This window comes from Coffea arabica, chromosome 6e, assembly GCF_036785885.1.
Source record: "Coffea arabica cultivar ET-39 chromosome 6e, Coffea Arabica ET-39 HiFi, whole genome shotgun sequence".
NCBI classification, from domain to species: domain Eukaryota; kingdom Viridiplantae; phylum Streptophyta; class Magnoliopsida; order Gentianales; family Rubiaceae; genus Coffea; species Coffea arabica.
Genome location: NC_092321.1, coordinates 10,349,702 through 10,419,633, shown reverse-complemented (window position 1 = coordinate 10,419,633; position 69,932 = coordinate 10,349,702). Strand labels below are relative to the sequence as shown.

The 69,932-nt window shown below is 36.4% G+C and overlaps 7 protein-coding genes across 8 annotated transcripts; 6 read left to right on the top strand and 1 right to left on the bottom strand.

The window, feature by feature from the left end:
* Positions 1-4,998: 4,998 nt before the first annotated feature.
* Positions 4,999-7,211, top strand: LOC140009494 (probable pectinesterase/pectinesterase inhibitor 12). Its single transcript, XM_072055194.1, has 2 exons — positions 4,999-6,089; positions 6,333-7,211. Exons 1-2 carry the CDS (start codon positions 5,141-5,143, stop codon positions 7,019-7,021), a joined length of 1,638 nt encoding a protein of 545 aa, XP_071911295.1. The 5' UTR covers positions 4,999-5,140; the 3' UTR covers positions 7,022-7,211.
* Positions 7,212-10,672: 3,461 nt separating this feature from the next.
* LOC113691570 (putative pectinesterase/pectinesterase inhibitor 45) lies at positions 10,673-13,535 on the top strand. Its single transcript, XM_027209773.2, has 3 exons — positions 10,673-11,598; positions 11,755-11,915; positions 12,316-13,535. The coding sequence occupies exons 1-3, from the start codon at positions 10,673-10,675 to the stop codon at positions 13,011-13,013; spliced, it is 1,785 nt and encodes a 594-aa protein (XP_027065574.2). The 3' UTR covers positions 13,014-13,535.
* Positions 13,536-23,379: 9,844 nt separating this feature from the next.
* LOC140010013 (probable pectinesterase/pectinesterase inhibitor 54) lies at positions 23,380-26,365 on the top strand. The gene is made up of 3 exons (XM_072056387.1): positions 23,380-23,751; positions 23,880-24,494; positions 25,400-26,365. The coding sequence occupies exons 1-3, from the start codon at positions 23,436-23,438 to the stop codon at positions 26,098-26,100; spliced, it is 1,632 nt and encodes a 543-aa protein (XP_071912488.1). The 5' UTR covers positions 23,380-23,435; the 3' UTR covers positions 26,101-26,365.
* A 3,158-nt stretch (positions 26,366-29,523) lies between these two features.
* LOC140009492 (pentatricopeptide repeat-containing protein At1g51965, mitochondrial-like) lies at positions 29,524-34,315 on the top strand. The gene is made up of 3 exons (XM_072055192.1): positions 29,524-30,523; positions 31,150-32,498; positions 33,830-34,315. Exons 1-2 carry the CDS (start codon positions 29,723-29,725, stop codon positions 32,353-32,355), a joined length of 2,007 nt encoding a protein of 668 aa, XP_071911293.1. The 5' UTR covers positions 29,524-29,722; the 3' UTR covers positions 32,356-32,498; positions 33,830-34,315.
* A 687-nt stretch (positions 34,316-35,002) lies between these two features.
* Positions 35,003-38,368, top strand: LOC140009493 (DNA repair protein RAD51 homolog). The gene is made up of 9 exons (XM_072055193.1): positions 35,003-35,229; positions 36,129-36,273; positions 36,421-36,531; positions 36,601-36,692; positions 36,916-37,010; positions 37,106-37,219; positions 37,483-37,612; positions 37,743-37,864; positions 37,941-38,368. The coding sequence occupies exons 1-9, from the start codon at positions 35,137-35,139 to the stop codon at positions 38,062-38,064; spliced, it is 1,026 nt and encodes a 341-aa protein (XP_071911294.1). The 5' UTR covers positions 35,003-35,136; the 3' UTR covers positions 38,065-38,368.
* Positions 38,369-39,284: 916 nt separating this feature from the next.
* LOC140009491 (conserved oligomeric Golgi complex subunit 3-like) lies at positions 39,285-53,849 on the top strand. The gene is made up of 25 exons (XM_072055191.1): positions 39,285-39,644; positions 40,792-40,875; positions 40,981-41,088; positions 41,700-41,744; positions 41,825-41,899; positions 42,054-42,149; positions 42,598-42,675; positions 43,722-43,807; positions 44,841-44,907; positions 45,048-45,110; positions 45,200-45,301; positions 45,437-45,541; positions 45,656-45,748; positions 46,318-46,406; positions 47,252-47,471; positions 47,574-47,660; positions 48,750-48,866; positions 48,949-48,981; positions 49,526-49,612; positions 49,691-49,753; positions 50,710-50,826; positions 51,889-51,981; positions 52,562-52,687; positions 53,028-53,128; positions 53,453-53,849. Exons 1-25 carry the CDS (start codon positions 39,537-39,539, stop codon positions 53,583-53,585), a joined length of 2,376 nt encoding a protein of 791 aa, XP_071911292.1. The 5' UTR covers positions 39,285-39,536; the 3' UTR covers positions 53,586-53,849.
* Positions 53,850-55,398: 1,549 nt separating this feature from the next.
* On the bottom strand, positions 55,399-68,736 carry LOC140009490 (1-phosphatidylinositol-3-phosphate 5-kinase FAB1B-like). 2 transcript variants are annotated; one of them, XM_072055190.1, is made up of 13 exons: positions 68,161-68,650; positions 66,899-67,605; positions 65,678-66,427; positions 62,988-63,141; positions 62,519-62,863; positions 60,824-61,666; positions 60,406-60,737; positions 59,568-59,691; positions 59,322-59,480; positions 58,341-58,875; positions 57,334-58,271; positions 56,655-56,921; positions 55,399-56,008 (listed from the first exon to the last, which is right to left on the bottom strand). In XM_072055190.1, exons 2-13 carry the CDS (start codon positions 67,510-67,512, stop codon positions 55,682-55,684), a joined length of 5,388 nt encoding a protein of 1,795 aa, XP_071911291.1. In that variant the 5' UTR covers positions 67,513-67,605; positions 68,161-68,650; the 3' UTR covers positions 55,399-55,681. The 2 variants fall into 2 exon arrangements, with proteins under 2 accessions (XP_071911291.1, XP_071911290.1); XM_072055189.1 differs by having other exon boundaries at positions 57,334-58,875; positions 68,161-68,736.
* Positions 68,737-69,932: the final 1,196 nt, after the last annotated feature.

Sequence of the window (69,932 nt, the reverse complement as noted above, 5' to 3'; positions counted from 1 at the left end):
ATTTTACGTGAATAAATTATTAACATCACTCTTGAAAATGTCAAACGATTTCATTTAAAGTTTAGGCTGGCTTGGCTGAGCCTGTAGCTCACATATGATTTTTAGAATCGCTGATGCTTTCTTCATGGATTTTATTTTCTCGCGTTCTATTTCCCTTGTCACTGTTATGGTTATTGGTCATTGGTCCGAGAAACATAGTATAAACCTTTGGTGTCTGAAGAAACCAACCCCTTCATAAGTACTTCATAAGTAGTATTAAGTATTAAAGAGGAAATAAGAGTCAGTTTAATCGCCTCATTATATTGGTTCTTAACTTCTACATTCGTTCAGAGGGAAGAGATAGTGTGTAAGTGAGAAGTTTTGGATTCGACCCTTTTCACTTACTTTAAAAAAAAAAAAAAAACTTTTGTATCCTTTTATATATAATGTCTGAAGAGGAGGTTTGGTGTGAAAATTCAGTATCATTTTTTAATTTTACCCTCACAAAAGCAAAGATTTACTAAAAATAACAACTTGAATTTGATAATTTCTAATAACTTCCATTGCTACTAACTTCTATTTTTTTTGTTTGTTTCTAAAAATAATCATTTTTTTTTTTGCAAAACAAAAAAAAACTTCTAATAATTTCTATTAAATTTAATAAGACAATTAAAATTTTCTTAATTACCGTAGGGTGTGATCCTCTCACTAGCTTAAATAATTTTAAGTTTCCTCAAACCAAAACTAATTAATCAGAACACTTGACTGAGAGTCAACCGTCTTGTTCATATCCATCCAGAACACTGTGCTAGTCGGCCGGTCAACCACCGCTCATCATCCATGCAAAAAAGGGTTCTAAAGCAAACCTTTTTCCTCATCAAATCGTATCATATTCATGATATCAAATCATTATTGATTCATATCCTCGTATTCTACGAAAGAAGACAGTTTCTGATTAGAATGAATGAGGCTTTTTTCCCTATTATTTTGGAATGTTTCCATTGAATTGAATTTCAAAACTCTACTCTTTCCCAACAGCATAACTTGCGCAGAATGCGTCTACATTACAAGACCCTCAATAACCTACATTGTACAGCAAATTTTATAATTACACCATATCCACAAGTCCCATTATGAAAATACTAAAGAACTTAATTTACATGAATTGTACACTTTATCAAAAAAAAAAAAAAAGAAAAGAAAAAGAATTGTACACCATTACCAGTCCGTTTTCAATCAAACTTCTGTATATATCACATCACTTCAAATCATACTCCATTTTATTCATCATATAACCAATCCCCACCTAACGAAAAATGACAGCGTTGATGAAGTATAAGAATTTTACAATAATATTTACGACGTGATTTCAACTTTCATTTTCTTTTCGTCCAACCACATGCATGCTATAGTTATTGCTTGTGGCTGTAATTCGATGTTTCCGCCCCTCATATTAAATCCTCGTGTCTTGATAAATACAAGAAGAAGAGATGCCAGCCCATGGAAGATTTAGCTGACCGATCGTGGTGGGGCAAGTTCAATAGTCAAGAACCAGGACTAAATTCATTCATTTTGGCATTAATTAACCGTTTCTCTGTTTGACTGAAAATGATCAACAATAAAAGTAATTAATTCTGTAATTCCAAAAATATCTCTCTTATATTGAGATTTAAGACGAATCTTGATTTACTTAGGTTTGTTGTCGGTGAATCAATTGAATGAACATTTCTTTAATTTGATGCGAAAAGTCCTCATGATTAGGACTTTTAAAGATTTTAAAAGCAGGCATCCATTTTACACGCTGATTGGTTCTGTCTATCAGGATTGCGGAATTGACCCATTAACAACTTGATATAAAAAAAAAAAATGTATAAGTCTTGTGAGCATAAAAAGATTCAGAACGAAGAAAAAGCTGTCTCCACCAGAAGCCAAAACATGTCCACTCTTTCGAACAAACTTTACTGGGAAAAATAAAAAAAGAAGAAAACCACGAACTTTTATAGCAGTGGTAATTATGGATTTATAGTATAGAATACTGTCAGAAAATATGGATAAGGACAGGATATAAATGTTGAAAGGAGGTTTTCACCAGCAAGTTGCAGTAATCACACAAGACTTTTATTGCTAGCTTCCAAGGAGCCATCCTTGATTCTGATGCTTCACTTCAAGTTTTAATTTGCACGCGGTTTCCATTCCATATGGATGCTTCATCTTACATATATATATATATTAAAAAAACAGCCCTTCAATAATCAACCATATACTTTTTTTTCTCATTCTCCTCGGGAAAATGACACATGCATCCATATTAGACATTGAAATTTTGTGGAGTTTTTGTAGAAAATGTACTGTAGCGATTTGATATATGCAGGATACAAAAATGATTGAAAAATGTATTCACAAAAAACGTAGAGATTTTTTTGATTGAAAATTCCTTTCCAAACATACGGCTGCATCATGTCATTTTCCCCAGAGGAGAATAAAAAACATGTATATGGTTGATTATTCAAGGGCTGTTTTATATATATGTATATATAAGATGAAGCATCCATATGGAAAACCGCGTGGAAATTAGTTCTCTTTACTTCACCTGCATGGCATCGTGTTACCACTGACACTTCAACCACGTCGAGTCAGTCCAGTAGCGGTGATTGTGTTAGTACGCAATTTGCAAGAGTTTCTTGTAAATGATGTACACAGTCTTGGAGAATCTCTGCTCTACATCGTAGAGTAGAGTGATAAAAGGAATCGAATTTATCCAAATCTTTTCTATTAAAAAAAAAAAAAAAGCCAAGTAGTACCATTTTACGTGTATACGTTAACAATCAAAGTTGGTTGTCCATTAGAGATTGTTGGGGTGCAAATTCTATGCCCCGAAAGTAGTGGAATGTTTTTCGTGTTTACATTTGCCGTGTTAGAGAGGAATTTCATTATTTTTACTTAGTACAATAAAATTTGTTTATTCTTTTCATGATTTTGTCAGCCTTTTGTGTTTCATTATTGTTTCCTATTCATCATTCCAACCTAGATTTTGTAATGCTCTTACAGAATATCACTCATCTCTCTTCCATGGTAAACGAATTAATTAAGCAAAAAATATTATTATTTATCCAAAACTTCAAAAGTACATTTTCAGCAAGTAAATAAAGGGTTCCTTTATTTTTCTTTTTTCGTTGCTGCTTAATGTTTGTTACATAAAGCTTATCGAGGAAATTTTAGTTTAGTCGCTAAAGTTAAAATTTCAATAATTAAATGTTTTTAGTTCAAATCCTTCTTCTTTCTCCCCGTTCTAAACCCCACTTTTCCCATGCTAAAAAAAATGTTACTGCATGTATAAAGGGACAAAACCGCTACTGCATGCGAAATAATGCACCTCTCCTATACCAGTCAATGAGTCCACTTTCGCCATTATCTTCTAATTCTATCCCAGTCAAATTCATATAATTGTAATAAACAGTAGAGCCATGTCGCGGATAAAATTTTGCCCAAAACTGCCAGATTTTAAGTGGTATATATGAATCCTGACCACTGTTTACTTGAGCAGATTTGCCTTTCGGCCCTGGCTCACTGAGGTACCTCCATCGCCCACCATTAGGATATTGACATTCAACTATGCTCTGAAGTCCAGATTGTCCACATCTCAGCTTCTTAATAAAACCCCAAGAAAAGAAGAAGAAAGTAACAGACAAACATGTGAAGAATATCGGAATGCTACCTATATTCAGCTTTAGCATAAGGCCGGTAGGGTGAAGCTGGATTTCCAGCGCTTCCATAGAAAACTGTGCTTAGTAGCAAGTGCCAGGAAATTATATATTAGTCTCTTTAAAAAGAGTCTTGACTTGCATCTTTTTCCCTTCCACTACCTTTTCCAACTTTGATTATGCAATTAGGACCAAGAGAATGAATATACTGAGTTCGTCAAGCATTTTATGTGGTCTGCAATCTGCATACTACTTATTATACACAGGAGAGTTTATTAGGATTGTGAAGTTTTATAACTGTTTCTTGTAATAATCGAATACGTATACAACTATATATATATACGTCATAGTATTATCAATTTGGTGCACAGCGTTTTTCAACTTTTGCACTGAATATCACTACAAACTAGAACTTGACTGGAAGTAGTAGTGTTACGGCGGCATTACTGCTCGTCTGCTTCAGACCACCATTTCACCAAAAACTCTGCCAAGTCGTTTGTTTGATCCATAGATATTCGTCCTTGTAGGCCACATTTAAACAACACAAAATATCTTAAACAGGGTTCCAGCAATCACTTTAGACCGGACATGAATAAGTACCACATGCAAATTCGGAGCCTCACAATCTACTTATGCTATAGGCATTCTTGATAGATTGAAATTCATACTAGCTAGTACTATCTTTTGGGCGAAAGTACGAAGGCATATACTCTGTCTGAAATGGTTGTATTTTTTTTTTTTTTTTTTTTTTCACAGCACAGTGGGTATCTGGGACCGAGGACTGGTTACCGTACGCCCCAACTAATCCCACTGCGTGACCGCGAGAGGCTGCCCAACATCATCGGTCAATGGTAACGACTGGGATTCGATCCTTGGTTGGTGGCTCTCACCCAACTGGGCTACAACCACCGGACCGAACCCTTGTAAGTCTTTTATCTTTTCACCATGTACTGTATCTTACGCTTCTGTATCACTTGGAACGTGAACATCCCGAATCCATTCATGATGCGACACTGGAAAAAACCAAAAGTACAGTAAATAAAAGCTAAGTTACACACTGCGAAAGTTCTATGTTATGGAGAAAGTTTTAAGGAGTATTTTACCCGTTAAAAGTGCAGCCCCCTTTGTAACAGAACTTGTGGTATCAAGTTAGCTAATGAAATATGACTTCCTTTTGACCAAAAAAAAAAAGTGCAGGCCCCCTTCTCTACCATACAAAACATGTCACACGGGAGCAGATGATAGCAAAATGACTCTCTCTCTGGTCTTGTCATTACTGTTATAGGCTAATAGCTCTCTCAGTAAACTATCGTTGCCCATAAGCAAAGGCTGTTTTGTACATCAGTAGTCATAAACCCATGTAGCACCTTCCCAATGCCAAATCTATTCAGTTTTATATACACAAGAACTAGTTTAAATACATAGACAAAGTTTGAGATTTGAAGTTGTCTAGGGCCGAGATGTCCATGGCTTCCCGCAACTTGAAGCCATCCCTGCTTCTATTCTCAATTTTCTTCTCAACATGTTTTGTCATCACCTCTTCATCTTCATCATCTCCTTCGACTTTAGATTCTCATTTGTCTTCCATGAAAGATCTCTGCAAGTCCACACCATACCCAGATGTCTGTTTTGATTCACTGCGGCTCTCTGTCTCCATTAACATCGGTCCGAACATTATAAATTTTCTTCTCCATTCACTTCAAACTGCATTATCAGAAGCTGGAAAGCTCTCAAACATCTTCGCTAGCAGTGGTGGACACTCAAACATTGTCGAAAAACAAAAGGGTACAATCCAAGATTGCAGCGAATTGCAACAAATAACAGTTTCTTCGTTAAAGAAATCTGTTTCGCGAATCAGCTCTTCTAACTCGAGAAGATTAGCTGATGCAAGGGCCTTTCTCAGTGCAGCTTTGACTAACAAAGTTACTTGTTTAGAAGGGCTAGATTCAGCATCTGGCCCTTCTAAACCAGCCCTGGTCAACTCCATCGTTGATGCTTATAAGCATGTAAGCAATGCCTTGTCAATTCTGTCTAAACCAGGAAGATCAAAATCAAACGGCCTAATGCATAGGCGTCTAATGGGATTTCCAAGTTGGATGTCCAGCAAAGATCGACGGATTTTGCAGAGTTCTGCAGATGATGATTATTACGACCCGAGTAACATGATCACAGTGGCGGCCGATGGAACTGGAAATTTCTCCACTCTTACTGATGCAATAAACTTTGCTCCGAATAATAGCGCTGATAGAATATTTATCTTTGTTAGGCAAGGAGTGTATCAAGAGAATGTCGAGATTCCAAGTTGGAAGCCCAACATTGTTCTTCTTGGAGATGGAAGTGATGTTACCATAATTACTGGTAGCAGAAGCGTAGGTGACGGCTGGACCACATTCAGATCCGCCACTGTTGGTAAATATTTTTTTAATCCACTTAAATTATTGAAATGGATTTCAATTTTGAAATGTCTCGTTGCAACCAATCTGATAACTAAGATATTTGTCTAGGCACAATCCATAGGATGCTTATTTTGACCACGGGGCAATATCAAATCAAGCTTAATTAATAACTCAACTGGCTTAATTAGCAGAAACATTCTTTAGTCTGCAGTTAACGACCTTTTTTTTCACATGGATTTCTTGTAATTTATTTCAGCCGTATCCGGGGAGGGATTCTTGGCACGAGACATAACTTTCGAGAATTCAGCAGGACCAGAGAAGCACCAGGCAGTTGCCCTTCGGGTTAATGGTGATTTGGCCGCCGTCTACAGGTGCACCATAAAGGGACACCAGGACACATTATATGTGCACTCATTTCGTCAATTCTACAGAGAATGTGACGTTTATGGGACAATAGACTACATATTTGGCAATGCAGCTGTGGTTTTCCAGGGATGCAACGTCATTTCCAGATTACCAATGCCTGGACAGTTCACCGCGATCACAGCCCAGTCGCGAGACATCGAAGATGAGTCCACCGGAATTTCTCTGCAAAACTGTTCGATTCTGCCCACGAATGACTTGAACTCCAATCTGGCTACCGTCAAGAGTTATCTAGGAAGACCATGGAGAAATTACTCGAGAACAGTCATTATAAAATCATACATCGATGAACACATTGCACCAGAAGGGTGGACTCCATGGCAAGGTGATCAAGGCCTAAGCACTTTATACTACGGAGAGTATGGTAACGATGGCCCCGGTGCAGTGACAGACAATCGAGTTACTTGGCCAGGTTTTCACATTATGAATTATGATGATGCATCTAACTTTGCAGTTTCGGAGTTCATCACCGGAGATGAGTGGCTGGATTCTACTAATTTTCCTTATGATAATGGCATTTGATACTGGGATGGAAATGTAATACAAGGTGGAGTATTTTTCTTTTACTACTAGTTATTACAAGTATACCAGCCATGTACTAATAGTCTAATACTTGATGTTGTTTGGCCGCAAGTTTGCCCAACTCAGGAAAATGTTGTACGTGTTTGCCACAAATGGACAAGAGATTTGATATACTTCTCTTTTTATGGTATATGCCTGGTGCTGTTCTTCACTCCTTCTGGACTTTCCCTATCATCTAATTAAATTCGTGAAAACCATGCTGGATATTTTTTGCTGGATCTGTCGGCAAGTCGGGAGGGTATTGAGTATTGACCACAATTTCGCCTTAGTTAGTACTTTTTTGGTAATTAGTGAAGATCAGTGCAGAGCTAGCCAACATTAAAAGAAGAAACAGTGCAGACCATGAATGATTATTGATATTTGAAAGCTTTCCATTAACTTTGTTCTATTGAATAGGTACCTCAATCAGAGAAAAGAAAAGGTGTAGGGATCTTGATTTAGATCCCAAATGGAAGTCATAAGATAGTTGTCTGGTTCTTTATTCAATCTCTTTGAATTTGTACTCTTCCCTCATATGAGGTTGAGGAAGTCCCACAGGCTGGAATCCGTCCAAACAGCAGCGTGATAATATAATTCACAGAACTCAGAAGGAAGCAGGATTTCATGGGCAGAAGTTATCAGTAGTACCACATCGACCGATCAATAGTGGACCATTGTAGGATTTGTAATCAATGAAGGAAAAAAGACAAGAAAATTTATTCTTGACCTCGTCTATCGTTTCAATTAGACTCAAAGGTTCGTTTTGTCCCAAGAAGAGAAAAGGAAGGAAGGAAGGATCACCCTAGTCTTCTTCAGTTGTATGTTTGTTACGAAGAAAGCCTCTTAATTTTTGCAATCTATATTGTTATACCATTCTAAAATTTCAACAAAGGATGATAGCTCTTCTTTTAAAATCACAAGAACCTCTTAGGCTCTGTTTGATAAAACTGATTCTGAAGTCTGAATATTGAAATAATTAATTTGCTGAATATTAAGCACTGAGAAGAGATATATGAATATCTGAATCTTAATGCTGAACATATTTATACTGTTTGATAAACATTTATAACTTAATACTTAATAAGCTAAATTGTACAATTTTGCCCTTCTATCTTTTAATCCAAAAAGGAAATAGAACCTATGATTTAATTAGCTAAAAATTGTTAGGTATGAAAATGATAATATTTATTTTTAAATCAAAGTAATATAAAAGAAGAAATATATTATGGAAAAGTCCAAATATCGGTGCAAATATATTTTTAAATCAGAGTTTGATAAGAAAAATCCAAATATAAGCAAAAGGAAGCTGCAATAAACACGTTTTAAATTCACATCAAATTATATAGAAATTTAATTACTTCAATGGAAAAATGTTGACGCTACCTTGGAAATAATGAATTTGAGATCGGTGAGTACGGTAGCAATAAAAAAAATTGGGAGGAAAAAAATGACAAAATTATAAAAGAGTAGAAAGATGGAAAAAGATAAGGAGTAGACAGATGTGAGTAGTATGAAGAAATTGTAAAAAAGTCATTAAATAGGGAGAAAATAGAAGTAGAAAGCCATTAGACAAAGAATATTAGGTTGTTTAATTAGATAAGGATTTTGAATGTAATTAACAAACAAGGATAGATTTTGTAGATAAGATAAAGTAGTTGAAGTAAATCTCTTGATTCTTATCAAATTAAGCATTCAGTTACGATTATTGTGCTGAAAAAAATACATACAAATTCAGCACCACTTAATAAGTTCAGCAGAAAAATTTTTATTTATCAAACACCCAAAACATCTGAATGTCTGAATGAATTCAGTTTCAGCACTTTCTTATGTTATCAAACAAACACTTAGGTTCCGTTTGATAAAATTGAATCTGAATTCTGAAATCTGAATTCTGAAATCTGAATACTAAAATAATTAATTTGCTGAATTTTAAGCACTGAAAAAAATATATGAATGTTTGAATTTTAATGCTAAACCTATTTATACTGTTTGATAAATATTTATAACTGAATGTTTAATAAGTTTAATTTGACAATTTTGCCCTTATATCCTTTCATTCAAAAAAGAAATAGAATCTATGATTTAATTAGTTTAAAATTGTTAGGTACAAAAATGACAATATTTTTAAATCAAATTAATATAAAAGATGAAATACATTATATGAGAAGTATGGAGAAAATGTGAAAGTCATTAAAAAGGGAGAAAAGAGAAACTAAAAATCATTAGATAGAGAATATTATGTTGTTTAATTAGATAAGCATTTTGAATATAATTAACAAATAAGGGTAGATTTGGTAGATAAGATAAGGTAGTTAAAGTAATTCTATTGATTCTTATCAGAATTAAGCATTCAGTTAGGATTCTTGTGCTGAAAAAAATACACACAGGTTCAGCACTACTTAACAAGTTCATCAAATAGATTTTCATTTATCAAACACTCAAAACATCTGAATGTCTGAAAAAAATCAGATTCAGCACTTTTTTATGTTATCAAACAGACCCGTAGTGACCAGGAGAAATGGGGTGAGGATAAAGTAACGAAGTATACATACATACATACATACAAACATATATACATATACACATACACATACATACATATATTATAATTTGTAAAGAATAATTTGATAATTTGTGCAGTGAAAGAATGATTTTGTTACGTTAGTTTACTTAAGCATTTTTCTTGCAGCATATGTTATTCACAATAAAGCAACTGCAGTATATTGGTTTTGATTTATCTGTAAAAGATCAAAGTGATTTTACTTTGAATATTTAGCTAAGAATTCAAAAGAATAATTAGTGATTTTGGTATTAGTATTATACATGTTTCAATGATTAGGTAAATCAAGAACAGTATCCTCTCTATCTTTATGTATTAAGGCCTTCATAAAATTAATTAAAACTAAGACAAATAAAATGGAGCTTTACTTACAATTAACCTGCTTAAGTTAATGGAAGGATCCATCCAATTAATCTAAGATGTTTCATCCCCAAAGTGACCTTACATGGTGGCTTAAATAAAAAAAACATTACCCATCACACAATAAATTAGGACTAGCTGACCTTTTTTTTTTATTCCTCAAAGTGAAAAGATAAGATAAAAGCACCCGTAAAATTAAGAAACAAACTGCTTAATTGGTTCACCTCAAAACTAGAAAAAATGGTCCTAAAAAAATGGTGTTTCAGAGAGTTTGAGCCTTTGAGGTGTGTACACGTACTGTAATGTAATTTCACGCCTCCACACAAACAAAGGAGGTGGAAGAGAGAATTCGGGGGAGATGCGGTTTTGGTTCTATCCGAGTGCCTCAACTGAAGAAGGTCTATATCATGAACGGATGCATCAAGTAAAGAAGTCCTAAATTTTCTCTATTCCAGACCTTCTTTGGGAAATCCTAAGACTGAAATTGCACAACCAATTAAAAGGACAAAAGGAAATATATATGGAGAAAAGTGCAAGAATAGATACAGAGAAGATTGCAGAACAGAGAAATTAAATTTCATTAGTATATCATTACATCCTCTGCCTTGGATTAAATTGCCAAGGCAGAGAGATCTCTGCCAAAGCAATCTCTCTCTGCCTAAGCCAAAAAATTTTTTGAAAAAAAAAAGAAGATGGCATTTCAGGATTTTGATCTCATTTCGCAACGTCGAGAAAATGAAAGGAAACGAAAGCTGAAAAGGAGGATCACAATTGCAGTTGTTTCTACGACTGTCCTAGCCCTTGTAGCAGCTGCTGCTGTTTGTGCTGTTGTTTACAAGGATCGTTTGTACCCGAATTCTAGTCAGACTCAGAACCACGGCAATGCTCATCCGGCACATCATCCCCCGACGCAACCAGCTCAATCCCCAGCCCAGAAAGCTGTAAAAACAATATGTGCCTCCACAGATTACAAGCAAACATGCGAGGACAACCTATTCAAGGCAGTCAAGGCCAATGCATCAGCCCTGCAGCCAAAGGATCTTTTAAAGGCTTCGATGACCGCGATTTCTGGTGGGATTGATCTGGCTATGAAGATAGGAAGTTCTGTCCATTTCGACGATCCAAAGGCTAAGATAGCTTTTGATTTTTGTATGACACTACTTGGTGATGCCAAAGACGAATTGAACAGTTCCATTTCCAGCATAGATGACAAGACATCAAATGCTGGCGATCTGAACAATTGGTTGAGTGCTGTTATGTCCTACCAACAATCATGCATTGATGGATTCCCAAATGGAACTATAAAGAGTCAGCTGGAGAGTACCTTGAAAAGCTCCAAGGAACTTACGAGCAATTCCCTTGCCATGGTTTCCCTCTCTCAACTCGCTTCATTTCACGGAACCAGCATCAAACGACGTCTTTTGACAAAAGGATCGGGCATTCCTTCCCTGGACGAGGAGGGGCTTCCAAGGTGGTTGAATGATCAAGAGAGCCGAAGGATTTTGAAGGACAACACAACATTCCAGCATCCAAATGCTACCGTCGCTAAAGATGGAAGCGGAAATTACACCACCATTAATGCAGCTTTAGCAGCAATACCATCAAATTATACAGGAAGGTATGCATATGACAATCGCTTCTCAGTTTTCTCCCATGGATTAAGCTTGTTTGTGGCTGATTATGAATTTATCATAAGCAGGGCACAGCGTATCTGCCGAGACCACAATTTGCATGCTAACCACTAACGGGCTTTTTCAAATTCATGGCAATGCAGATACGTGATATATGTTAAGGCAGGAGTTTATGAAGAGACGGTCACCGTGACAAAGAAAATGGTCAATGTTACAATATACGGTGATGGATCACAAAAGAGTATAGTCACCGGGAGCAAAAACTATGTTGATGGAGTACCGACCTTCCTAACCGCAACCTTTTGTACGTCTCTAATGAAAAAATTCTTGCTGAAAGAGGAAAATAGTGAAATAGGAATTTTTACCATAAAGTGATATGCCAGGGTCTTCTGATATTCCTAAGGAGACTTGTGGGATAACTTCACTTACCTTTCGAATTTACACAACTCGAAAAATATAATCAGCCTGTCTTAGCCTACCAATCCATATAGTCATGAAGGAAACAGCATTCAAACCTAACCTGCCTTTTCCCTTTACTGAAAATAAATAAAAGACGCACTTCGCCGGTGCTAACAAATTGGAACTATCATCATATCTGCTAGCGTTACAACCTCAAGCTATATATATATATATATATAAAGGACATTCTTCTTGATATTTTCATGGTGAATCTATCTAATTCTGATACTGTCTGTTGATTGCAGCGGCATTAGGAGACGGATTTATGGCACAATCAATAGGTTTCAGAAACACTGCAGGTCCTGAAAAACATCAAGCAGTGGCCCTAAGAGTTCAGTCCGATCGCGCAATTTTTGTCAATTGTCGTATGGAGGGGTACCAAGACACATTATATGCACAAACCCACAGGCAATACTATCGAAGCTGCTACATAACAGGCACAGTTGACTTCATTTTTGGTGATGCTGCTGCTGTATTCCAGAATTGCATGATCTATGTCAGAAAGCCCATGGACAACCAACAAAACATCGTGACGGCTCAAGGAAGGGTAGACAAACGTGAAACTACAGGCATAGTTTTACAAGGTTGTCGGATTCTTGCAGACGCTTCACTCGGTCCTGTTAAAAGCCAATTCAAGAGCTATCTAGGCAGGCCCTGGAAAGAGTATTCCCGGACCATTATAATGGAAACTGAAGTTGGGGATTTCATTCATGGTGATGGATATATGCCTTGGCAGGGAAACTTCGCGCTCAATACATTGTATTATGCAGAGTATAATAACAAAGGCCCTGGAGCTCAAACTTCTGCAAGAGTGAAATGGCCTGGTTACAAAGGGCTTATCAAGAGAGATGAGGCCTTGAAATATACAGTAGGTCCCTTTATTCAAGGAGAAGGATGGTTGAAAGTTGATAATGTTCCAGTTCATTTTGGCCTATACGCCTGAGGAAGATTACATGGAATTTCTGATTCAGCGTGTCTTGTAAATGCGGCAGAGATTCATGTTGAACTGTTTTCCGAGGAGGACTACAGGGCAATTGCCTCGTTGGTGGATTTTGTATAAGATTAAAACCATGGCATGATGCTTATTTTTTCTGCGCAAGAATGATTTAAAAATAAGAAAATGTTAAAGAAGATATCGTGTTTAGAAAGAGGCAAAAGAATCACTCAACTTCTTCTTCTTTTTTTTTAACAATTTTGATCTACACTGCACAAAACAATAGACACAAGAAGAAAATTTATTTCATTAGGCCAGCCAAGAGAAAAAGAAAGAGTTGCTTCATTGTATTATCCTCTCAGAATTCCTTTATTAATTAGTCCCTAATTCCTTGACTTTCAATCTCTCATTTTAACCTCAGAAGTTCAAAGATTGGGTGATATCTAGACAAGAAAAGAAATCCATACACTTCTGTAGTCACATTTTGTATCCTGTGAATTACATTGTCAGGGTTGGGATTCTGAATTAAAGTACTCCTACGTCCAAATCCTGTGAGATGATTCGTATTCTTGTAAAACGATCAGATAATTATAGTTGTAAATTAGATGTGCATTCCTATTTGTATGAAATGCTCGAATTTACAGTATGGCTTCAGAATTTAAGTGCGTCTTTTCAAGTTCAGGACAAAACCGATAGTTAACAAGTAGTTGTTGTTAGGATGACGATACCATTGCTTACAAAAAGTAAATGAATGCTATTAAACTTTGATTAGTGCTATTGGCTCTTCTCACTCCAAAAACTAACTCAATGAGTGAGCATTTCTCTTACACTTATAACCAAACACCCTACCCTTTCCACAACTGTTGTAGGATAAATTCAATAGTCTATTACTCACACATTGGGATCTAGGTTGGAATAGTATCAACCCTTTTCATCATACGGGTATAAGTTGGGATAATATTAACTTTTTATTCGATGAATAACATTTCATTTGAGTGTCTATTGGGAGGGGTTGTCATAATCGGACTCTAATTTCAGTGTAAGGTGTTGTTGGGCCTTCCCACCCATTGAGCTAGCTTTTAGGGTGCGAAGACCCAATAGCAACCAACAAACTTGAAAATAAAAAAAAAATGAATCAATTGGAGCAATATATATCTCGCTACCATATATGTTACCAATGTAAAATCTTTTTGTGAGAAAAAAAAATAGGGTTGCAATTACAATTGGATCAATTTTTGCCTAGTTTGCTCGTTTAGTGGAGAAGTTAGTTCGATTTCATGTGTTTGAATCGAACCTTGGGTTTGAAGAGAAAGCAATAAACTCAAGAAAAGTTAGAATGATTATGTACTTAAAACTAAATACACCAAAAAGAATGGTAATAAGGGAAGGGGAAAGTGAGAAACTTGGATAATGAGTCACACAAAATAGAATTTTTTGCTTAAAAATTTTCAGATTTTATAAGGAAAAAAAAAAGAATAAGAAAGATTGAGAGTAGAATTAATATATCTATCCGTCTTATTATTATTATTTTTTTGGAAGAAGAAGTCCGTCTTAAAAGTCTCACTTTAAAAGTCACAATGATGCAACCTTAATTTAGTTCAAGGTTGCAAAACGGAAATTGGGCTGCGGAAAGGTTGCCCAAGTGCTGACGAGCCCAAAATCAATTGGATCTTATGTCAACTTTAACAGGAAGCCAACTCAATTTAAAATGCAATTGTACAATTAGACAAACTCTAAATGACCGATAAACATTGTCCAACAGCTTCAACATCCAAACGGCCCACAAGAAATCAAATCTGAATTATTTTTCAGATTTGAACTTTAGACGGTACCTTGCTTTAAATTCTGGGACAATTAGGTCTCTTCGGGTCGTTTAACCTTGAGGATTAGACTACCGCCAAGTTGTGGTAATCCATCAACAACCCCATGGCCCCTTTTGTTTGGAAAAAAAAAAAAGAACTAATTAGAGGACAAAATTTCCTCCAAATTTTTTTTTATTAGCATTTTGGTTTACTCTAATTCACAAAAAATTAATTAATTCTATGGAACATTTAATCTTTTTTTAAAATGGGGCCTTCTCTGGTAGTAATACATTAAGTGATTTGTCTTTTTTGGCTTTTCTGCAGGTCCTGGTATCCATTCCTGCACATGAAAAGAATTTGGATACCACCGGGTTTTGAACTTATTTTTTTTGTCCCCTCATATTTCCCAAAATGGGATCTTTAATGTTTAAAAAGTTTGCACCTATAGAAGAGTTCCTTGCAAATATAAAAAAGTAGGCACTGAAGTCTGAACAATTCTTTTCGGAACTAAGCTTGTCAAAATAATAAAAAAAAGGCAAGTAAATAAACAGAAGGAAACTGTAATAGATAACATGTTTCACGGGTAGTCCAACTGGTTCCGTAACCTGATAGTTATCAGCAGGTTTCGTGATTAACTTTTATATGCTATCTCGCTGTGTATTTTTGGGATAAGACTCTACGCAGCCTTTCACCCGGACTAAGTGAATATATATATATATTACATGATCATGGCTTGGGCACTATCAGCTCCAAATGTCACTACAAATTACAAGAACTAGAGATGAAAGTCCAACTATTTTCTCGAATCAGGCTGAAAATGGCTGATTGCGAAGAGAAACTATTGAAGAGTCATATTATCAGACGGAATAATTAAGTCCCATAAAAGCAGAAACATCCAAGAAAACTCTTCTTGTTACTACTTGCAGTAATTTCGATCACTTCGGGTTTCTCCAGATGTAGCAAAATCTAGTGATCAGTCACTGTTCGGAGAAAATGGAAGTTGTAAACAAGCTAACATGATCTAATAAAAACAAAAGCAGACATTAACGAGCTCAAAGATTCACGGGTCATGCAAAAACTGGAATTCTTGAAACGTTTTGTCAGCCTGAGTACACCTGTAATACTTCTTCCAGCTTCTTTTTGTTTCTGGGCGATGCTAGTAGCCTGCAGGTAGGTTATGGTGTAGTACATTCTTTTGTTCATATATAGTTTTCAGGGCAACAACTTAATGTGCTTGTGTTGGAAAGCAAAGGAAAATCAATAAAAAGGGCTCTGACATGGGACTTCACTTATGCCTTGTCCGGTCATTATCTTTCCCGACTTCACTGCTGCACCTTGACAATCGAATGAAGTTCCGGAGTGCTCATCTTGATTCCTTCTGAAATGTTCTTAATTCTCATCTAGAGGATAAAACAAATACCAGATTAACATTTTCCTCATTAAGGGGGAAAAATAAATCGCTGGCTACTGTCTATGAAAAAAGAAGTTGCCATTGCCAATGATTCTCTACCACGTATCTCTTAAAGGATAGTCTAGCGATAAAGTGGGCTCTTGGATTGAATGAGATATGGGGTTCGAATCTTTTCTTTAGAGTTGAACCTCCTGTCTAACCTGAGTGTATCGTGAAGAGCCAGGACGTATCCCCCGGTTTGGTGTGTCAGCTCGAATCCTAAATGACTCAAGTCGAGATATGTTTCGAATCACCAAAAAAGACAAAAATTCTCTACTCTGTATGACAATTCTCATCAGATCCCTCTTGCTTTAAGTATGGTAGTTTCCTTCGAAATCTAAGTTGTGTCTTTTTGTTTTCCATGTAGAGTCCTGTTAAAAAGATAAAAAACAATTACAGAGACCCGGGGAACTAATATTACATAAATATTAGTTGTTTTCCTATTCTTTCCCTTCAATGTTTCTTCTAAGCCTTCTTCTTTAACAAGGATATCTTCACCGATTAAATTGTTGAATTAAAAATCACCAACAATTCACTTGAACAATGCATATTCCGGTATCAGTTGTCTTTTATTTTTCATACTTGCGACTTTTGTTTCCCTTTTTGACTTAATTTCATTAAATTGTTATTTTTTTAATATTTCAATAGTTGTGTGTTTCGCATCTAAATCCTACCATTGTCAAGAGCTTTTTTCTTTTTTGGTTTAAAGCACTAGTAAATTGTATATTTCTAGGCAAACACAAAAAATTTCGGAAAATGTTATTTGCAATCCTATTTTTCTAATCACACTCTCACTATCATTTCAATCATATAGTTTTCATTTATTAGACTATATGATAATATAAATATGAGAGTATAAAAAAAAAAATGGAATGCAAATAATATTTCTCAAAATTTATTACCTACATGTACAACTTGGAATGAGATTGCCACGACTCCTGCAGTGGAAAATACCCCGGAAAAAAAATTCTTTCAACCCTGTATCCAATGCTATCAATAGGTAGATGAAAATGGCGTGAAATATCGACAGCCCATTTAAGAGAAAAGGAAATCATAATATACTACTGTTGAATGATAGCACGTAAGGTCCTTGATTTATTTTTTTTTAATTCTCTCATTTTCTTCTTTTCTGTTGTAAGATTTAAAGTCTTTCTTTAAAACAAAAAAAAAAAGAAAAGAAACAAGTAAGCTTAATGATTTTCCTTCTAAGTTCGTACGTACAATCTGGCCAAATACCATAAAATTTTAAAGAAGCAAATCATATGAACATATGGATAGCCAATTTTGTAACCCCACCGACTTAAGACACCTTAATATTTTTTTAGTTTTCTCTCCGTGATTGTTTAGACACGTTGATCCACATCCACACCCCCCAAAATTTATGTCAACAGTTGACTGAGCAGCGAGCAACGTCTCTATTAAAAGTCTCTGAATTTTCTGTGTCGGCTAATTGATGCAGACGATCGATCCATCATCACCTGAAAGGATTTTCAGAATTTTCAACTACCATATTGCCTGGCACTATTCACTCAGGAGAGATGGGGTTGTGGAAGCGGGCTTCTCCAGTTCTAATTTTGTCCAATTGTATAGATTGATAAAATTTCTACGTACATTGATACACTTTTAGGGTCTGTTTGGTTGGAAGTAAAATATTTTCCTTGGGAAAATATTTTCCGTGGAAGTAATTTTCCATGAAAATCATTTCTCTTTCATCATTTTCAGGTGTTTGGTTAGCTTATTGAAAATATTTTTTTACTTCATTTTTCTGGTGTTTGTTTAACTTTTGAAATATATTTTTGCTTTTATCTCTATTTTTACTTTCTACACATTATAACTACATACTTCTTCCCATGCAAAATAAGAAAATTTATCTCATTGTTTAACTTTAAAAAATCTTGGAGAAATGTATATATGAATAAAAAATATCTCCTTAAGCAATAAACAAATTGCTGGCCATTTAGTGTCAAATATCAATCACATGCAATGTTTATTGTGACATATATCTTGCACTCTCACTGCTGAAAGTTCTCTAGAAAAGAATGTCCCTATTATACATAATTAATTACTAGCATAGGATGGGCATGATGAGGTTTTTTTTTTTTTTTTTTTTTTTTGAATATACTAGGGGGAGGGTTGGGTTGGGTTGGGTGGTATGAGGGAGGGAGTATAAGGAAGAGATCTTGGGTTCGAATCCTCCTGTTTACACTAAAAAAAAAAAAAAGAACATACTACAAGATGTTTTCAATAAGTTTGGAACATACTACAGGCGAGATGCATGCATTTCGGAAAACAACTTCGGTAAGTTTGGAAGGAAAGTTGTTTTCCATAAGATGAGTGAAAATATTTTACATAGGAAAATGTTTCCAGTAACTTTTGTGCAACCAAACACGGGAAATTAGGAAAATATTTTCGTAGAAAATATTTTCACCTGAAACAAACGGACCCTTAGTGTATATACATGAATTACGATCGAGTTAGTGTAAAAATTGTGTCAGCTTACACAACTAGACATCTCGGCTCAGCTGTCGGGAAAGTCCAAGACCTCTTGAAACGCATATAAAACGTCAATTATTTTCTCATCTCATGAAGAGCAAAAAGAACAGAAATTTCTCTTGAACAAGATTATGCATTTGATACAACTGTATATCCTGATCAGTGGCTTGTTTAGCTGTACATCATATCATGATCGGAAAGAGAAATGGGAAGAAGCTACCAGTTTATTACATTTGTCCATAACACGTAACAGGTGGTTGGAGAGGATTATCTCATTATCCGACCGGACCTGACTTTCAAGATTGAGATCACGGCAAGACTCAAAAAGTTTTTGGATCTCAACGGAGCTGATCATGTAAACCATTATTATGTCATGAAGGTCCACAAATGTCGAATGCAAAGTGTTCTTGATTAGGAGAATTATGCAATATTTATAAGTATTGACCACAAAATAAGTGTTAAAAAGATGATGTGAAAGTGGAACATGATAATTGAAGAGGCCAAAATTGACATCCCCTTTCCCTGCTGTAGTGGTGCGTCTTCTTATCTTGATTCGCGAAGCATCATCAAGAAATACCATCCATGAGTAAGGTGACTGCAACATTCAACCGAGAAAAAGGGTAGGTTGATTTAAACATCAACTTAACACATATGTGGCTGAGAAAAAAAGAGCAAGATTCATGTCCTGTTCACTGAACCTTTATGTTCTTGTTGGTCGCGACTTTGCAAAAGTTATAGATTGGCCCCCATGGAACCATCGACATCACATCTCATGTGGAAGACGGCGCCATCAGACACCTAAAGAAGCATTTAGGTTCTTCAATTCCGTCTACCAATCGTATTGTCTGCAGAAGTAACATCGAAAAGGTTGATTGCTGACTAGTTTACACACGCTTCTTTGTGTTTTCTTTTTCTCAAAATATTGTAGCTGTATACCCTATGAGTGTGTAAATCTGTTAATCAAGTTAAACATATATTGTGTTTGTTTTTTTAACGAGTTTGAAATCGTGTGCAACTCTATTTTGATTATTTATTGAGCTAAGGTTGAATGAACTTTTAAGAGCATAATGGTAAATTTGAATGCGGAAAAGAGATTTCGAAATTGCAATAGCATTAATCCAATAGAAGCTGGATAACATAAAACTGTTGGAAACAATTCAAAAGATTGACAAAATGGATGGAACATTCCCTAGGGCAATTCGAAATTGCAGCAGCATTAATCTAGGTTGCATACATTCTTTCCCGTACGGAATTTAAGGGAAGACTACTACTAATTGTTATCATGAAAGCGTCGTACTTTACACGCCTATATTCATGATACTTACCATGTAGCAACTTCTGATAATTTTTTTTTCAACGAAGAAATCAAAATTAAATTACTAACTTTTAATCCCAGATAAACATCAAAAGCCGGCAACTCTTGAGGCCACCTAGGGAACTAATAACCTAACCCCAAACCCCCCCCCCCCCAATGATCGATGTGAGATTTTTGGAAAGGCCAGTAAGACCGCTGCTACTAAAGGTGTACTAACTCCATGACATTTAGAAACCTCTCCATATTTTCTTTTTCTTTCAACGAAGAAATCAGAATTAAATCACTAACCTTTAATCCCAGGTAAACCTCAAAAGCCGGCAACTCTTAAGGCCACCCAGGGAACTAATAACCTAACCCCAACTTCTGATAATTACCTGAACTCTCTTTGTTCTCTTTAATATTTCTTTCCCTTGCAAACTAAATATCTTCCTCCTCCAAGGGAGGGAGACCAATTCATCTGCTCTGGTCCTTTGGTCTCTCTCCCTTACTCCCATGTCTCTTTTAGGAATTCTGAATGACAATTTTATCCTCTCCTAAAGAACTTAGTAAGAATTCTTTTAGGAATTCATCTGCTCTCAGATCTAATTTTTTTTAGATTTAATTATTAAATTTGAGATTCCATAAATCTATTTCGTTAGATCTCACCTTAATGTCTGGGTTTCAATCAGTTTATTATTAGATCTGAGAGCAAACAAGTAATATGGCTGGGAGCATACGCAGATGATCTTGGTGCTATACGTGTTTTATCTTTTGATATTTTTGGAGTTTCACAATATAATATTGTATAGATTTTTCAAATCTATGGTATCTAATATTTGTTCTTCGAATTTGTTTGTCTCTATGTGTATGATTCATGTAATTTCTGCCATTAAGCAAATTTAATGAAATGTTGTTTGTTGCCTAAGTGACCGCTCAAGAATTAGATATTGTGATTTGTAGCTATCCAATGACTAGGTTTGTCAAACCAGTGTTCTATGGGCAATCGCTAGAGTTTAATTTTTAAATGTTAGTTTTCTAGAGGGAAATTAAGTTACAAAAATGTATAAATGCAAACAGTGCAATAAATATAAATTTTAAATAATAAATTAATTAGGAGCACAAAAGCTTGTCAGAAAAATCCATAGTATCCAGTTACTACGTGTAAAAATTATGCACCTGCTTGCTAGTTTGATTTAATTTTTACAGCTCCAAGACCTAGTTTAATTGGTAGAAACCTTAGACGGGTGATCATAAGATTTCTATTTCGATGATCAACTTCTTATCTTTCTTTCTTTTTTCTTTAAACTTTAGAGTCTCTCTTGAACCGAAAAAGATACTACATTTTTTACATCCTTCAACATTTTTGTTTAAGAAAACTAGCTAACAGTGAGGGATTCAGCTCATCATGAAAAGGAAATAATAAAGATATGTTCCACACAAATCAAATCATGATTAATGAAAGTAGTTAATTAGGAGCAAGTATTTTAATATTTTCAGCGACCACATGCGACTGGTCCCAAACTATGCACACTACTTTAACATGATTACTTAGCATCAATCCTTAGTCAAATCATGATCACCTTCACATCTAATTTGCTGTCAAATTTGTTCCTGTCAAGTAAAGAAACAAAAAGCCTTCGACCGCCGCCTCGAATCAACCAATTTCCACTACTTGTTTTCCCATCACAAAGAAGAAAAACCAAGTGTACTAAGATAGACTACATATCATTTTGTTGTAGCTAGTCAATCAAGACGATCTCTAACTTGTGGGTTCAAACCTGAGTAGTTATCTAAGCTGGTTGTCATAGAATTTGTCCAATTTTATTGGTTCAATAATTTTTATCTTTAAGGGAGTTAAACCGAGAATCTTGAAAAGAAGTGGTTGGAATCGATCTTTCAACAATAGCCAAATCAAGAAAAAGGACGTTGGACCTCAAAAAAGTGAGTATCAATCTTAATTCTTATGTTCTAAAGTTAACAAACTGATTGAGAGCTAATTTAATTACTCTCAACATTCTGGCTGAGTGCGAAACTTGCCCCAGGTAACATGCGACTGTGAGGTGCGTAGTAAACCAATAGTCAATTGTTATTTGTGACGTCGCTTTTGATGTAAACAAACCCATAAGTACCATTATCGAGTACATACATATTCTTGTATGAGTTGAGTCCAGTTCCAGTTATATCCATACAATATTCTTGTATCTATCCATAGGCTTTTGCTTGAAATACTGCAAAAGACTTCAAGTCAATCAAAGAGAAGACTACTAATATAAAGTGGGGAAAAAAATCAAGACTGCATTTTATTATTATCCTGGTCCCTCGTGTTCTTTTATTTTTCCCCGGATATCATCACCATACAATAATTTCAAGTCTCCATATAAAGACGTGCACAAGATCCAAAGTTTAAGCTGTAGATTCTCGACGAGGAAAGATCATCCTTTTAAAGAATGAGTTGGAAATCTTACAATGACCATATAAAATTATCTTCTTGTACCCTAAGTACAATAAACAATATCCTCATCAAAAGAGGCCAAAAAAAAAAAAAACTACTGTTCTTCTCCAAAAAAAAAAAAAAGTAAAAAGTACTAGAATTAGCAAGCCAATGGCCGTGGTCAATAGCTCCTCAAGTTGTAGCATATATATGAGGTGCGCAGAAAAAGAATTGGGTAAATTATATATAGCCCCCTGCAGTTTTATAGTATAATGCTAGATAATCCTCCTAAAGTTTTAAAATAGCCGCTTAACCCTTCTATAGTTTTATGTAAATTGAAAAATGGACAAAATAAACCATCAGTTATGGTGATTGAACCACACGAGCTCTAAATGTGCATTTGATAAAATCATAATATCCACTCAACCCCTTTATGATTATAAATATCCACTTTATTTTCTTGCAATTTTTATATGTATTCAAAAACTCCCTTTTGGCTTTATGAAATGTGGTTAAGCTGTTGTTCGATTTAGTATTTAATGGGGACATTACTAGTATTTCAAGTAACAATAATGTTATAGAAGCTATTTTCTAGTATCAAATTTTCATTTTATATGAAATCATAGGGTGTGACGTGAATATTTACGTGACAATAGATGAAATCATAGGAGAATTATGTGTAATTTATCGAAAAGAATTTTAAACGTAGCCAAGGGCTTCTGCGGTATATCCGTCTTGGTGCCACTCACTTGTCGTGGATCCCTGAAATTGACCTCCAAACTAACACGTAAACGTTCTTATTAGCCAATAAGCTTTACCGTGCATGGCCAAAAAGCCCCTCTTTTTTCCACTATAAATATTGATCAAACTTCACCAATTTTCCAACAACACATTAAATAGTCGAGTCTTTGGATCTTAAATATAGATCTAAATTTCCTCCAAGGTTCATAGAATTTTTAGAATGGCAATGCCAAAGTTGATCATCATGTCTTCTTGGCTCTTAATATTTCCTGCAATAATTTCTGTTGCTGGTACCGTGTCACGGGCTACCACGGTCCCTTTTGAGCTGCATGCAAGCTCACCGTGTCAGTTTACTAGGTTTCCAGGATTGTGTGCTGAGAGCTTATCAGGGTTACCATCACAAAACCAATACGTCGACTTTGTATCTGCACTTATCAACAAAACAATCTCCGCAAGCAACCTTCCTGTTTCCAATTTTGAATCTCTGAGCTATCATTTCATTTCTGAAGAAGCTCAAAATACCCGAAAGGCCATAGGTACGTAGTTATTAAAAAACACACACACAAAAAGGGGATAAATAACATTTTCATTGAGCTTATTTGCAGTTTTTTTCCCTTTTTCTTTTCTTACCTCATGAACTAAGTATTCTTTGTTACACATGCAGGAGATTGTCGTGAGCTCATGAACATGGCAGTCAAACGGCTCAATCAGGCCTTGGTAGCAATAAAACAATCTCCCACAAAAAACAAGGAGGACATCCAAACATGGCTGAGTGCCGCATTGACCTATCAAGAAACCTGCAAAGACATAGCTAATGTTCATGCAACATCCAATTCCTTCATGCAAGAAATTTCCAAAAAAATGGACTATCTATCACAAATGGGAAGTAATCCATTAACTCTTGTTAACCGAATCACGGCTGAAAACTCTAAAAACACAGGTCCTCATACTTCTATCAAGGGCCGTGGCCTTGTTGAGCAACAAAACTTTCCCACCTGGATTTCAGCTCGTGACAGGAAACTACTACAGGCTACCACAATACAAGCAAATGCTGTGGTGGCAAAGGATGGCTCTGGCAACTACAAAACCATCTCGGAAGCCATCCGGGCTGCCGGGGGAGGAAGATTTGTGATATATGTAAAAGCTGGAGTTTACAATGAGAAAATTCATTGTAACAAGGATGGTATCACCCTGGTTGGCGATGGCAAATATTCCACCGTCATTACTGGATCAAGCAGTGTTGCTGGGGGCTCATCTCTTCAAGACTCCGCCACAGTTAGTAAGTCTCAATTCTCATCATGTCTTTGTCTGTCTCTCTGCGGTTTTAGTACTATATGAGCAAGTGGGTTAATAAGACCAATAACTTTCATGGTTTTCAATTTTTCCATATTTAACGTACGCATCAGCACATATCTATTTGTACGCTTATGTACTTTTGCCTACAACAAATCGACGGCAAAGTCAAGTCCATATAGATACAATTTATTCTTTATTAATGAAGTTACATCACGATCCACTTTTTCTGTCATCACTTTTTCATAAAAAAATTCCTGTACAATTGCATTATGATTTTGTTTTAACTTTTTAATAAGCTCGGTTAAAAGTGCAGGCATATCCAGTCTCTCTCCTCCTCTAGAAAAAGGGATCAGTATCTTTTTATAGCTTAATATAATCGTCATATATCCTCTCTACTTTGCATCTGAACCTTTGTATGGCTATTTGGAACTTTCTACTCCCATCACCGACATGAATAATTTGCCTAATCCGGGCTGAGTTTAAATATTTAAGAAAAGAATATGTTCTAAAACGTTCAAAGGATCTGAATAACATTTAGTCCCAACAAAATTAATTCAGGGCAGAAAATAAAGAGAAGAGAAAATTTTTTATTCCCAAAAATTTTTGCTCCGGTTCCGACAATATTTATTAGCTTGGTCACTTTTTGTTTTTCTTTTGGCCAGCTTGGTCACTTCTTGCTTTTGAATAGACCATCTGTCCACCTCCCAACAAAGGTCCTTCCAAGAAAAAATAATACAGTAGAAGAAAATAAAAGCAATGCTCTAATTTTTCACCCAGGTCCGGTCTAAGTGATAATACCAATAATTGAATTTGGCGAAAGACTTGCTAAATTCTTATTTGCAAATATAATGTAAAAATTTTGATCATGTCTTTCTTCTTTTTTGTCAGCAATTACTGGCGATGGCTTCATTGCTAAGGATATTGGGTTCCAGAACACAGCAGGTCCTAATGGGGATCAAGCCGTGGCGGTACTAATTGCTTCAGACCGTGCTGTTTTATACAGATGTACTCTTGCAGGTTATCAGGACACTTTATATGCACTATCCCTCCGTCAATTCTACAGGGAATGTGACATTTACGGCACGGTTGATTTCATATTTGGAAATGCTGCTGCTGTTTTTCAGAACTGTAATTTAGTACTGCGTCGACCACGCAGTAGAGTAGCCTATAATGTTATCCTGGCTAATGGAAGGAGTGACCCTGGACAAAATACCGGCTTCTCCCTGCAAAATTGCGGAATTATTCCGGGATCAGATTTTTCCCCAGTTAAAAATTCCTTCAATTCATATCTGGGACGGCCATGGAAAGTCTACTCCAGGGCAGTGGTGATGCAATCTACAATTGATGGTGCAATTACATCCAGAGGTTGGATTGAGTGGCCAGGGGCTCCCAGTTCCTCTCTCAGGACACTATACTTTGCCGAGTATGGTAACATGGGGCCTGGAGCTGGAACTTCCGGGAGAGTAAGATGGCCAGGCTACCATGTAATTGCAATAGATGAAGCTGAAAAATATACTGTTGGCAATTTTATTGCTGGAACCTCATGGATTCCTTCTACTGGCGTTGCTTTCGTTTCTGGGCTCTCATAAACAGTTAAGTTTGAGCAAATTGGCTGTGTTCTTTGCATATCCTTTGCAGAGTCAAGGTTGCAGCAATCACTCCTATGGCCATCCACTAAGTGGATCAAAGATTGCAATTACTACACTAAACTGTAGTCCTTAGGAACCATGAAGTCCAAGGCTTATAATTGACTTATAATAAGCCATTAGAAGTAGCAAAAAGATGTGACAACGAATTTCTTCTGCATTCCCGTTGTAGCTTTCTTCTTGTCTAATACTACCAAGTGTTTATGAATGAACCATCTTAATTAGCAAGTGAAATTTGTAGCGTCTATCTACAAACTATTGCATGTCACAATCTTCCCATCTTCTCTGGTGTACTTGTACTCAAGTTCACATTCACATCTTTCGTTTTCACACAGAACCTAAAAATGTTGAACTAATTAATTATAGAAAAGAAAAAAGACATCGTGAAACGACTACCTCAAGAAACTTTGGTCCAAAGTTGATTAACCCAAACAGGATGAGGATACTATACTGTACTTTCTCTGGCAACATAATAATATATAGTAGCTGGGGATGACCAAGTTGTGGGCAACGACATTGGCAGAAAGGAGGAACTAAAAGGAAGAGAAAATTGACTTGCTTGCTTAATCAGTCAAGCCCTGACAAACACTAGCGGGGCTTCCCTAGCCAATGCTTTTTGGGAAGATGATCCCTTCATCGTCACAAATTTATTTATTTATTTTCTCGGTGGGGGATGGGGGTTGGAAAGGATAATGGGGATGATATAGCTAGAGGTTTTAATAATGAGACTGTTACGGCCAATTTAATCCTAGTTATACGTGTTAAAATTGAGGGAGGACCAATTTAATACTACTAGTTATACGTATTAAAATTAAGGGACCAATTTTTGTGGATGATGATCAGTTTTGAGTATTGAGGCGAATTATTAAATATCATGATATAATTATCACATCGTGACATAATAATAAGGATATGTCCCGAGTCCAGGCCAGGACCTATAATTAAGCTGCTAGCCGGCAATTAATTGGCTCCAATACGATCCCATGGTGTCTGCTACCAACTCATCTGATTGAACCTAATTAATTACAAGCAATCTGACTTACTACGTTGATAAGGTATTACCTTACTCTTATCAAATCATTTTGCATCCAAATTCTACTTTTTCTTCTACGTGTACACATCTTCTTATTCTTCCTTTTGTTTTTTTTTTTTTTTACTGGCTAGGATATATAGCATTTTAGAACTATCTAATGGAAAAAAAAAAAAAAGATTGTAGTTTTTGATTTCAAGAATCTGTAAGCTACTCTTCCCCAGTGGCGAAATCAGGATAATTTTTCAGAGAGAGGATACATATAACAGGAAGTAGCGACAAGTGCATTTAATAAATAACACCCACCAATGCTGCACACACATCAAAGCACAAAATTTTTTTGCTACCCGTTAGCGGCCTACAACTCTATGGAACAAATTCTTGTCATCCCTATCATGCTTGGCTTGGCAGTTGGCACGCACCAGCAGTTCTTGACAAGGTGAGCAACAAGCTTATCCATGTAGTAACTGTTCGTGTTGGTTGTCGAAGTTGCTGTTGCTGCAGCAGGCAGCTGAACATGATTAGTCAGATTAAAGCTTAATTTGCTCCTCCCCAAATGGGAGGCGGAAGTTAAAAGAAATGGTCCTTGCTACTTTTTGATTCGAATCCCATATGCTTTAAATTGTAGTTCCTACGTGCCAGGTCCCTGGCTGATGTATTCAGAAGAGCTAGGGACGAGAGATGGAACTTTTTCGCCTGGTGATGGCATGATTGCTGAGGTAGTTGAAGATGACTTTCCAAATTGTTCCACTTAACACGCTCACCATTTGGTAGGGAATTATTGCTGGGCCTGGGAGTGATGTTTACACCATAGTTTGATTTGTCGAAGAAGTAGCGCACCAAGGCACTTGATAGCAGCATTATCTTAAAGCTTTGGTTCCTTCCTCCATTTGTGCCTGAAGTTCAAGATTTTGTACATTGGTTATGCCATCATATTGAAGCTTTAAAATAGAAAACAGATGCATGTAACAGCTCCTAAAACTACTCACGATCTTAAAAAAAAGAAGCAATTTTAACGAAAAGGACATCAATTAATTCCCCTCTTGTTGATTTGGGAATAGCCTCAGAAAAGTATGTGTCTTTTTTTTTTTTTAAATTTAATCTATCATATTTTACAGTACGTTCGGAGCTAACAGATATATAGACTTTACTAGATCAAAGAGGTGTTCTGAGATCCCATTTGAATTTTTTCAAAATAGGTGAAATTCGATCCACCGATCTACAAACCAAAGAGGGATTTGGTCTCTTTTCAGTGGTTCAAAAAAAAAAAAAAAAAAAGTACATTCAGTCTAGTGAGAATTTGCTGTGTACTGTCGAAGGTTCATTCCTCTTTTATGAAATTTTTGTCGAAAAGTTTTAGGTGATATTTATCTTTCACTCCGTAACAAAGAAAGGCATCATTGTGTCACTTGTTTAAGGAAGGATATGATGTAATGGTTAACTTAATCACATCATCGAAAAGTTTAATTATTATAAGTTATAATGGGGCAACCCCAATGTTCATGTTTAGTTTCTTTTGGTTGAAAGAGACTCTTCTTTTTCATGTTTAATTTCCTTTTTGGGTCAATCGAACTTTCTCTCAAATGTATTGTAGAAACGGACAACTGATAAACATAGAAAGTAAAACGTGTAAATATTAGATTATTACTCTCCCAAATTTCAATTTTTTGGTATGAATTACTTCCGAATTGGATATTCTTCATTTAAAAATTTTAAATCGATTCCTTTTTTCCTTAAATTGATACACGTAATAATGTTGTTGAAATTGCAAGTTCGTGACCAAGTAATCAACGAATTTTACGGAAAAAATTATCGAATTTCAGTGCAATTAACGAATTTAACAAAATTTCATCGGAACAAAAGCTTATAGGGTTTATCTTTATTCTCCTGAGAAAATTGTTAATTTGGTCCCTCACACTTTTTTTTAAAAACAGTTTATTTCCTCACATTCAAAATCAACCAAAATAATCCTTCAGATATAAGCAAATTGTGCATTTGGTCCTAAAGCTCATTTTTGTTTAGTTTTTCAACAAAAAAAATGCATGTCTATCTTTATGTGCCTATAATTGTAAGGACAAAATGGGAATAAAGTTCATGTCCTTTCATAAAAATAAAAAAAAACACATACACACGACCATCCTCTTTTCCTATTTCTAATTCTTAAGCAACCAAACCCAACTTCTAATAATAAAACTTCAACAAGTACACTTTTTCACAAAAAGGTGAAGAAGAAGGCATAGGGATCAAATTACAAACACAGTAAAAAATGATCGAGATGCACTAGTGAATCATTGCACAATATGATTTAATAAAAATGGCAAATAAAGAAAGAACGTAGAGTTTGAATTTGTGTGACTATGGTGAGTTAGTCTAACAAAGAAGAAAATGAATTTCGTTTCAATTTTGGCCTTAAAATTATGGAACTATGGTGAGGGACTAGTTTAGTAATTTTCCCATTTTCTCCCCTCCAAAAAGTTAAACTCGGCTTTTGAACTGGAATAACTGTGGCGTTGACTAAAGTCGCTGACCGTGAAAATGAGGCTCCAGCTCGGCCTCCGCCGCCTCCACTTTCTCAGCCGCCGGGACCACTGCAATCACCACCGCCGAGGGTTCGCCACCAAATACAGCGGAAGAGTAGTAGTAGAAACCGACAACGGCCGTTCATTTGCCGTAGAAGTCGACAATCCTATCCTCCAAACTGACGTGAGAGGCTATCCACTCCCCCGCCGCGATCTCATCTGCAAAGTCGTCAGCATCCTCCAATCACCACCCTCCACGGCATCCTCCTCCTCCTCCGATGATCTCTTCATGGATCTCTCTGACTACCTCGAAACACTAAACGTAATGATTACTCCTTCCGAAGCCTCCGAAATCCTTAAATCCCTAAAATCACCGAATTTAGCCCTAAAATTCTTCCAATTTTGCTCCTCCGAAATACCTGATTTCCGCCACAACTCCTTTACTTACAACAGAATTCTCCTGATTCTATCCAAGGCATATCTCCCCAACCGCCTCGACCTCGTTCGGAATATTTTAAACGAAATGGATCAATCCGCAACACGTGGCAGCATCTCCACCGTTAATATATTGATCGGAATTTTCAGCGACGGCCAAGAATATGGAGGAATTGATGAATTGGAGAAGTGTTTGGGGTTAGTTAAAAAATGGGAATTGAGTTTGAATTGCTATACGTATAAATGTCTCATGCAAGGGTATTTGAGGTTGAATGATTCGAAAAAGGCGTTGGAAGTTTACAGAGAAATGACGAGGCGTGGATATAAGTTGGATATTTTTGCTTATAACATGCTTCTTGATGCTCTTGCAAAAGATGAAAAGGTTTGATGTTGAAGCCTCTTTCGCTTTATTCTAATGTTTTCATATTCTTTGAATTTTTGAGCTTTTAGCTTGCTTTTTATTCAAATTAGGTGCCGTGGTATTGTACTGTCATCTTTCTTAGTGGCATTGTTGAATTTTACTACTATCATCTTTAGCTTTGCTTAACTGTTTTCTTGAAATGTATGCAACCGTGGGTCCATTGTGCGTGAAGTAAGAAGCTTGGCCTTATTTATAGCTTAGTCTTATACCACTACCACAGTGCAGGGATTTCAGATCGGTACCCTTGACAGGAGGTTTTGTAAGAACTGGAATATTAAGTTCTCTCTTCTTAGAAAGGAGCATCATCAAATATGACACAAAGAAATGATAATTTTTGTTCTGTCACAGGTTGTAAATTGAGCAGTTAAGTCGTTAATAACAATCATCATAACAAGGTAACAGTAGGAGAAACTTGCAAAACATCTAATTCTTTGCCTATAATCTTTTATATTGGACAATTTTCTGTGATGAGACTATCAAGCACACACGCACACTTCAAACTCACTCCCATCTCCCTCTCCCTCTTTCTGTCTGAGATGGGTATGGGCTTCAGAAGTCTTTATTCTGATAATGTAACATCTTGGCAGGTTGACCAGGCTTATGACGTTTTCAAGGACATGAAACAAAAGCACCGTGAACCTGACGAGTATACATACACAATTTTGATAAGAATGACTGGAAATTTGGGAAAATCAAATGAATCACTGGGCTTATTTCAGGAAATGCTATCACGGGGTTGTTCACCAAATTTAATTGCTTACAATACTATGATGCAGGCACTGTCTAAGAGCCAGATGATTGACAAGACTCTCTTTCTATTCTCAAAGATGGTAGAAAACAATTGCCGGCCCAATGAATTCACATATACTGTCATTTTAAATGCTTTAGCTGCAGCAGGTCAGCTGGGTAGACTTGATGAGGTGGTGGAAATATCACGCAAGTACATGAACAAGTCAATTTACGCATATCTTGTGAGAACATTGAACAAACTAGGCCATGCAAGTGAAGCCCACAGAATGTTTTGCAACATGTGGAGCTTCCATGATAGGGGAGACAAGGATGCTTATATGTCCATGTTAGAGAACTTGTGCCGTGCTGGGAAGATGACAGAGGCAATTGACTTGCTGAGCAGGATGCATGAAAAGGGTATAAGTACAGACACCTTCATGTATAACATGGTCCTATCTGCTCTAGGGAAATTAAAGCAGATTGCCCATATCAGTGATCTGTTTGAAAAAATGAAAAAAGATGGTCCTTCACCGGATATATTCACTTACAACATTCTGATCTCTAGCTTTGGCAGAGCTGGGCAAGTTGAAGAAGCTGTCAAAATCTTTGAAGAGCTTGAGGATAGCAATTGCCAACCTGATATCATATCCTACAACTCGTTAATAAATTGTCTTGGTAAGAATGGAAATGTTGATGAAGCACATGTGAGATTGAGAGAGATGCAAGAGAAGGGTTTGAATCCTGATGTCATCACATATAGCACCATTATTGAGTGCTTTGGTAAGATGGATAAAATTGAGATGGCTTGTCAGTTGTTTGATGAGATGCTCGCAGAAGGCTGTTCTCCAAATATTGTGACATACAATATCTTACTTGATAGTCTTGAGCGGTGTGGGAGAACTGCAGAAGCAGTGGATTTGTATGCAAAACTTAAACAACAGGGTTTAACAGCTGACTCATTAACTTATTCCATTATTGAACGATTGCAAAGTGGTTCACATAAGACTCTTAGAATTCGCAGGAAAAATCCAATCACTGGTTGGGTTGTTAGTCCATTAAGGTGATGGAACACAAATATGATGTCTGAATTGGAAGCTGGAAGTACTCTCCTGCTTTGTTCTCACCAAGAGGCTGCTTGCAGGAGTCAGATTGTGAGGCGGAGATAGATAGATGTTCTAAGCACGCTCTTCCCCTTGCCACCAAAGAGGTAATTGGATTATTTTCCAATAAGAAACAAAATTGCATGTATGAAAAAGGAATATCTTTTAATTAGCTGTGTGAATTAAGTTCTACTAGGGAATTTTAAACTTAAGGGTTTGATTTCCTTCTCTAGGGTACTTTGAAGCTAAAGCCTGCATATTAACCCCAACATTTTAATTTGCACTTTGCGGAGATTGTTAAGCTAATTCTCCTAAGCGTGAAATCTAGGCCGACGACATGACCTTGTGAACTTTTGTGTACCTGCTATAATCTACTGGTCTATCCATGTCATCACCTGGACAAAATTGAACTAATGGCTTTAGATATTTTAAGTACCTGAATTTCAAAACCTCCAATTATTACTTGATTCTGGCACCGCTTCAGTATGCCACGTGATAAGTTAGACTCAACGTAGCATGCGGATCAGGGTGTTTGACCCTACATTATTTCTAAGACGTTATGGTGCTTTTGGCATTTAAGGCACCCATTGGCTTACCTGACGGTTGGCCAACAGTTTTATGAAGTAATGATCAGTCTGTTAATTTACCTCTCCCTACAGGTCAGAAGTGCCATCAAGGTCAGGAAGTTTGTTAAATATAAAATGTTCTTTAAGACCAAATGTGAATCTAAACAAATTCTGGAGTGGTTGGTGTTGTGCTCTCACCTTGAGGCTGCCCCCTGTCTGCCCAAGGGGTGGTAAGATTGTTTTTTGCGAAAGGTTGTGTCGAATAGTCTATCAAGAAGAAATTTGATTTGCTGGTCTGTAGTAAATTGTGGTGGGCATTCAGAAATCTAAGAATTCAGTTGCATTCTCGTTATCTATGTGATATCTGTGATGTTATTCTGGCAGTCTCTTTGCTTTTGTTCTCTTTTGGGTTTTGAGAGGTTGGGGTTAGGGTGGGCGAGGATGCAGGTTTGGCTGGAAAAGTTTGAAGCTAAAGCCAGCACTATAAATCCATCCTTACAAATTGAAGATTTTTTCTTTTGACCTCTTGTTCTATGGAGTAATATTTTTCAAATGGCTTTTTTTTTTCTTTTCTGGATCCGTTTCTTGTCTTTGTAGTGAATATTTTTTTGGCTTTTTTTTTTCCTTTAAATACTTTTTGGGTGGTTAATGAATTGAGGGCAAAATGGCTCCAAGGAAGGATAAACACGTTCTGGTGATTAACTTCTAATAAATAGGCTAACAACCATCAGTTATTATACATTTTTGCTTTTTCCAGCGTTCTTTCGTTGCAATAGTAATCATGATTCTTCCTAGTAGCCAATTAAGTATGCCGTAATAATTCTTCTAATTCCTGGTTGAATTCTTGTAATAGTTTTTTTTTTTTTTTAAAGCTTTGCAGCATGAGGAAAATTTGGACGGGGTCGAATTGGTCTCCATGACTACAAAGAGAAGGCAGTCTAGTATCAGCAAAAGGTCCTCAGTTCTGAGGAACAACAATTTGGAGAAAAAAGTTGCTAGCTTGAAAAGGCATAACTGGATGCACCATGCAACGGTAGCATGGAAGAAAGCAACTTCTGCCAAAAGGAAGCAGAATTCATACACCAATTTTGTCCAATACTTGGACCGTGGACGAAAGTTTCTTGGGCAAGCGTCTTTTGGCACAAAGATATGTCTTCTGTCAGCGTGGCAGCAGGAAATGGTTGCCCATCCAATTCATAACTTGCACTTGAATGTACAGCCTAGTAACAAAATTTGGAGCATTATCAAGCTGGTTATTTTTTGTCCCACTAATTGCAATGTGGTCATGATTATTGAGTGACCTTGACACTTAATTACTGGACATGTCACATGCAGAATGGAACAAAAAGTTTTGAGCACTATCTTTGCACCACAATTCATGATTGCTCTATTTGCTACCCATACTTCGCTTTCTCTAAAATGGGAAAAATAAAAAGAAAAAAGACAGATCAGCTAAGAGCCAAAAGAATTGCAGACCTCATTTCTGTTATTTGCAGTTCCCTGAATCTTTATTCGAAATGTGTAGAAAATTGAGCGACAAATTTCCGATTATTGGATATGAAGACCTCATATCCAATAATTTACCGGTAAGCCTGACATTTAACGGTGATAGTAATTTACAAGAAGGCTTTGTGTAACAAGTGATAAGATTTCGGTCTTTGCTTTGTCAAAAAAAAAAATAAAAAAAAAAAAATATATATATATATATATAAATAAATAATCAATCTCTCCATCCCTAAGTTGGGGTTAATTTTGCCACTGTGGCATTAAAAAAAAAATGTTCTGGTTAGTTCCAGATTTTTACTCCACCCACAGTGAGATTAATTAGGCCTAAATGCCACATTAATTAATCTGACTGATCCCGAATATGAAGACCCTAGGCTTCTTGGAACTAAAATTGAGTTTTGGCTAGGAACAAATTGGGCCCAAATCCTTAGCCACCGACCCTCAGCTTTTCTTGTAAGCTTTCTTTCTTACACGCTGGATTTTTGCGCCTCCCAAGGCCCAAATCTTTAGCCCAGTAATCCTTAGCTTTTCCTGTAAGCTGTCAATCTGGCACGCCAGATTTTGGCGCCTCCCAAATCTTTTGAAACACATATTACTGTGTTCTTTCCCACACCCCAGTTCTGTCCCACCACTACTCCGTCTCTCTCCGTCTCTGGAACATCAATCAGCAGCAATGGAGCAGCAGAGAAAGCAGAAAATGGTGCAAGAACAACACGATGAACTAGATGACGTTCAGCATGGACCTTTCCCAGTTGAACAGCTTCAGGTCCAATGCCTTCCCCCAGTTAGAAGAACAAAAAGACATAAACTTGTTCTTATTATAGATTTCTTGATAAAAATTTCAGCTTTTGATCGTATTCCTTTAGTTTGTTCAATTGGGGTTTCTTCTAATCCTCCGAAAAGGGTTTTCATTATTGGCTTTTCTAGGTTTTGTTATACCAATAACCAAGTTCTACGTTTTCTTTTTATTTTTTGGGTCTAAATTACTTGCGTTGTCTCAAGTTTTGAATTGGGCTTTGTATTTTTTTAGTATATTTTTAGATTACAGTAGCTTTCATCAGGGTTTGCAAGTGGGGTTCCCTATTATGCCCCAGTTAGCTAGTTCTGAATGTTTTGTGATGTATCATTGTGTTCTGGCGGCGAGCTTCTCAGATAATATTCCAAACCCTAGATTTCCTATTTGTGTCACATGCATCTTGAAATTCTTTTTTTTTGTTGTTTGTTTTCTCCCTTTCAAGATTGTCGACTATATCCCTTTTTTTTTTTTTTGGGGCTTGCACTACCATGAACCTTGAGCTATTCCTTGTAAATAATGGGCCCATAGAAGCATCTGCTGGTATATCTATGAATTTTCTTCAACCAGGCTTCCAATTAGTTATTTAGCTTATTAAGACATTGTCACTGGTTGCAATCTAGCGCAGATGCATCTGTATATTGATGACTATTCTTCAACGAAATAGAGGCATTTCCCGGTTATTGTTTCGTTGTTAGTCTAAGATTTCTGTATATTCTGCTTGATGCTTTCTGTTGGAAGAGAGTGGTCTGATGTTGTGAACTTATGCTATTAGTTGACGAATCAATCTACTCGCACGTCATAAATGTAGCTGAAAGGTTTTACTGATCGGTCATATTGCTCTTTTGGATTTTTTTGTCCCCCAATTTTAGGCATCTGGAATTGCTGCTCTTGACATAAAAAAGCTTAAAGATGCTGGTCTCTGCACTGTTGAATCTGTTGCATACTCTCCAAGGAAGGAGCTTCTGCAAATAAAAGGAATTAGCGAAGCTAAAGTTGATAAGATAATTGAGGCAGGCATGTTCCCTTCTTTCTTTAATGCTGCAATGTTTATTTTCACGGGCACATTTTTTGCCACTAGCGAATGGATATACCTCTTGAACACAATGGGGGGCTCATTTTGCCTATGATGAGTTGTAATTCTCTTCAATTGCTTGTCAACAGCTTCAAAGTTGGTGCCTTTGGGTTTCACCAGTGCCAGCCAACTCCATGCTCAGAGGCTTGAAATCATTCAGATTGCTACTGGATCAAAAGAACTTGACAAAATATTAGAAGGTAGATTACCATTAATCTTAGTTATGACCATTTGTAGTCATTTAACATGATACCATTTGAATTGCACAGGAGGAATTGAAACTGGATCCATAACTGAGATATATGGGGAGTTTCGTTCTGGAAAGACTCAACTATGTCATACACTCTGTGTCACTTGCCAAGTAAGATGATCATGTCTTTACTCAACATCTAACACTCAGACACACCTAGTCATGTAATTTCCCTCTTGATTTGAACTTTTTGTTATACTAGCACAAGTAAAAGGTGCAACAATATGATGTTGCAATGATGTTGGACTCGCCATCAATATTTGTAGACTACTATCCAGTATCATTTTCCGTTGATATAATTGGCATCTGATGAACACTTGTCTGGGTATTGCAGCTTCCACTAGATCAAGGAGGTGGTGAGGGGAAAGCAATGTATATTGATGCTGAGGGAACATTCAGGCCACAGAGACTTCTACAGATTGCTGACAGGTTTATGTAGAACTTTGAGATAAACGTCTTGTCTATTACTTTCTTTCATTTTTTAGTTTTGACTTCTATTGACCATTGTTGGTTCAATATTGCAGGTTTGGATTGAATGGTGCTGATGTCCTGGAGAATGTGGCCTATGCTCGAGCATATAACACTGATCATCAGTCAAGGCTTTTGCTTGAAGCAGCTTCAATGATGGTAGAAACCAGGTATTCTGGGTTTTTGTTTGGTTACAGTTTTACACAATTTCTTGGCCCTTTCTTTTTCTTTTTCTTTTCATCCAATTCTTGCTTTCTTCCATCTTTCTTAACACAAAATAGAATATAAGGTGGAATTTGGTTTGCTTTTTTCTGTGATAATTCTAACCTGATTGTCCTACTAGTTTTTGATGTTAAAACGTCTCTTGCTACATGAACCATCAGATTTTGGTTAAGTTTGGAACAGAATTAATTTTGGTGTTTTTATGATACAGATTTGCTCTTATGATTGTGGATAGTGCTACAGCCCTTTATAGGACAGATTTTTCTGGGAGGGGAGAGTTGTCAGCCAGGCAAATGCATTTAGCAAAGTTCTTGAGGAGCCTTCAGAAATTGGCAGATGAGGTACAGTTCTTTGTCCACTTTTGACTTCAGAGGTCGTTCTAGGGCCTGTCTAAACCTTAGCTTCAGTTGGAGTTTTGTGCTCAACTGTTGAAGACTTGATACTCATTCAACAGCCCAGTTCTGTTTGCAGTTTGGTGTGGCTGTTGTGATTACCAACCAAGTTGTTGCCCAAGTGGATGGTTCTGCCATTTTTGCTGGGCCACAAATCAAACCTATCGGTGGTAACATCATGGCCCATGCTACAACAACAAGGTATGCATATGCTTCTAGTGATTTTTTGCTGATACACCGCTGAAGAATTAAAAACGTCTTGGTATCCTACTGACAGGCTTGCTCTTAGAAAGGGAAGAGCTGAGGAGCGCATTTGTAAAGTAATTAGCTCTCCATGCTTAGCTGAAGCTGAAGCGAGGTTTCAAATTTCTCCTGAAGGCGTAACTGATGTCAAGGACTGATCCTCTTTATTGAACGTTGCCAAAGATCTTACTTTTCAGTTTAGCTTTGTGCCTTCTATTGTAAAAGGTACAGTTTCTGTCAGTTTTTAAGATTGATTTTTTTTTTTTGGGGGGGGGGGGGAAAGGATCTGTTTTTGTATCATTTCAGTTTGTGAATCAGTTTACAAGAAGGGATACAGGAAGAAACAATTCAGCCCATGAGAAGAGCATATTCACGTTTATTATGCTTCTGCATCTTGGCGCTGATTTTTACTTGTAACTACAAGAAGGCAAATTGAAAATCTTGCAGATTTGTCCTTGTAAATGCTATTTGCTGTTCTTCATTACTTGTCGGTCTTCTGTAACACGGTCAAGTTTCTTCTGCTACTAAATGCTCGAGATCAGTAATAGTAGTATAGTACGTATCAAGATAAAGGTGTTTTGCCTGAATGAAAATAAGAAAGACAGAAACAGAGTACTCTCGTACAACCAAGATGTACGAGACAACGCGGGGCGCCTCTACTGTAGTGTACTTTCCGACAAAGCGCAACTGCGGCTGTGCTGCTAACCTCGACGCTTCTCCTTGAAGCTTTATCTAGTACAAACAAAAGGACCAGCTTTGATTGAATGACATTAACAAAGGTAGCATGTTATTGTCCATAACTATTGGAATTCACTTTGCTATGCCAGTTAAAATAGTAGGATGTTCATAAAATTAGGATATCGTTTGTCTGACTTAAAAATTATATAATGTTTGGGGCTAAATTCAGATAATTTGTAAATATCTAACTGAAATTATATACAACCAAGAAATGAGAGGACTTTAGATCAATTTGAATGTTTATAATCATCTCAAGTATCTTTACAACTACCTTATGGATATGAGTTATTATATACAAAAAAAAAAAAAAAAGCAACTTTTAATTGCATCATAAACACGTTTGTTTGGGCATGAAATTATTTGTAAAAATTTTTTAATTGCATCATAGATGTATTTTCTAATTGTCTTTGTATTTTTTTAATTTTTCATTTCATATATATCACATTATTAAAAAAATATTATTTTAAAATATTTTTTCCAATTAACCTCCAATCCAAGCACAATTATTCTAAATTTTGCCGAAAGAAAACAATTTCAAGTACTAAGTATTACGAGTATTTTATTTTAAAAGAAGCGTACAAATTTACAGATCGAACTATACTATAATGTCCATATACAGAAGCACATGGTACAACCAACCAATGCACCCATAAATCTGAAATCTTCAAAAACTAACTAGCTAAGCTAGCTAGTAGTACAAGGCTAGAAAGCTCCCTCCCTCGTCAGTCGTCCCTTTTGAGTAAGCTCAACGACACGGGGGAAGCACGGCGGCAGCGCCCGTGTTGGCCGTTGCTCGACGAGTCAAATTCTTCTTCCTCTTCTGTTCTAAAATGCATTCTTTTGCTTAAATTGAAACTCACGATACAAACAAAATCTGCAATAGAAGAAAAGAATGGCGGCAACGACGACGTCGACTTCGCCGCCATCAAAAGCCGGCGTTACAGTTCCGAAATCAGGCGCAGTTTCCAAAGGCTATAACTTTGCTTCTACTTGGGAACACGTAAGCCTTTTTGTCCTCTTGCTATTCCTCTTCTTGTTCACTTCCAACAGTTCTTCCATCTGTGCCTCAATTAAGTATTTGGATTCGTATTTTGCTCAAATTGTTCCGTTGAATATGGCTTCTGGATTTTAGATCTATGTGATTGTTTTATTTATGACAATGTAAGGAAAGATAAAAAGTGGAGATCCGTGTGGGTGTACATTGTCAATTTCGGTTGATTTCTGGAAATGAACGTGCAGGTGGTTCTTGATCTAGGTTTTTCTGATCCTCATGTTTTTATCGTGGGCGCGGTAATTGTAACTCTTAGAGCTTCTTGTTAGGTACAATAATGGTGTCATGGGATGATTGTTGAACAACATTAGCATTTTATATGGAAATCGAAACAGTGAGAAGTGCTGTATCTATTTGACTTTATTTTTTTGAGTGTTATTTGAAACCCCCTGTGTTCGTTGGGCTGCCAAATTAGATATTTTTACAAGGTTAGATGCTACCTGCTGCTTTTGGAGTTACAGAAAGCAAGAAATTTTGGCATGTGTGTTACGCTTCAGTGTCACATTATTTTCTTTTTCGGAGTATAGAAGGGAATGGAATTCCCGAATTTTATGTTTGAAACTAAGGGCAGAAATTGATATTTCTAATGTACCCCTTCAAACATTTCCATTCTGATTGTAGAGCGGCTGGCTGTTAACCTATTGGTCGTAGGTTCGGTGCCTACCCGGTAATCAATGATAGTATCTATAAATTCAGTATTCATATGAGCACTTGCATGTGTCTAGTTTTAGAAATTTCCAAACTTTCACCTTAACGAGTAATAAGATGTCAAGACGCCTCCTTTTCCCTTTTCATTAAATCTTTATCTGTCGGTACATTTACTTGTATTTTGGAGACCTTATTTATGCCACACAATTTAAGTTTTTGGTACTATTTATATGCTGCTTTTTTTCCGGATATGTGTTATCATGTTAATTTTGGATACTCTACCTCATCTTTTTTGGGTCTATATCCTCTTTCTTTTAAAATTCTTTCCATATCAACACTGTTTGCACTTCAAAATTTGGGGAATCCAATGTAAACTTTGTAAATGCTGTAATTAATTCTTTATTCCCTTTGTGGATCTTTCTTTTCTTTTCTTTTTTTCGTTTTGTAGAATGCTCCATTGACAGAGCATCAACAGGCAGCAATTCAAGCACTTTCTCATGCAGTTGCTGAGCGACCATTTCCACCCAATTTAGTGAGTTACTGATGCCTTAGTTTTTCTTTTTCCCTTTCTTTTTCCTTCTTTAGGAATGTTTTTCTTTTCTTCCCCTGGAATTAAAGGCATTCTTTGCTATGCAAGTCCCAAGAGCATGTCACAGGAGAGGATAATGGTCTGTCTATTTCAATGGAGCATAATACATTTGAAGATTCAGGCACCATTGAGACTGTTCTGGTCAATACCAACCAGGTGAGGAGTCATTAAGTGCTGGATATGTACACAATCATACCATTTACTGTATCTTGCTGAGAAGATAGGGTATGTAACAAAAAGGAAGATCAGCCTTTTACAAACAGCAACATCTCGTGTACATATACCCAGTGTTACTCTCATACCTCAATTTCCTCAAATCATAATTGAGGCAGCATAGTGGTGTCAAGAAATGAGGATGGTGAGCATGGGATATATCAAGACTGACAGTGGCATGGCCAATGGCTGATTTAGACATTCGGAATATTTTTATATACTCCAAACATTGATTTTCCATTTCCTGAGACATGGAGGACTTAATTGAGTTCACTTTTAAAACAGTTTACTTGGTTGGTACATGAATAAGTTATCCTTCAGTTTTCACTTTATGTCTTGTTTCCATTTCTGCTCCTCCCTAAGAACATGCTAAGGAGGCTGCAATAGAGTATTTATTTTTCTTGCAAAAATTTGGAACAACTGGAATTTATTGATTTGCTTACTGCCAATAGGCACTTTTTAGTTTTATGTGTCTATTGTTAGCTCCTCAAATTCTTTCCTTTGTTTAGTTTGTAATTCAATTCATTGTGTCCTCTGCTCATTATGTGAAACAGTTTTACAAGTGGTTTACGGGTCTTGAAGCAGCTATGAAATCAGAGGTTAGTATTGGCTTCCATTGACATGGCTTTCTGACAATTTTGATGATCACACAACTGTACCTGATTTTCCCATCATTTAGACAGAAGAAAAATACCAGCATTACGTGAACACCTTAACAGAGCGGATACAGACATGTGATGGCATTCTTCATCAGGTGAATAAATATGCTTTGGCGTCTAATGTTATTACATTTTCTGTTCTCTGCCCTTCCTGTAAGAAACAACTGAAGTTTGTCTCTCTGGCTGAATATACTCTTGGTGCTTGCTGTTTAGATTGAGTTAATGTTTAAATATTTGCTTTGACTCCAGGTGGATGAGACCCTTGAATTATTCAACGATTTGCAGTTCCAGCATCATGCAGTCGCAACAAAGACTAAAACTCTTCATGATGCATGTGATAGACTGGTAGACTCATCGTTTCTTTTAGCATCTGATTTGCACCAATCTTAACAAAGTACTTAGCTGTCTGATGGTTTTAAACTTTTTAAACCTGTGGTGAGGATGTTACTTGACATTTTTATTTGCCATGAGCTGGATTACCTGTCTTTGACATTATGTTTTTTGTTTGCATCATGTTCAAGAGGTTAAATTATCTGAAATAGCTATCGATTTTTATGTTATAATTTATATCAACTATATTGTAACCTAATATTAGGAAAGGAAGCGATATCTATACCCCATTCTACTGAAGATGTTCTTCTTTTGTTACTGTTTGTTCGCTTTAAAAGGAAGTTTAATTGAACGAAACTGTCTTACAATTCAAGACCGAGATGATACATTAAATTCGTAAAAGTTGATTGAAGAATAATGTACATTGAATCTTGAGTTATTCAGTTTGTTCCATGTTTTACAGCTTATGGAGAAGCAGAGATTGATTGAGTTTGCAGAGTCACTGCATAGTAAGCTCAATTACTTCGATGAATTGGAGAATGTAAGGTTTGAACACTATTTACTTGTTTATAGATCAATTATCTTGCTATTTATTAGATTGTAATGCATATTATTAGATTGTATGGCTGATACAGAAGATAACCTTGTGATATAAATTTGTCAGTGGTAGGCTTACCTGCTTACAGGAGTAAGGCAATGACTTGTCTTACATATATTCATCATTTGTCCAGAAAAGATATGTTTAGTGAGTATTTGTATCAGGGTAACTCATAAATTGAAGTTGACAATTTTAAAAAGTGACATAATGCCACTAGGTATTAGAGATATCACCCCAAACAGTTGAACGTGTAGTAATACATGTTTTATGAGATACATTTTTTCTTGAAAGATTTAATATCAATGCTGTTTTCTTCTCTTAATAGTATTGCTTCTTGATCACTGATACAGAAAGATAACCTTGTGATATAACTTTGTCAACGATAGGTTTCCTGCTTAGAGGAGTAAGGCAATGACTTGTCTTTCATATATTCATCATTTGTCCAGAAAAGATATGTTTAGTGAGTATTTATATCAGGGTAACTCATAAATTGAAGTTGACAGTTTTAAAAAGTGACATAATGCACTATGTATTAGAGATATGACCCCAAACAATTGAATGTTTAATGTAGCAATACATGTTCTCTGAGATACATTTTTCTTGAAAGATTTAATGTCAATGCTGTTTTCTTCTCTTAGTAGCATTGCTTCTTGATCATTCAACATTAACATTGAAATTGCAGGTGTTTTTTACTGTGCTTTTCTTTTGCCTGAGTTTCTTTGGCTGAAGTTGTATCCTTGTTCCTGCCTGAGTCATATTGGTTGTTCTGTGTTGGTATTAGGATGTGTATAAGGCTATTCTTTTTTGTTGTAGCTGGTACTTCAAAAGATGGCATTCTCTCTCAGCCTGTTTTCTACTTTATTTCCTTCAGAACAGATTCTAGTGGAGCTGCCATGATGCAGTTTTTGTGGGGTTGCCTATTTTGTTTGTTTCTATTGACTGTCGCAAGTGCAATATGTGATTATAACTTGTTTCGCTCTTGTTTGCAGGTTGCTACCAGTTTTTATTCTCCAAGCATGAATGTAGCAAATGAGAACTTTCTTCCATTGCTAAAGAGACTCGATGAATGCATATCGTATGTAAACTATTAAATTGCAGTATTTGAGGATTAATTTGTCAATTTGCACCACTGAGTGATGTTGTAACAAATGTCTGGAATACATTAATAAGATTTTAATTGAGCTTCAAAGTTAAGAGTTTTATCATATTTAAGATAGAGAATTAGCCCAAACAGAGTTTACAAGGACTAATTCTACTTTGCACCCTTAGAATTTCTCAATTCTCACTTTGCACGTGAACTTTTACTTTGAATACTTTGAATCTCCTCAAATTTTTATTTTGGATTCCCCAAAGTTACCAGTGCATGCTAAAGTAATATAATTTTGCACAAGCTTATTGAAAGTATCTGAAGAACATGCACATATACAGCATGCCTCTCTTCTCAATGATGAAAATACGTATGCAATAATCACAAAACAACGAGTGAGCAAAAATTTGTCGAAAATAGAAGTTGACGTGCAAAGTGAGGATCAGTGTAAACTAGAGGATGCAAAGTGGAAACAGTCCTCCTTGCAAGAATTACCATTTCAGAAGGAAATGGCACACAAGGAGAATAAGTTAGAGAATAAACAAACTGACTGATGTGGAAAATAAGGGTCTCCTTATTTATCAGACTAGCTTTGATAGCCTACTTCATGGACAAGTGCCATATCAATCTGTTTGTTTAATGTGTTTATTTATCATCACTCATAATAATCTCTTAAAAGTTACAATTCCTTTTGAAAGAGTCTGCATGTCTTTCTTTCTTTATGTTGTGCAAAATATTTAGGTTTAACAAGTAAAATTGGTCAATGCATCCTGAGTACATTGATTGCTAAATGAAGTGATTTCTGAATATCTAGAACGTTGAACATTTGTTTTTCGTTAAAATGAGCCTGCCAAATTTCAATCATGATACTTGATTGTTCTTGTAGCTTATTTTAGGTTGTGAGCAGGTTCGAAGTACTAACGTACAAGCATGAATATCGTCTTTTTAGAAATTGAAGCTGTTATTTAACTTGTCCACATTGAAATAGGGAAAACTTTTCATTTGTCTTTTTTGTTGCTAGGTATGTTGAAAGTAATCCACAGTATGCAGAGTGCAATGTTTACTTGGTCAAATTTCGGCAACTACAGGTTTGTGCCAATAGGGTATTTCTTTGATCACATTTAGGAGCACCTCACTGGCATCATTTCTGTTTTTTATTGTATTCTTTTTTATATTTTCTGAAACTAAAGAACCAATTTTTTTTTTTTTTTTTTTGCATATTTGACAGTCTCGAGCGCTGTCAATGATTCGTTCTCACATTCTCTCTCTTCTTAAAAATGCTTCTTCTCAGGTGAGATTGCTTTATGTTGTGCATTTCTAGTTTCATTTATTACCTCTAGTATACCTTGCTTATCCACATATCTTCTTTGTCTTGATTAGGTACAAGCAGCTATTCGAAACAGTGCTGGTGGAAAAGCAGCTGTATCTGAAGCTGTTGAGGCTTCTGTCATCTATGTACGCTTCAAGGCTGCCGCAAATGAGGTGATTTTTTTGCCTTTTCTTTCTTCTTTTTGTCATGTCATTCTTATGGTTTTCTGTCAACTTTTCTGCAAGCGGGATCAGCATATCATTTTAACATGATGCTTTTTACTTTGTGGTCTTTAATCTTGATTGCAGCTTAAGCCAGTACTGGAGGAAATCGAAACCAGAAGACCTAGGAAAGAATACATTCAAATACTTGCAGAATGCCACAAGCTATATTGTGAACAACGTCTTTCTTTGGTGAGCAGAAATCTTAAGTAATTGATTTACTTAGCTTTTTTCCAGTCATCTATTAGGTTTGTTGTGATTCTGTTGTCAATTTTCTATTAAACAAGTAATTTTGAGATTATTTAGGTGAAAGGCATAGTGCAGCAACGGGTCTCGGAATTTTCCAAGAAAGAGGAATTGCCATCATTGACTAGATCAGGATGTGCATACCTAATGCAGGTAGTGTATCCTTTGCTATGATTGACTTTTTCCCCCTTTTCTTTGTCATAAGGGTGCATATTGCTGAGTTGCTGGTTTTGAATGGAACTTGCCCATGGAGCAGTACAATTACTTTATTGGGAATAGAGTGATAATAGATTTAGGATATTTGTAAATTTTATTTTAGGCATATATATTCGGGTAAATACGTTGATGAGTTGCTGCGTACAGTCAGATTGCTCAAGGACAATGAACCTAGTTTTGTGTTTGTGCTGCAACTGGTGTTGCAATAACTGCAAAAGAAAATAATTTGTTAGCTACCATTAGCTTGCTACAACTGAAGATTTTCTGAGTCACTTTTATGATATCAATGAAGGGATTGAAGATTAGAATTTGGATGATTATTAATGTCTGATGATCTTTGGAATTTGTAACATGGAGAGCGTCTACACCTTTTCTCACCTCCTTCCCATTAGCTTCTACATGTTATCCATGCTCTTTTGTCTAATTCTTTCAGGTGCCTTGAACTATCAATAGAATACTTTGAAAAGGAAGATATAATTTTTTTCACTTAACCATTTCAATTGCAGGTGTGTCAGCTTGAGCATCAACTTTTTAGTCACTTTTTCCCGTTATCTTCAGAGGACACTTCGAGCTTGGCTCCGTTGACTGATCCACTGTGAGTTATCTTCCGTGTCCTGCTGGACCTATCAATCTTTGTTTTAAATTTTCCCACGTTGCTTCTCTTTCTCCTCTTGTAAGTCCTTGACTTGAATTTTTTGATAATAATAATATCCCGCTTATGATTTCTTCTTTAACCTCAAGCTGCTGGTGTATGTTGTTGAAACCTTCGAAGACTGGGATTAAAGGTTTTAAGTTTTTGTTGTGAGAAGCACGAAGCTTATATGGAATTCTACTAGAAAGAGAACATTTTCAAGTACAGAAGTTTTCTGTAGTTCATTTTTATTAGTGGAGACAGTTTTATAGTTGAATTACAGTATGCTGCGGTTGCTTCTTTGATGCCATTGTCATGTTCTCTATCTGTACTATAATCTTAACAGCCTCGTTCATTTCCGTGACTTGCTGTTGCATGATTGGGGTCAGCCAAATACAGATTCTGTTGTATTCTGCTTGGTGTATTACGTTCTTATGGAAAAAATTCTTATTTTTGCAGTTGTTTTAAAATAGTGATAAAGTTTCAATAGGAAAACAGTATTCCTGGAACTATCTCACAAGTTGCTATGAAAGGTGCACTGTGATTGGATATGGAAATGAAGATCCTTACTAAATATTATTAATCAGCGCAACATAAAATGTTTTGGTGGATAGAGTGTTGTAATTTAACTTTCAAGGTGTTGTCCTTGTATACACAATGAGGAGCTTTCCGCAACTAATTAGCATTTTGTAATTATAAGCTAATTTAGGAGTCAATGTCAATTTACAGTCATGAACATGGCACTTGTGCTGATATGTCGGTGGCTAAAGTTCACACCTTCCGTTCCCTAATTGATACTTCTTTTGCAGATGTACATTCTTGTATGATACATTACGGCCAAAACTTATTCATGAAACAAATCTTGATGTTCTCTGTGAACTGGTTGATATTCTCAAAGTCGAGGTTCTGGGAGAACATTTAAGCAGGCGAGGTGAATCATTAGCAGGATTGCGTCCAACTTTGGATAGAATCTTAGCAGATGTTCATGAACGATTGACATTCCGTGCTCGAACACATATTCGGGATGAGGTAGCTACTTGTGCCTCTGATTGTTCCTTCAACTTATTATTCCTCCTTGTACTGTAAAAAATATCACTTCAAGTTCGACATTTTCGTGTTTCGTGTTTTCAGATTGCAAATTATCTTCCATTAGATGAAGATTTGGACTATCCCTCAAAGCTGGAGCAGTTGGCACAAGTGGATACAGAAACTGTGTCCGTAAGTGTCTTCTTTTGGTTAAAGTTTTCTATATTGGAATGGCTTTGGTTTTTGTTTTCTCTTTTCATTTTTGTATGACTTTCTTTCCTCCTGGAACAAGTAAGATCGACTTTGATAAGTCACTGGAGCTTCAAATGAAACTCTATAGCACTTTTTCAGTTTGTCCTTGTATCCTCGCTTGATGACTTCCTGTTTTTCTTGTTCATTGCATTATGTATTGCTTTGCAAAGATTTTTTCTTTTCTGGCTGCTTTTTGTGTTCTGCATTATTTCAGAACTTGCCTATTCTCCCCTCTAGACCAGAGAAATGGGTGGATGACCCTACTTGCCTCCTATTAAGTTATCGATAGCTTCTTCCCATTAAATTCTTTATGGTTGTGAAATCCTTGTCTTTTAGTTTATGCTTCTTTTGGAATGTCTATGAACGATGATTTCCTTCTCTGATAAAACATGATCAATTATGAATTTCAACTTTGATATCATGAATCTTGTGTGCTTTTTTGATTTTTAAGCATAATGAGTTAGCTGGATTGCATCTTGGACAGTGGACCATTTAAATAACCCTTCTTACCCCGTAATGGCCACAAAAGAATAAAAGATAATCATCTTATTTACTTTCTATCTTGTTTGTCCCAGATATGTTTTCTAATTGGTTTTTTTGGATTGAAATGATAGTGGTACCTAGTACTTATGACATGACTTGTCTGTAAAATTTATTTTTTCTGTCTTTTGGTTGGCCGAGTTCTCAATAATTTATCCATTTCCTAAATTGTAATGATGTAAATTATCTTATACTTCTGGATTTCTGGTCATTCTGATCCTAATGACTCCTAAGTGGATATGGACCATCTTAGTTGGATATGCTAAGCATTTCTTATTGAGATTTTGGAACGTTTATAATTGATTGCATTTAGATTTCTTGAGGCCTAATGACAAAAGCAAAAGGTCTTTTTTTGGTAATGAAAGCAAAAGATTATTTCCTTAAGTTTTAGCTTGCTAACAAAATTTCTTCATGATTGTATTCTTTTTATAATAATAGATAAGTTCAACAATTTTGAATTCCTTTTCTCCTCATGACACCCACCTGCAGAGTGATCAAAATTCCGATGCTTCTAGAATTTGGTACCCTCCGTTGGAGAAAACTATATCATGTCTGTCAAAGCTTTATCATTCTTTAGAACCAGCAGTTTTCACTGGCTTAGCTCAGGTAAACAAGTACTTTGCTTGCTTGACCTCTTTTTTAATCCTTGATGATATACTCATTTTCCTCTCCTTTTTAACTCTTGCAGGAAGCAGTGGAATTTTGCTCTGTATCTATCCAAGTTAGTCAGTAATACTTGAACATTTTTGGCGGATTCTTCGTTTTAAAGTTCTTGAGCATATGACTAATGTTAGACTAGTCAGAAAGCGAGATTATTTGGAAGATATTCTTTGACCGTGCCTCCATACATTTCCAACCACCTTTTTTATTTCACATACATAGGCATCAAAAAGAATGCTGCATTCAATAATACAACAGTTTCCAGATAATCTTAAATCCAAATGCACCCAATGGTATTTACGTTAGTTAATTTATATTTCTCATAATATGTCCAATTTAGCGATCCTAATAAGACGAGTTATGTAGCATTGCCTTTGTTCTCTGGTTTATCACCTTCTCTCTCCTTTCACTTCTTTCACTTGTTTTATTCCTATATGGTATTGAGTCATTCCAAGTCCATCAAATCCATCATCATATATTAAAAGACAAGCACATTATTTGACCTGAATATACTTAGTACTTCTAACACATGACGCTAAAATCCAAGTGATACATTGACATACTGGAGATTCATATTCTGACCACAAGCTTGTTTCCTGATGCAGAAAGCTAGTAAACTGATTGCTAAAAGGTCATCCTCGATGGATGGACAGCTTTTCCTGATAAAGCATCTTCTTATCTTAAGGGAGCAGGTCGTTCTTTTTACTTTAGTTTCTGGCATTTATTTTCTCCGCAGAGATAATTTTCCTAATACTGATGCTTCGTTGCAGATTGCACCCTTTGATATAGAATTTTCAGTAACGCACAAGGAACTTGATTTCTCACATTTGCTGGTTAGTAACTATTACATTGAATTGCTATTGTTTCTTCATATTGTGTCCATTTTGACTAGTAATATAGTTGCCTCTATAGCTAGATCACATTGTTGTCACATGGTTTTGGCTAGCTCTTCTTCTTCTATTCTAGTGAAGATCATTATTGTTTCATTTCATGCAACTGGCTTTTTGGATGTGCCTTCTCCAGCAGCTGAGGAATGGCATGTTCAGTTTCAGTTGTCTTAGTGAGAAAATAGGGACTTGATGGGTTGTGGCATAAGGTGCTGTTTCTGTGGGTAACAAGTGATGGGGAAAATTGGTTCAACTGAAATTTTTGTTTACATCAGGAAACTGTGTAGTTTGCTTGCCTGTTATAGAACTGATAAGCAATATGGGCATTGTGTTTATTGATAATTTTTTTATTTTGATATTCTACTGGAGCCAAACAATACTTCATGACTGAAGATGATAGTTTCCTGAGGTTGTAAATTATTTGGTGTTGTTTACAAATGAACCAGATTGAGATGATGTCTGCAGTTTGTGGTATTAATGTAGAGAAGACAATCACTTAAAGGTTCATTGTTTGAGAGGTACTAAATAAGTTGGCATTTCCAAACAAATTAGTTAAAACAACTGGCATTTAAGTGTGATTTTGGTCTATTGGTAGATCATATGCAAAGTTGCACTTCAAGTCAGGTAGCTCTGACAAAAGCCAAATTGACAACTACTCAGCTCTGAATATGATGAAATCTTGGAAATGACATGGTTTTTAGGCCTGATCTTAAAACTTGCAACTATGCTCTTGACAAAGATTTTTGGTAGAAGAAGTTGTGATGATTTCACAATTTGATCGCCAATGTTGACTGGGATAATGTGATAGACTCCTAGAGTCCTTTTATAATGGGAAAATTGTTATTTTTTCTTTTCTTTTCTTTCAGTGAAAAATTTGATCAGCATTTATGCATCATTTCCAGGAGCATTTGAGACGGATTCTCAGGGGTCAGGCTTCTCTGTTTGATTGGTCAAGATCGACTTCCTTGGCTAGGACACTATCTCCACGGATATTGGAAAGTCAAATTGATGCCAAGAAGGTACTTGCATTGCTTACATTTTTATGTTTTCTCACCTCAAATGACTTTTGTGTATTACTATTGCTCATGCTTCAACTTGTTTTGCAATAAATGTTCCATAATGCAGCATTAGTGCAACTTGCTAGATGGTTAATTGTAGAACCTAGAAGTTGTGATTCTTTTTGACACATTTAACCTTCAGCCTATCAGAGTTGTAACTTCACTGTTAAGAATGTAGGCACGTTTGGTAAGAAATTCAACAGTGCTTCCTGAAAATCCACTTGCATTTTAATATGATTCCATGGTCCACCAGAGTGACAAGTTCTTTTTTAGGAGTTAAAAACCTGTATACTTGTTTTATTATTAAATAATTGGGAAAACATGGTATTCTTTCTCTGTATCGCAAGCCTTTGTCATTGTCAGTCAACTAAGTAAGGCCTAAGGCCCCCTTCGAAATCCGTAAACCTGAGGAGCATGCCGCTACAAAAGGATGCTCCTTTATCTAGCCTGTATGGAGGCAAATTAATTGGTAGCTTTGTGTTCCTATATCTTAGATGGTTCTGCCTTACAAAAATTCTGATTCATCAGATATGTAGTGCTCTATACCACTCATTGTTTGTTTTGAAGCCCCATACTACCAGTAGGTCTGGTGATGCACTCTTATCTTATTGAATTAAACACCAAGTGCACGGGGATATAATAAGTCATAGTAGTGGACAACACTGCATGTTTACCATTCCCAACTATATTTTATCTCCAAGGATTTAGCCTGCAGTATTGCATTTGCAAAATTGTAGGTTTCAAGTATTAAAAATCCTTGATTCAGAAGTCTTTTTTTTTTTGGTCACCCGCATCACAGTGATACATGACACTGAACCAACAAGTCTGATTGACCCAGATGATAGAGCTAATGAAGCCAACATTTTTTTTTTCCTTGTTTCTCTTTTGAAGTTAAAACTTTGTAAGTTGGAAAGGTTTTCTTCTGTTTATTTTTTACCGTTAAGCAGAAATAAATTTGCCAAACACGTGCATTACAGTCCTCAGGGCAGCGTAGTTAATCATGGATATGTCATCTGAGTGTAGGAATTGGAGAAAAGCCTCAAAGTCACATGCGAGGAGTTCATTATGTCAGTGACCAAGCTTGTTGTGGATCCCATGCTTTCTTTTGTTACAAAGGTTTGTTCATCTTTGAGTACTTGCATTCCATTCTAGAGAATAAATCACAGAATTTTATCAGAAATTGAATTCTTCTTGTGCTTTTGGAGAGAGATTACTGTCAAATTGTCTCATTGTGCTGAAAGGTGTTCTGTACTACAAACTGGCGTTTTGTACATGACTTAAATCCACAGAAAGGGGGATCTACTCTAACATTAGACCAACGATCTAGTGAAATCATTAGAAGTTTGTAACAAGTATGGTCTACATCGTACAATAGATAAGGGAGTTGTGTGCTGAAGAAATGGAAAAGTCATTGAGGGAAACCTTGATGGGCAGTAAATTATAATACTGAACTGAAACTGAAGCTCAAATTTGCAAATTCATCTATTAAATTTTCATGTTTGGAAATTTTCCAAAGGGTACTGGCTACTTAAATTTGTCTGTGAAGGTAATATTTGTTGAAGTTGCGTTGGCTTCCAGGGCTGAAATTCGGAGTCGTATTATGGGCTGTAAATTTGCTGACTTATTATGTAAATTTTCAATTTTTGCATTTGTCAAAGAAGATTCACTAATTTAAGTCTCAAATTTGTCTGTGAAGGTGACAGCTGTTAAAGTTGCATTGTCATCTGGGGCACAAATCCAAAAGATAGAGTCGTCTATTGCAAAACCGCTCAAGGATCATGCTTTTGCCACTCCTGAAAAGGTTGCGGAGCTTATTGAGAAGGTAAATTGCAGTGAACAGATCACTTTGGTTTAGCGGAACATGGTTAGATGATAGCTGCTAGTGTTTGGAAGTGATTCTTGTCTGAGAATATCTGGTGATTAGATGGTCACGTTGATTGGTCTTAACCTATAAACAGGTTAAGCTTCTTAGCATACTGTTGTAGAATGAAGCCTCATTCCTAGTTTTTTTCTTTCATTTTTTCTTCGACTGCAGGCATGCCGTTGTTATCTGTGTATGCTTTTCTCTCATTGTGGTGTCTCTGTTGTGCATGCATACCTAGAGATACTTCTGCCATTGCATGTTAGCATTCATCCTGATCATGTGATGCAATTTGAGGCAGGTTAATGCTGCAGTTGAGAAAGAGTTGCCAAAAATAATGTCAAAGATGAAACTGTACCTGCAGAATCCATCAACACGTGCAATACTTTTCAGACCAATAAAGTAAGATATTTCTTTGCACCCATGTCTAATATCTTGCTGATTTGTTCGTAAACAACAAAAACTTGGGTTATCGAGTAGAATGCAATTATCTTCTTGGATCTGTTTACCTTTTGGCCCATTCAGTATTTAAGGATTCTTTATCCTTGTTTTTTTTTTTTTTTTTCCATTTTTGGTTTGGAGAAAGGAGTATTGGGCGTTTAGGGTGGCAGTAGGAGTTATGGAATTGGATCGTTATCCCTTTGCACTTGATGATATCTGTTTGCTTTTCCTACTTTTTCTTGTATGTCCTAATTTTAATAATTATAATTATTATTATTCATGCAGGACAAATATTGTCGAAGCACATGTTCAAGTTCAATCGCTCCTGAAATCAGAATACTCAAGTGAAGATATGGAGAACATTATTAATATGGTTTCCATACCGGAACTGCAAAGACAACTTGACAACCTCCTGTAGCACGCTCCTGAATCCTGTGGATGTCTCCAGTTTTTGTTCGGCAATTATATATTTATCATAAATGGGACTTGATTTCAATTCATACCAGGCTAGTGATTATCCTTTTTTTCATACCTTTATTCCTTAAGATGATCTTTTACTTGTATAATATACTTTCAGGGTTCTGGTCTGTAGTTTTGTAGTAGAGGTCTTCTCCAATGGCTTAAAACCTTCCGTAAATATTACTGCAATAGCAAAAGGGGTCGCAAAGAAGTATTTGAAGTATAGAGAGGTGTTTTTGACTTGCTGTTTTTATGTACTTCTGACTTTACCAGTGAACTGAGCTTAGTGCACTTTTTTTTTCTTTTTTGTTTCAATGGAGGCTCATTAGTTTGTTTGTTATACATTACAAAGAAGCAGAAGGGGGGGGGGGGGGGGGGGAAAGAAGAGGCCAATTTCTTGTTTATTCACTAACGTTTAAACTTTGAAGTATGGAATGAACAAAGAGCTGTGTGGCAATCAGCTTTTGTTTAGAAATTTTAAAACGACAAAAAGGAACAGATTCACTTTCTGCATTGATGTACTTATGATTCTGGCAATGAATTGGACTTGGTACAAATATTTTCTTACTGTTTTAATGGAGGGTGGAGGTGCATTATTTTTTTTTTCTTTTTTTCCCAACAAACAAGGATGGGATTTAAGAAACAGATAATTGAAATCACCTTTCAAGTCCTAGGGCTCAATTTTGGCCACTGGACTAAGATTTTCTCGGTGGAGGTGCATTCGTTTGTTCTACGTTAAAAAGAATAAAAACAAAAGTCAATTTCTTTGAAATCCACCAATGTTTAAACATGGAAATATTACAGAAAAAAATGACTGTGAAAATCAACTTTAATTTAAAAATTTTAAAAAGAAGAAAAGAAAAAGGAACCGAAGTTTCTATTTAAACTTCAGCACCAAAAACAACAGGAAAAAAAAATTCCTGGTCGACCAATCCTTTGCCCCCCACGGGTTGCTCGGCTGAGCTTCGCGTTCTTAGTTAAGGCGCCTGTCCTGGTTTCGATTCCGAAGCTGGGCAGCCTGGGGTATCTTCCTGAGGATCGGTGGGGCCCGCTCTCCTCAGGGTTAGGGGACTAGTCGGGTGTAGGCTCGGATACCCCTAACTGAAAAAAAAAAAAAAAAAAAATCCTTTGCTCCACTCTATTATCCTCCTCCTTTCTCCAACCCATTCATTGTCATCGCTGAGACAATAAAGTGCACTTGTAAACAATGAAACATTGAGAGGATTGGTGGGTCAAGCCTTTCATTTTGGCTATATGCCTAACTCTCCGATAGTTACTAATGATTATCAAGTATCCTTTTCCTCTGTAACTTCGTAGGAAATTAACTCACTAAAAAACAAATAAAGACAAATGGTATCCAGTAGTTTGATCAATATGTCTCTCATTTCTGTAAGTTGTGGAAATCTCTTCCCATTCTGCATGAAGGTGAGCCGAGTGGCTTATTAGCAATCCTACAAGTAATGATTTCCTCTATTTTAGCCTCCTATCCAATTGTTGCTTGCTTGTTGCATTTAACAGGAAAGGAGGTTTTTGACAAAGTTGCGACCTGAAGCCTGACTGTACGGCAATACAACTTCGATTTTTTATACAAAAATAGTTAAAAATTCTTGTCAAGAAAGTAAGATTGTGAAGGACAAAATGTCATATTCATACACAGTGAGGCCTCTTTAATTGTTTTGTTTGTGTGTGTGGGTTTTTTTTTTTGTGGGTGTTGTGGGGGGGGCCTCTGTTAGTGGGAAGGTAGAAAAACAATTAACAGCGAATAGAACAACTTTGAAAAGAGAGAACAAATTTTATTAACAGCCAACTGTACATAATGACTTTCATGATACTTGAGGAAGATGATCTCAGGAAAACCTTCTGAGAAAGTCCCCCAAGTTAGAAAATATCCTTTTATCACTGTTTTGTATAAAAAATAAAGAATATACCAATTTCATGGCGATGCTATCAACTAACTTGGGTAGAAGGTTGGGGGAATAAATGAAGGAAGAGAATATACAGGAAATAAGGAAAATCCTACATCTACCTTGCACCTTGGAATCCTACACAATGAAATCAACTCAGAAGCACACCACCTTGCAAACTTTCTTCACATAGTTCAGATTCGGATCTACTGGCAGTAACTGTTGACGAAGACCACTGATCTGGTACCATTAGAAAATAAGCACACATGGCTTTCCTGAATCTTTTCTTGTATTCACCTGGAGATATTACAGTTGGAGTTGCATTCTTGGGCCCTCCAAGGATGCCAGATGCCTTTACCCAGGTCTCAAGGTGCTTGTCCCACGTATACTGCCTCATAAAATCAATAATCCCAACTACCAACTCATGCTTCTCCTCGTCCATGCCAACCAGCAGTGAATAGTCCATTACATCTATTGACTGCAGAACCAAACATCAAAAACAATGAGAAGCTTTTACTGGTGAAGCTGAACTGACATTTTGGCAGTAAGTTTCATTTCCTAGAGAACTTACAGTCTAAAGACTTGGGAAAACACAATGCAGATTACATTTACTCTAATAATATCAAAAGGAATCTTAACCATCATTGAAATCACATACCTATATGTATACAACTTCTGAAATGTATGTCCACAAGTACATTAACATATCAAACGCTAATTTTTTATCAAATGATACAGGTCTTTCCTTGCTAGATTCATAGTTTTAAGAGAGGATTCCTCGTATGAAAAGCACATCGAAAAGCAGTGTTGAAAGAGAGGGCAACAGACAACAGAACATATAAGAGATGTCAGCCGAAGCCTCTTTGATTTTGTAACATTTCAGTTTATAAACGGAAAAAAATCAGCTATGCTGGTTTTTCACTTCCATATCATAATAAACAAGAGGTTGGGTGGTAAGGTGGGAGGGATTGTAAGTGAGAGGTCTTGAAGGAGGAGGTCATTTACCCAAAAAAAAAAAATACAGAGAATTATTCAAGAAGAACACTAAATGGCAGTCAGCTGCCATCAAACAGAAGGCCATTCATGTTCCACACACAGATTATGATAGGGAACTAACAACTTACAGCAAGAAATGCAGTATCGTTCCATACGGCTCTCTCCAGCAACCTCTTTGCTTTGGGTCCTACAAATATTGGAGAAGTTGGCATTGCTTCTATCAGGTTTTGATCAAGAAGAACCTTATTGCTTCCACTTGAATCTGGATTATATCGTGATCGAGAAGAACCTTTCAGGTCGTATAGTCTCACAATATTACGCCCAAAGAGAAGATTCTCCATTACCAAAACATCCATCTTTGATTCCTTTCCCCCTTTCAGATGCTTTGAGGTGACCTTCAAAACAACCAATAGAAAAAAATATTAAGCAAGGCAGTATTCTGAGGTTTGTTGAACAAGAATGCCATATGGATGATCTGAAATACATCTAGAAGACAGTAGTAGTAAAATATAACTCGCTGCTTTCATATAGTAAAAAAGTAACTTAATTTGATATAATAGGACAAAAGAATTTGACATAGGATGCAGCAAATATGTCACCCTAAAGAAGATAACTGCAAGTATCTAGCGGGATTTGATGTATAAATCTTTTCAAAACAGAAGGACACCTAAAACTTTAGATGCTTCTATGTTTTCTTACAAAGTCGTGTTGCCAAAAATGAGAAGCATATATTACTAGCTAGCTTAAGCTTACTGCCAAAAATAGTGCAAAGGATGGATCATTGAAGATTGATTATAATGACAATACCTGATAGATACCCAAGATCTTTGCCAGGCAAGTTGGGCTTCCAGTACTAAGAGATTCGGACAAGTACTTGAAATAAGCTCGTCCGAAAGTAATAAATGATTCCAGTTCTGTTTTTGTAACCTGCTTAATAATAAAACGGTCGTCCAAAGTTTTTGCAAAAAAGACATTACTTTTGCCACCTTGTGCACCCCACTTCCTACAACGACTGAGAGATCGTATGAAATCTAATTCAGAGGGGCAGCAACTTCGTCTTAAAGCTTCAAATTGCTTGGCATAGTAACAAGTAACTGAGTACTTAACCTTCCCAAGAGGGCCATCATCTGAGAAAGATACTCTGGCATGCAATGCATTAGTATAAACAACTGGATCCAAAGTTGACGAGCCTCGAGATCCAGACACTGACAAAACACTTTCATCAGTTGACCCAAGACTTCTAAGGGATCCTGAAGCTGCCTCATCAAGTGAAGGAAGCAAAAGTAAATTTGCTGACTCCAAGAATGGGAATGAAGGAGGAGAATGCAGCCCATCCTTTGTGGGTTCAGTCAACATTTGATTATGGTAATCTGGTGAGACAAGAACATATGCTATAATGCTGGTAGGTTCATCATCATAAACCGGTAAAACAGTGTCGTTAATGCCTACAGGTAGCAGAACCCTGGCACCACCTTGATGCAGCAGATCACGAAATGAAGAGATATAAGCAGGATTATAAGTGCTAATCTTATCAAGTTTGTCTTCATTTGCCGTAGAACTCTTTAAGAATGAATTATACAAATTCAAAAAGGGCATGGTGATCCAACTTCTGGAATTTTCCCTGTTTTCAGGCCCCTTTGTAGACGACAGAGAGAAAAAAGAATCTTGATATTCAACCCCACCTTGTACAGTTCCACTAATTTCAATATCTTGGTTAGCCTTGGTGCCATTGAGACTTGAAGCATCTGTAAGACAAAAATCAGAAATTGAGGAACCATTACCCTTAGAAGTTGTACCTAGTGAGTGGCTATCACCTGTCCATGCAGCATCAAGTGTATCAGATAAATTTTCCACAATGGGGATCTGCCCATCAGAGTGGACCCGTCTGACGGTTTTAAGAGACTCTGGGCCAAATTCATCATTGCTATTTGTTCCAGAAGGCTGATTAACCTCATTATCCTTCTGACAGTATGAGCCTTCATCCATGTCATTTCTATTGTGATCCCCATCAGGTGAGTAAAAGTTGTCATATCCACCTTGAATAAATGTTACATCAGGCTTCAAATTCAAAAGAAAAGAATCACAGCTACTGAAGCCTTTACTCGGCTTGGAAGTCACTGCCATCTCAGATGTATTTGAACCAGAACTAACAGTTTTGCCCTTCATTTTAGGCGTTGAACTGCTCCCTCCACGGAGATTGTTATCATTGAGATTATTCATTTGTATTAACCGCTGGTCCCAAATGTAAGAATGAATGATCAGTTGCTTCCTTAATCTATTTACCGCAAGAATATCAACTGCAGGTTGACCAGCTTTAACTTTCCTATAAAGCACTTCATCTAGCAATTCCTAGACAAATACAACAAATCTCAATCAGAAGACAATACAGCACGAGTACCTCCAACAAACACAAGAAACAAAGAAAATTTCATTGGTAATATGGATAACAAAAGCACTTCTAACATTCTACTTATACCCCAAAAACAAAAAAAATATTTCTTCTGAACACAAAATGTATCACCATCTGATCACATATGAATACAAATATCTACTGTATTTAACAAAACTCAGCAACAAGATCAAACGTAAAAAGATCAGAAACAATAAATTATCTCTTCTTCCGTAGGAACCAAAATGTGCAAACAAAACTTTACAATCCGCATTTAGTGTCAACAATTTTTAATATGCAGATTACAGTAGGTTACTGATGACAGGACCAACACATACAGGAAAACTCTGAACTTGTAAAACCATTAAATACTATGTACTCAGCATAAAGCATCCAAACAAGTGACCTCAAATTCCTTTTTCTCCTTCTGTAACACTCCTTCCAGTTCAGATTTTCGCTCCATAACTCGTGGAGCTTTATTGCCGTTATCGAGTCGGATATTTTCTGTTATCTGATGAAGAGATTTGACCACCTCAGCAAACAAAAGTTCTGCTCTGCTGCAGACCTATGAATTACAAAATGAGGATGACACTGTAAGTGTATATTGTAGTAGCTGTCAGACCAAATAATACAGATTCCAAGACATTCGAACCTCATCAGCTTCTTTCTGAATCCATTCCTGAAAATCATAGTTGAATTCAAGCTTTGGTGGTGGGAGATACACAGAGTGGACATTGATGGGTGCATATTGGAAACAAGCAGCCATCCTCCCAAAACTGCAAATGCAGCAGAAAAGTTGATACGAATATGAGGCAATGCTACACTGAAAAGAACTAAGTACCAGGTACTCGATTTAGGTTTGGAAAAACAAGGACTGATAAGGAAACATTTATCTAACAAACCAAAGTAATACAATCATCGTTATGGATGAAATACCAAAACAAATATTAAAAAAAAAAAGGACACAGGAAAAATTGACCCAAAAAAGTTAACATAATAGAAATGCGAAATTATCAGTGTCTCAAGAAACTTAAGTTCCTGCACCAAATTATCCTTTCCTGAGCTATACTCCAGCTACAAAAGGATTCTGTTACAGATGATTATTTCAAACATTGTTAGCTGATTCCCCACAAGCAACTGCCAAAAGAATTGACAAAAAGTGAAAACAATGAAGAAATCAACATGATATGAAGTATCAGAGCAGTTGATAAAGTGTTACAATATTCAGGATGTCCAAAACAGCAATTAAGCTGATTTGTTTGAATTGGAAATTCAATCTATGGCAACAGAAACTTGATTAGATGAAAGATTCTCGGTCAAATTTCTTCAAATATTTCTGACATTTTTCATCATCGATATTACTTTGCTTAGGTAATAAATTTGATTTTCATTTTAACTGTTAATTTACCAGCAATTGATAGTAATGAAAATGTAATGTACTATAGCATCTTCAAAATGCCTTCACAAAGAAAAGAAACTGAGGTATATACCCATAAAAGCGGAGACAGTCTCTATGGAGGGAATGACCGCAGCTTGCAACCCTGCTTGCAGCAGCATGGTTGGAAAAGCTGAGTTCCAAAAATTTTCCAAAAGATAAGCCCCAGGCAGCATCAGACATTACAATCCTCTTGGTGGCAGGTGGGAATCCATTGATTCGAGGACATCTCAGACACCTGTGCCACATCCAGATTTTCCCTGCTTGCTCCCCTGGCAAGAAAAATTCCGGCAGTTTCCTCACGGAAATTGTAAGACTGCCTTGCTGATGACTATAGCAATGTATATGTGCTTCAGATGGCATTTGACATGAGTGACATCGATAGTTCTAAGCAGAAAACATGAGCTATTATAATTTCCAATGGTGGAGTAAATAACCAACATATAAATGCAGTAAGAGAGATGGAAGCACACCTGATCAAACAAATTGTCGCGTAGAAACCGGCCCAAGGGCTTATCAAAGGTTCCATAATACTTTATACGAAAAAGATGAGCACGTTCACATACAGACCTTTTCCAAACACAGCGTGTCATGAGTGATACCAAAATGCTCTGATTGTCAGAAGCTGAAGAAGAAAACTCCCCTTTGAGAAATGCAACCTCATTAAGGTGGTCAAAAATGCTTGAATTTGAAGGTAAACAATGTTCAACAGAATGTAAATAGCAATGTCCTTTACCCACTGCTTCAGAGTTACAAGAACAACTAGAATTCAAACTATCCTCTTGCACTTTCCTAGTGCAGATTTCTGATGGTTTGCACACAGAGGACGCCTCCAGAGACAGCTGAACCTTCTCCCTCTCATTTGAAGCAGGATAACCACAGAACTCTTCTCGGTGACAATCTGAAACTGTATCTCTTAAACAATGAGAAGAACTGAGAGAATTCACATGGTTCTGAGCACTCCGTATTGAGTTAGAACCTTCAGACAAACTAGACTTTTCTTCGGGTAGTAGACAACCATTAGATGATGTGTTATGTGAAAAAATGTTGCAGCTAGATTGATATGGCTGCTTGGAGTCAAAATTATCATGAGCCACGGTAAATTCCCGTATAGTGGAAATCGATCTGTCAATACCTGATGGTTTATCAGGTAAAGCAACTTTTACTGGAGACTTCAGAGGGAATTCTGGAAGAGAAGCACCTTCATCAGCAAGAAAGGACGTCTCAAGAGCCAAGTGATAAGCGGCAAAAACTCCATACTGCATTACATGCTTCACTTTCTTCAATTCATCCCCATTGGCACCCTTCAATAGAACCTGAATCAAAGGAATGCAAAATTTCAAATCAATTATGTTATGAACTTTCAACAAGCCAAAAGTAATCAGCAACAGGAGGGAGAGAGAAAAAAAAAGATATTAAGTGGGTATCTGATGCACAACAGAATGTCCAAGTTTGTCTATTATGTGGACACCTAAAAATTTTTCCCAATATGGTCTACTACTCCAAAAGATATATAAAGAGCAAACAAAATTTAAACATTCTATACAATTAATTAATATTCTTTACCAAAATTAAGGGCAAGAATAGTAAAAATCTTATTGCCCATCCACATGTTATATCCATTAGTTTCTCTCTACCCCCTTCTGGGAAATATAAGTGGTCAATGTCCTAGTTCAGAATTTTGGAGTCAAAGAGAAGTAAATTCATGTGAAAAAAAAAATTAGGCAAAAGACCATTTAAACCCTCAGTAAAGCACTCAGATAACCAAGTTATTTTCAAAGATCTACCACTTGGCCTTGATATTAAACCAATTTTTGGGTTAAAGACTATTAACATATTTAACCCTTCAGTAAAGCACTCAGATAATGAAGTTATTAAGAACATAACAATTTTAGGTTGACTCCAAGCAATTAACCTTATTTGTATGAATAACTAGGACCGTGATACTGCTATTCTATTAAAGAGCCCCTTTCGCGCCCCACCTACAATTTTCCCCCTCAACTAAAAGCACACCACAAGAATCAATTGCTCTATCTTAGATAATGTATGCAACAAACTAATAAATAAAACAACTAAGCATACAAATATTTCAAGTTCTACAAATCAAGTTTAAGATACAATTGCACAAAGATAGGACTGTAATGAAATGAATGCAATGCCAGACTTACAGTAAAACCCAATGGCTTTGGGCAGCCCTCAAAAAACATTAATGTCTTTGTCAATTTCTTCCCGCCTTGCCCTGCGCTGCCATGCACTTCAAGAAACTTCTCCACATGAAATGAGTCACAATATCCCAGCTTCTGTGTTGCAAGATGGTCAACTGAAGGCACTATTTGTGCTCCAGTGCAGCGGGCTATACGCTCCAGAAGTGACCTCTTAATATTGAGAACGAGAGATATGTCTTTTGCAAGAAGATATTCCTGTGCAAATCGGGAAACTGATTTTTCTACTAGAAGGACATTTGGGTGATGGGCATCAATCTTTGCAACAGCCATCTTCAAGTGGTCCATTTCCTAAAACAGGAATTAAAACCCAATGATAAAGAAATAAAAGAATTACTTCAGCACTGCATTGATATTTAGGGAAGCAATTTTAAAACCATAATAAAAACAGAAAAGATAAAAGCGGATCCAAAACCTGCTGCAACAAAGTATCAAAACTTGACAAGTGATTAGCCACCCGCTGATACTCAAGGGCCCCTCCAAGGATCAACAATCGGGGTTTATCAACTTTTGACGTCATCCGCCGATGGGCCACATTTTTCTTACAGACAACCCCTTTAACCACCATACTGAAAAAATTAAACAATCTTATAAGCATAAATATGAACAGAATACATACAAACATTTTGATAGACAACATGCAACTACATGCCCTGAGAGATAACAGATTTCCCTCTACCACTTTAGAGTGAATAGCTAAATCAGCAGCTTGTTAAATCCTTACAATTGAATGAGGAAACTCCCTCCATCAACATAACCAGTTATAATTTTCGGATATGTGGTTGCATGTCAGCAATCTTGAGGCATTCAAAACATGTCAACCAAAGCCGCAAACACTTCGCCAATTTTCACAATGAGCATAAAGAAAAAAAAATCCTAAGAAAGAATTAAGAGTATACAAATGAAGTAAAACCAAGAAAAAAATGTGCCCTACAGCATGAGAAGATAATGCACTACACCAAAGTTGCTGCTAAGATATATGATGTAGCTATATGCATGTTTCCCAAAGATTGAGTACAGTGGAAGCAACGTTTAAAATTCAAGTTCAAACTATATGTCTTCAAATCAAAAGGTAATAAATACGAAGGAAAAAATTATGCATAAAATATTTCCAAACGAGTTGCCATATCTCATCCCAGTGTTTTAGAAAATTTTGTAAAAGAGTGATCATTTTTTTCTCAATCATTTGTTAAGATTATTAAGTAGATAATCACTCTATAATATAAGAATAGTTATATAAGTTTTTAAAATTCTACTACTCAATTCAAGGAGGTAAAACAACCAATAGTAAAAAATAACAATCTATCTGATTTTAATTCAAATTGAAAACCATTCTAATCTAATAAACAATTTTAACCTGGAGTGCAAGCACATGCCTCATATTAGCATCATATCACCAAACTTCAAAACAATCCTACCACACCAAATTGGACTTATAAGAAAGTATATTTTCAAAATTTGTTCTTATTTTTAACTCAAATGAGTTAAAGACATTTCAACAAGCAATTTCTTCAAAACATAATGACAAAATAAAACATGGTCATACATTTTTTTGCTTCCAATTTCGCTATAAAGAAGAAATTTTGAGATAAAAAAATGCTTGCCCTAAAACATGAGGGACATAAATCTGAAAGATAAAATGGCACAAAAGGTTATTAAACTATTTCAAGTTGCACAGTCCACTCATTGAACATTTTTTTTTACCCAAAAAGGTCACTGAACTCTTTAAAGTGTAATTCTTGGTCATTCTGTTAAATTCATGTGTTGAGGATGACGGCAACTTGTGTGACATATACACACACATTTTAAGGTAAATGTCTAAAAAAATTTTGGTGACAATTGGCGGTCAAAGTAGTAATATCAGAGAACTACGAACTTTAAGTATATTACACATAAGTCCCTAATCCATACCTAATTTTAGCACCGCGTCCCATTCTTTGCCACCATGTCTCCTCCCCTCTCCCCCATCCCCACCCTTCCCCACTCCCTGTCAGCATCCTCCTTCACTCTTCCCTGTCCCTTCTCTTCCCCCATTCCCACCCCCACCACCCCAGCCCTGGCAACCCCTTCCCCACCCTTGTCTCTTTCTCCCCAGTCCATTGGTGACCTCCTCTTCCCCAGCCCATTCAAGCCATATGCCAATCTCTCATGATTTATTTTGGATCTGTAATGATGATACCAGCTAGCACTTTAGAAGCAACGTATTGAATCCTAGCCATTAGGAATATGTATAACATGTACTTTTCACAGGTTGTTCCACAAGTAGCTTATTATGAGATCTGGACAAAGATGTGGTGGGAGGAGAAAGTGGTGGGGGCTGATAGCAAAGGGGAGGGAGTGGGGGTGTGATGGAATACAGGGAGGAGTTGGGGTTAGACAGGGTAGAGGGAGGGGGTCAAGGAGTTGACGGAAAGGAGAGGAGGGAGACTGCGAGAAGGGCGGAAGGGGCAATGGAGAAGGGGTGGGGGGACCATTTTATGTTTCATTTAGTTTTGTCTTTAGGACTTTTTTGACAATTATATCCCTGAAATCCTACTCATTTATGTCATTTTTACCCTTAAAAATGCACGTGTATGTCACATGAGTGACTTTTGTCATCCATAATGCACGAATTTCATGAAATGATCAAAAATTACACAAAGAGTTGAGCGACCTTCTCTGCTAAAAAAAGGTTTAGTGACCAAACCATGCAACTTTAATAGTTTAGTGGCCTTTTGTGTCATTCACTCGATCTGAAAATAGCAATTCCCTCTGTAGATTTCCAAGTTCAATAACTAATACCTTCCTAAAGTTCAAGTTGTTGGTTGATGATTGGTTAAAACCTATGTATGATATGAGAGTAGCAGACGTATGAATACAAGTTCAACTATTTTGCCAAGGTTGATCCCAAAAGAAAGCAAAAAGTTGAGTAGTCATCAAATTCTTTGTGGGTTCAGTTATATAATCTAATTTCTCTGTGCAGAAAATTTAGACTATGTAAACATTGTAAGACAGCCTACCTTGATTATCTTATGAGTGCATGAAGATGGCATATATCGGCAACATAAAACTAGCTTTCCCACTTATGTTGGGTGAAATGTCTAAAGATTCTCAGCAAAATCATACCTCTCACGACGATGTCCACAAGCTATACACTTTACTTTCACATATCCACCAGGATCCATGCACCCACTCGTGCTCGTATCAGGCTTCAAAAGTGTGGCAGCTTCCCAGGATAAAGAGGTAATTATGTCCAACCAACTGTCTTTGCTATCTTCCACATTGACAGGCAGGTTCTCAATTTGAAGAAGCTGAGCTATCAAACCTCTAAAATGCCCATCAAGCACATATTTCATCGCCTTCTTATGCTCCTCAATTGATCTCTCGCGATTACGATGCTCCCCACTGCCAAAGCTCCCTGAAGACCGCAAGTAACCCCACTCTCCTGCAGCATCATCTCTAGCATCTTCATCATCATCAAATGGAAGAGCATCTTGTTCATCCTCCTTGTCTTCTGGCTCTGGAGGGAGCCAGAGTAGGCTATTATTCTCAAAGTCCAGTGGTTCAGCAGCTGTACCATTGATGTTGGATGGAGAAGGAACTTGATCAATACAACCATTATTCAACCCCTCTGCTTCTTTGTCAAGCATTTCCTTAATTTGTGAGATATGTGTTTCTGTATTCTCAGGCATCATGGTGGAGCTCATACTTGCTTCATTTTTTTCCCCATTAGGCTGCACGTTGTCCACTCCATAATCATTATTGATATCACCACAGCTGCCAGAACTGTAATAGACTTCACCAGAAGAGAGGTGACTAGGTTGTGAATGCAGCCTATATACACTGTAATCATAATCCTCACCACCATTCCTGGCACTAGGTACAACAAAAAGAAGAGAGAATAAAATGAATCAGACGAATCACAATAGATATTCCATAGTTCAGATTCATAAACAAACAGAAAGCTGTTTGCATATATTTAGGACTAATTTGAGACAAAAAAAATGTTTGTTATCTGTGCTAGCACATTCTTATTCTTATAGATAAGACGAACTTTCAAAGATTTTGTTTCTGGAATTTAACAATAATAATTTTTGAAAGAGAACTTCACATTCATTTCATTCTGCGTATGCAAATTCTTTTCCACCATTTCATGTAAAAATGGCCCTGGAGTACTTGAGCTTTACTTGCTATGGAAGTGTTTGCTTGCTCCCATGTTAACCAAATATTACTTCTAACCACAAACCTAACAGCAGTTCATCTTTGACACAGTTTTTTCAAATGAATTGTATCAATTTGATTTGGTTACCTTTGCTCGTTAAGACATATTGAAAGTTCTATATGTACCTGTTACACGAGCCAAACTCATCACTAAGATGATCACTTATATTGTTCGAGTCTGATTTTCCAGGACATGATGGTCCATAATGTCTTGCATTAACTTCATCCATTTGATTAGCTTGATGCGGGCTCTGATCAGAACTGTATGTAACATGCTGGAAAGGGCCCATTGAATATGGAGTTGAACCAATACTGCAGCCGCTGTTACAGGTGCAGCTCGAATATGAACTAATTAAACTTGTTGACGAAGGAGATGGACTAAGGACTGGGCTGGATGTTGTCATCCCGTTATCAGCCGTGGTCATTCCCCGCTCCCAATGCTTAAAGCAATAGTTACAGACCCTAATCTTCTCCCTGTCTTCCCAACCTGTCCTTGACTCATCAGAGGGGGCAGGAATAGAGTTTGCAGCGCACTTAGCACAAAACACACGACCACAAAGACGACAATGATGCCTGCGATTAAAAACAGTAAATTGAGAGTCACACTCATAGCACACCCTGCAGCTTTGGTCTGGCATCCAGAAGTCTCTCGAAACATTTGTGGGCTCCATCCTGCGCGGTATCCATGACCTCACTCTATCAACTATCTCAGACAATTTATTATTATCAGGAGATCCCATGAATGTATATTCCAGTCAGTTACAGTCATCTTGATACAAATACCATCTGCCACCCCCTATACTAGCACCCGTTGATAACCATTCCCGTATATCCTACAAAGAAATCACAAAGAATACAAATTTAACACATGTAAAATCCAGGATGATACAGAACTCAAAAGAAAGAAAGAAAGGAAAGAAAAAACTCAAAGCTGAAATCTTTATTCCATTTCTAGTCAGAGAAGAACAATTTAAAAGTTAGAACCATTAATTCCAGTCGCTTCCTAAATTTGCACATATAGTAAATGAAAAGGAACATCCAATTAAATTGAATTGACATATATGTTTCTGAGGCCCCCAACTTCAAAACCTAAGCCTTAAGCCAAAACAATAACCATCTACAGGCAGAGATAGTCAAGACCTCAACTTTCCCCATTCCCTATCAAAGATTCAAGTGATATATTAATTCGAGCAAATTCAAAGTATAAACGGTTGCCAATAGTAATACTACAGCCATTTGATTGAAAAAAAAAAAATCAAACACATCAATTGGAAATTCTTCCACTAATTCTGGTAAATTCTTAACATCCCACTATTCACTTCTCAACAAAACAAAACAAAACAAAAAGGAAACCCAACGCATAGACAAGTTGAAATTACAATTATTACCGAATTCAAACAATTTCTCAAAAGTGACTAAGTCCGCTCAGCAGCCAGCGCAACCTTCAACTGTTTTGACTCCTTTTTACTGGAGACTTCCAAGCCCAAGCAACTCTAAAATTCAAGAAATATCGGGGGAACTGAAGAAGATTAAAGTAGTGGCTCAGAAGCGTTGAAGGGATTAACTTATTACTGCGAAATCATGCTCTCAAATGAAGAAAATGGTCTTATTCATGTCTGTATGCGGGAGCAAGTTGGAGTTGAAAATTGCTGCAGTTTTGGAAATATTATCAAGAATATTCACCAGCCATATATACAAGTAATTTTTTTTTAAAAAAAAAAGGTAGAAGCTTTTTTTTAATATAATTTATTCATTTTTTTCTTTGGTTTAAAAACAAGGATGGATATTACGCGGGGCTGAGTCGTCAGGAAGACAGACGGACAAGTCATGAAAATCATATGATTAAGGAAAGGGACGGCCACCACAACCACACGACTCCCACCTGCACATAAGCGGCTTTGAGTTTTTGACGTGTCCTTTTCCTTCTTCTTTTCTTTTCTCTCCCCTTCCCTTCCCTTCCCTTCCCTGTTTTCTGTCACTTGTCTTGGGTTTTACTTTTTTATTTTCTTTCTCCCATAGTCCTAATTTTTCCTCATTGGAAACATTTTATTTTCAACCCATCATTTCACTTCTTTTTATCACCGCCTAGGTTTTGACTAACAAACGTTTCCTAACACATATCAAGAGATGTTCAGGTGTTAACTTTTTTAAAAAGTATAATTATTTTTTAAAAAAATCTAAATTTAAAGATGTAATAAATAATAATAGTATTTGCATTTTCATGATAAATTAAATGTAATGTACGTGTACTAACGAATGTAACTCGTCGAAAAATCTAAAAGGGCAAAAAGTAGTAATACATTTCTAAAATCACGATTGTTATTTTTGCTTACAATTGCATGGCTTGAAAAGTCAAAGAAACAAAGAAGGAAAAAACATAAAAGTTAATCTTTCCATATGCCAAAGAAGAAACCCTTTTCCATATGTATTATAAATCTCGAAGTTAGGATCTTTACATTAAGTAGATGGAACAAACAAAGGAGTCACCTTTGCCGATCTTAAGATTTTTCTCTCTTAGAACAAATGCATGCTGAACTTCAAAAATAATGCTTGGTGAACTTTTCAAGTTTGGAATATAGTAGTGAATAATGCTTGGTCCTACCATTGATCATATATGGTCATTTGGAATTTGGATTATATCGAAATTGAATAATGGAATTTGGATATTCTCAAAGTATTGGAATGATTGGTTTAATCAACGGTCGCATCAAATATCTTCTTAAACAATAAGATGATCGATGTTGTCCACTAAAGACACCAGCCACACACAAAACGAATCCGTCCTTATCAAAAATAATTATTATTGTTACTTTGGAGAGATTACAGAAATTCATAATTTAAACAAAAGTTAATAATAATAATAATATGTGTTCAGGCTCCAATAGTGAGTGAAAATATCTACAACGTCTGTTTGTGTACGTTCAATTTTCCTACGTTTGTGAAGAATACAATTCTTGTGCTAATATTTCACTTGGCTATTTGATGAAAGAAAAAAACCTCAATTGAAGAACAAGTTAGGCGGTTTGCTACAAGCATGATCCTTAAGAGTTGACCGTGCAATGCAAGCCAGCAGAAAAGCCAGTCGTTCATTTCCAAAAGCGTAGATATGCTGCTTCCGGTAAACAAAGAACATTTTCTGGGTACTGACTAGAGCCTAGTA

What these genes read in the sequence shown, in the direction of transcription:
- LOC140009494 (XM_072055194.1), top strand. Translation starts at nt 5,141, where the DNA reads ATGTCCATGGCTTCCCGCAACTTGAAGCCATCCCTGCTTCTATTCTCA. An exon ending in ATTCAGATCCGCCACTGTTG is followed by an intron (nt 6,090 to 6,332) that starts GTAAATATTTTT and finishes AATTTATTTCAG; the next exon opens with CCGTATCCGGGGAGGGATTC.
- LOC113691570 (XM_027209773.2), top strand. Translation starts at nt 10,673, where the DNA reads ATGGCATTTCAGGATTTTGATCTCATTTCGCAACGTCGAGAAAATGAA. An exon ending in CCATCAAATTATACAGGAAG is followed by an intron (nt 11,599 to 11,754) that starts GTATGCATATGA and finishes ATGGCAATGCAG; the next exon opens with ATACGTGATATATGTTAAGG. An exon ending in CTTCCTAACCGCAACCTTTT is followed by an intron (nt 11,916 to 12,315) that starts GTACGTCTCTAA and finishes TGTTGATTGCAG; the next exon opens with CGGCATTAGGAGACGGATTT.
- LOC140010013 (XM_072056387.1), top strand. Translation starts at nt 23,436, where the DNA reads ATGGCAATGCCAAAGTTGATCATCATGTCTTCTTGGCTCTTAATATTT. An exon ending in AAATACCCGAAAGGCCATAG is followed by an intron (nt 23,752 to 23,879) that starts GTACGTAGTTAT and finishes TTACACATGCAG; the next exon opens with GAGATTGTCGTGAGCTCATG. An exon ending in TCAAGACTCCGCCACAGTTA is followed by an intron (nt 24,495 to 25,399) that starts GTAAGTCTCAAT and finishes CTTTTTTGTCAG; the next exon opens with CAATTACTGGCGATGGCTTC.
- LOC140009492 (XM_072055192.1), top strand. Translation starts at nt 29,723, where the DNA reads ATGAGGCTCCAGCTCGGCCTCCGCCGCCTCCACTTTCTCAGCCGCCGG. An exon ending in CTCTTGCAAAAGATGAAAAG is followed by an intron (nt 30,524 to 31,149) that starts GTTTGATGTTGA and finishes ACATCTTGGCAG; the next exon opens with GTTGACCAGGCTTATGACGT.
- LOC140009493 (XM_072055193.1), top strand. Translation starts at nt 35,137, where the DNA reads ATGGAGCAGCAGAGAAAGCAGAAAATGGTGCAAGAACAACACGATGAA. An exon ending in TCCCAGTTGAACAGCTTCAG is followed by an intron (nt 35,230 to 36,128) that starts GTCCAATGCCTT and finishes CCCCAATTTTAG; the next exon opens with GCATCTGGAATTGCTGCTCT. An exon ending in ACTTGACAAAATATTAGAAG is followed by an intron (nt 36,532 to 36,600) that starts GTAGATTACCAT and finishes TGAATTGCACAG; the next exon opens with GAGGAATTGAAACTGGATCC.
- LOC140009491 (XM_072055191.1), top strand. Translation starts at nt 39,537, where the DNA reads ATGGCGGCAACGACGACGTCGACTTCGCCGCCATCAAAAGCCGGCGTT. An exon ending in TTAAAAATGCTTCTTCTCAG is followed by an intron (nt 45,111 to 45,199) that starts GTGAGATTGCTT and finishes TGTCTTGATTAG; the next exon opens with GTACAAGCAGCTATTCGAAA. An exon ending in TTGATTTCTCACATTTGCTG is followed by an intron (nt 49,754 to 50,709) that starts GTTAGTAACTAT and finishes CATCATTTCCAG; the next exon opens with GAGCATTTGAGACGGATTCT.
- LOC140009490 (XM_072055189.1), bottom strand. Translation starts at nt 67,512, where the DNA reads ATGGGATCTCCTGATAATAATAAATTGTCTGAGATAGTTGATAGAGTG. An exon ending in TTGATACTTTGTTGCAGCAG is followed by an intron (nt 62,864 to 62,987) that starts GTTTTGGATCCG and finishes TTCCTGTTTTAG; the next exon opens with GAAATGGACCACTTGAAGAT. An exon ending in ACGATACTGCATTTCTTGCT is followed by an intron (nt 56,009 to 56,654) that starts GTAAGTTGTTAG and finishes TTGGTTCTGCAG; the next exon opens with TCAATAGATGTAATGGACTA.